The 72,089-nt window shown below is 37.7% G+C and overlaps 1 protein-coding gene and 1 long non-coding RNA gene across 2 annotated transcripts; one reads left to right on the plus strand and one right to left on the minus strand.

Annotated features, from left to right (window-relative positions):
* Positions 1–46,734: 46,734 nt before the first annotated feature.
* LOC139148571 (uncharacterized) lies at positions 46,735–47,850 on the minus strand. Its single transcript, XM_070720057.1, has one exon. The coding sequence runs from the start codon at positions 47,848–47,850 to the stop codon at positions 46,735–46,737; it is 1,116 nt and encodes a 371-aa protein (XP_070576158.1).
* A 5,503-nt stretch (positions 47,851–53,353) lies between these two features.
* LOC139148760 (uncharacterized) lies at positions 53,354–56,951 on the plus strand. The gene is made up of 6 exons (XR_011556000.1): positions 53,354–53,512; positions 53,754–53,853; positions 54,605–54,732; positions 55,200–55,292; positions 55,755–55,821; positions 56,694–56,951. It is a non-coding gene; the product is annotated as an uncharacterized lncRNA (long non-coding RNA).
* Positions 56,952–72,089: the final 15,138 nt, after the last annotated feature.

Genomic DNA, 72,089 nt, shown 5'->3' on the forward strand with positions numbered 1-72,089 from the left:
ACAGTGCTAGATGTATGAACAGTGCTTGCTGTATGAAGAGAGCTAGATGTATGAACAGTGCTACATGTATGAACAGTGCTAGATGTATGAACAGTGCTATGAACAGTGCTAGATGTATGAACAGTGCTAGATGTATGAACAGTGCTAGATGTATGAACAGTGCTTGATGTATGAACAGTGCTTGCTGTATGAAGAGAGCTAGATGTATGAACAGTGCTACATGTATGAACAGTGCTAGATGTATGAACAGTGCTATGAACAGTGCTAGATGTATGAAGAGTGCTAGATGTATGAACAGTGCTAGATGTATGAACAGTGCTGGCTTTAATAAGAGAGCTAGATATATGAGGAGTGCTAGATGTATGAAGACATGTATATAGATGTCTTAAGAGTCCTTCATGTCTGAAGAATGTTAGATGTATGATGAACGTTAGATGTAGGGCGGATTATTTATGTAGAAAGAGAGCTATATGCAATAGTATGAGCAGTGCTATATCTATTTGGGTCCTTCATGTATGACGAATACTGGATGTATGAAGTGTTGGATGTATTCAGAGATCTAACCGCATGGGAATTTTTAGATGTATGGCAAGTGCCAGAATTATGAAGAAAGTTAGATGCATGGAAAGTGTTAGATATTTGAAGAGGTGAAGATGTATGAACACTTTAAAATGTATGAAGTCTTATATGCTTGGACAATGCTACGTTTATGAAGAGATCTACATGTATGAAGAATCCTAAAAATCTGGGTTTTTATTTATATATTAAACCGCACGGATACTTTGACGTATCTGACATTGTATTGTGGTGTGGTGTGCTGCATGGTGACAAGTTTTTTGTACATGCTGTATCCTACCGTATGATAGTCTGATAGACATAATATGTTGTGTTTGCCGTACTGTACTGTAGTATGTCGTGCTGTCGTGTTGTGCTGTAGTGTGAAGCTGGATGCTTTGTTATGTTATACTGTGTTGCCCTGCGCTTTATTTCGTTATGTTGTGTTGTGCTGTATTGCAATGCGCTGTGTTGCGGTAAGTTATGCCATTGTTTTGTGCTGTGCTGTGATGTTGGATTCTGTGTAGTTTTACAATATGTTGCACTGCTCTCTGATGTGTTGCGCTTTGCAGTGGTATGTTGAGTTGCTTTGCAATGCTCTTCTATGTTGTGCCATAATCCGATGAAGGGAAGTAACTATAGACTACAAATTAAACCTATATATTCTATGACAATGATCAGTATTGAATGATATTAAGGAGATTTTAGTAGAATCAAAGTTCATGCTTGCGGTGACTTACAGAATGTTTTATTGCTTTAACTTATTCAGATTTATGCCATGGATATACCATGTTATTTCTTGTTGCAAAAATGTCGATTTTAAAAATATTTCAATGGGTCTACGCTTTTAATAGTATTTAACATCTTGTATGCCTTTGTATACTCAATATTGTACATTTTCCAAAAGTTATATTTTGGGTAATGTGTTGTAGTCCGTGGGCTGGAGGGGCCCATCGTGCACCCACCCCCCATATCCCTACTACATGAGTATTTTTTTGTTCTTTAGGACCTGCTGAACAAGAAAAGAGATGTTAACATTGGATATTTTGGGATGCACTACCTATCTGGGCTGGTTTTTGATTTGCATGTACCGCAAAAAATGGCGAAAAATGGGTAGGGGTAGGGGGTACTATATCCTCCCCTACATTAAGTAAACTAGCATGAAATAGCTTAAACCATACATATTTGGATAGCTCAGATTCTATTCTTTATGAGAAACACCAATTTTAGCAAAATTGATTTGTGAACATAGAATAGGACGACTATAAAATGAATTTTTTTAACAGTTTTGAAATTTTTTACCCAAAATACCATGTAACAATTGTGATTTACTTTTTATTAAGCATAATTTTCACAACTTTTTGTGTTTAAATTATTTATTCCCACATATTAAACAAGAAAAAAATGTTAACATTAGATATTTAACTATTGCAACATATCATTTTAAAGAAGAGTAAATTAACTTTCTAATGGTACCCCATTTGCCTTGCTATGTTCAAAATAAGCCCAGCAGAAGACTTACAAGAAGACAGGTTTAACAAAATCGAATGCGAGTCTGTAATACTGTGATTTTGCGGTAGCCTTCAAAATATGACTGTTACAGCTACAGGATCCCAATATTTTTTCTGTTAAAAGTTTATTCCAAGTTTCTAACATGTATTTGTAGCAAATAACACAAAGTTAATACACAGCATTGCCTTTTGTATTATGTATAGGTAAATAATTGGTGGAATTTAGATTAGTTTTGACAGTAATTTGATACATAAAACTTTGGGGTATGGGGTAAATTATAGCCCTATATCATGAAAACTATAGAAGATATTGCATATTACTATATACCATTTTCAAGAAGAATAAATCACCTTTCTAATGATACCCCATCATCTAGGTCATGTTAAACAGTAAGCTCAGTAGATCACGTACAAGAAGACAGGTTTGACAAAAATCCATGTGGGTCACAAAATCGTGATTTTGTGGTACCCTTCAAAACATGACCGTAACAGCTATTGAGTCCCTATATTTCGTCTGTTGATATCCCATTTCTTATTCTAGGGATCCCAAGGCTTCTGAAAATTACAGGTTTGTTATCCTGTGGGGCTGGGGGGGGGGAGGTGCACGTAGACGCCCCCTCTAGCCTCGGCCTAATAGATTGTTAGTAATGCTTGCTGTATAAGTAAGACAAGGAGGCATAGACAATTTTCCAAATACGTCTTATCAAAATTATTTCATAGAAAAGTATTTAAAAATTAAATTATAAAAATAGAAAGTCGTCAATAATCTATTTACTTGAAGGAGAAAATGGCAATATGACTATGTGTGCACGTTTTAAAGTCTTCTTTTTAAGGCTGTGCATTAGTTCATTGCATAACAATAAAATGCCCATTTACGATATACCAATGTAGCAAAACTTGCTATTTTAGTGACTAGAGACAATAATGCATGGTAAATACCCTATTTTGACATTTATTTTCTTCTTCAACACATTTCAATTAGTAAATAACATCCATAAATCTGTTTGATTTGCTTCATAAGGAGGAAACAATAATTATCGTATTTTCTTCCGGTTAAAAATACTGAATTACCAGAAAAATCGATTTAAAGTTATCCAATTCTATGACGTCATATTTTTTTACTAAAACCTTATGCATTTTAGAAAGAACAGTATCTAAACTTTCTAAAACTATAAGGTATATGGCATTCAAGCCAGTTTACTTCATTAGGGAAAGAATGTTGTACCCCTACCCCTAGCTTTTACACACCCCATACAGATACACGCAATTCAAAATTGACTCCAGAGAAGTAGTGTATAGTTAAATATCTAATGTTAACACTTTTTTTCTTGTTTAATATGTGGGAATAAATAATTCAAACACAAAAAGCTGTCAAAATTTTGCTTAATAAAAAGTAAATCACAATTGTTACATGGTATTTTGGGTAAAAATTTCAAAATTGTCAAAAAATTCATTTTAAAGTCGTCCTATTCTATGTACACAAATCAATTTTGCTAAAATTGGTGTTTCTCATAAAGAATAGAATCTGAGCTATCCAAAAATGTATGGTTTGAGCTATTTCATGCTAGTTTACTTAATGTAGGGGAGGATATAGTACCCCCTACCCCTACCCATTTTTTGCGGTACATGCAAATCAAAAACCAGCCCAGATAGGTAGTGCATCCCAAAATATCCAATGTTAACATCTTTTTTCTTGTTCAGCAGGTCCTAAAGAACAAAAAATACCCATGTAGTAGGGATGTTGGGGGTGCACGGTGGGCCCCTCCAGCCCACGGACTATTGTGTCTGCGAAGCTTTTAGCCAATTGGTTGGTTGAAACCAACAGTTCTTGTCGAATTCTTTCAAGACAGCCAATCAAAGAATAGCCTTACTTTCAGACTCTGTAAGTTCCCGTACATAATCTGCTAATCTGATATAACTTTCCGAACTACTGCCCATTAAAGTTTGTACTAGAATATTTAATTTTGTATTGTCCGTGAAAACATGAAGACGTGAAGAAGTCTTAGGATATCACCTGCAATGTAAAATACAGTAGACAATTAATATTTTTCACAATCTCCACAGAAATAAATTCATATATGTTAAAATTGAAAACTTCAGGCCTTTGACAAGTTATATTGATTTGTTTTCGATATTGAAAATTGGCCTTAACTTCGTTGCCATAAGTTAGATGATGTCAGTTACATAACGTAAAGCAAGTGAAGCCACGTGTATATGACATCACACGGGCGAGGATTCAGGGCTTGAAATAGTATCTTACATTATCTCGATTGTGTGTTGTAATATTATTATACCGAATAATATGATAGCGCTCTTCATATGGAAAATGTATCAATTCGACTCTGTCAGGGATACAGTTGCCATCCTTAAAAAAGACTGGTTTTTAGCCAGATTCAGAGTTTGTTATCTTTAAAATGGTTGGCCTAGGTAATTCATGTTACTGAATATTTATGCCGTGTGATGACACATTTCTTAGAATACGCATTTCGTTGTTTTACTCAATATAAATATGAATAAAATATGTGTGCATTCATTGTCAAAGTTTTTTGAGTCTTGTGTTTTTTGGGTTGTTTTTTTTTTTGCCACTGGGCTCATCTTCCTTATCAAAAAGTTAGGTTCTCTCAAGGAAACCTCCAAAGGATTTGTGATGAAGCAACGAGAACCCGAGGATTACGTTGTTCTGAACTAGAGAGTATTACGTCGTTTTGTTAAAATGAAATGGATCTTTTTGGGTCTAGTGCTGTCAATCTTGTTCGCTCTTTTAAGGAATCTATTAGATTGACGACTCAGATCGATGTGCGATCCAAGTGAAATGTCGATACAATTTTACATCCTATTTCCAATATGATGAGAGATCCTCTTGTACGCAATTCAGTGAACACTTTCGCACTTAAACCTTTAGTCTATGAATACAGAACAGAAACAATTCAAGTCATGTTACGTAATAATTAAACCCGGCGAGATATTCGAATTGAGAGGGACGTCAACCAAAAACTTCAACTTTCTGCGTTTGGTATTCTTTTGAGCCTCACACGGTATCAAACTTCCACTGCATCTTTGGAACGCCTTAATAATTCTACAAGTTTAAAAAGACCTGAAGAAGTATTTAAACCGTAGCTGTCGTTGCTTGACAAGATATCACGAATCTAGCTTAGGTGGCTTTAGTGTAAATGACATTTGATGCGACCGTGCGTCAATCTATACTATCAAAATGTTGCTACAAAGAAAAATCGACGAAAGAAAAGGACTCCTTCACTGTCGTTGGGGGCTCTCGCTGACTGACATGATTTAGTCATGCGGTGGTATCAGAGCCGGACTTGCAATTGAAGAACTTTGATAAATTGTAAAGTTTTGAAACCTCTTTTTAAAACTCTAGGACGATTCTTCGGACTGTTTAGCTCAACTTAATACCGAAAAAGTATGGTTTTGTCATCAGCCTTTAGCAAACTGAACTGACCAGGGTGTACCTGTACCAGACTCCCAGCCGAATGCCCCTTCCCCATTTTCTTGCCTCAAAGGCCTCCTGTATGTAAATAACCTTACTTGGTACACAGCCACTTTTCTATGAAGTGGTCGCCCATCAAGTGTCGAGCCCCGACCTTGGCCGAGGTATATTGTGCAGCCATGACGACATAGCTCACACATTGCCACTGGGCTACCTGAAAAAGGTTGGTAACCTTTCGGTTTGTCTGTTTGTAAACGACCAATTCGGGTATACAGGTTCTCAAATTTGTTGCCAACAAAACTAAGTCTCGCCGAGGTATGCGCCTCGGGGGCACACATTCGGACTCTCGAATGTTCACAATTCTTTATGGGGCTCATTGTAAAGCTCTTGGAGTTTAAAAAATTCACAGTCTTGGTTTTTCAAAAATAAAAAAAAATTGCATTTTTCACCATAGAATTTAATATAGAGACGGCGGCAATTTTTAATTTAGAATATCAGTAATGTTAGGTTATTTGTTTCTCCAGTGTAAAGCTTTGCACAGTGACCATTGATGTTTATACTTAATTTGGGAAGAGAATGGTTGGAAGTTTCCGAATGAAAGTTTGAGCGAAAGTTTATCTTTCAATTTCGGGGCGCATACTACCTTAAATGACCTCAAGCCCCTCAAATAAACTTGAGAAAATAAGAATCATAATAGAGACCGTCTACGTTTCTTCAGGTGCTTCAACACAGATGATAGAACAAAGCCTGGTTTGTTTGTTCGGTTTGTTTGTTTGTTTTTTGCAATCGATGATGAAGCTATTGTTAGATTTTGAAACACAGGAAAACTGGTTGGTCAACTCTGCGCTTTAAGAAATGTTTCATGGTAGCAACATCAAAAGTTAAGACATTTACAAGCTCGTAGCTACTTACAATGTACTGAAATAATTAGTGGTGTTACTGTCGTAATGAACTCTCACTAGACTTTGCAGATTCAATGTATTGTGTGTCTGCTCGTCTGTCATATCTTTGTAGGGGCCTATTCGGTTTTTGCATTTTCAAAAACTGAAAGTCACCATCTAGTCTTTTTATCTACGACAACCTTGGTGCTACAGTATTTGAGTAAAACAAATGTTTAAAAACTGTGGTATTGATCTTTTCCTATAGGGGTAACCTATCTTTTGCAATCATTATTCAATATGCTGGATGCTCATATTTCGCATACCATTTCAAAGTGTACGAATCATTCTGTGGAGGTAGTAATGGACTGACTAGCTTTTGTTTCCCAAGTCGGTTCCTCTATTGGTTTGTGACCTTCGAACTGGAGCACCGCAGTCGTTTACAAGATGGATATCTATGCTTCGTAAGATTCGAAATTGCTATGGAGCAAAATCAACTTTTCTTCCCATTGAACAGCTTGGCGCCAAGATGCATTAGTCCTTACCTTCCAAATGACTGCATCTAATTTCGGCAACTACCTTTGTACATTTAAACGTTTTGCGCTTCAATACTTTACTACTAATTCATTTAAGAGAGTTGGTTTTCTGAGAATTTCTGATTTCGCACTACATTTCCCAATTTTCTATTGCGCACCATAACATAACAATGTTTTGCCATTTGCTCTAAAAACAATGATAGGCTAAAACACAACTACAGGTTGTCAGATTTGTTTTTCAAAATTACCTCGCGAATTAAATTCAATTTTGATAATTTAGTCCCCATTCAATGCTCAATATTCGTCCTATTGCGTGCAAGTCTTCTAGTGCTTTAAATAGCTAACAAACATAAACTTTCTCGACTTTGGTTTTACGAATTTTGCAGTGAGTCTGACAGGGCGCCTGTCCGATACACGAGTCTTTGAATATTGCCGCCTCCGAAGCTAACCTGTAAACTGTATCAAAAAGGTCACCCCTGAACACTGGACCAGCAAGTCGTACATGACCAACCAGTTACCCCGTCCTCCTGAGTTCCCCCATCCTCTATGATCTATGAGACTCATTTAGCCGTCCACTTTCTGAAGAACAAAGGGCCAACACAGAACACTTCTACAAATCATCACAATCATGAGGGGTCTAGTGCCTTTACAAAGCCATGTAAGACTCCCTAAGAAAAACCATTTGTCTTCACCAGGGACATTCGGCCCAATGTTCCTCAAATTGGTCCCTCTTCACATTGTCGTGTCGATCCGAGTGCCACCGTGCAAGGAATAGTGCCGAGGTGTCATTGTCGTTTGAACTATTGGGTTAAGTTCACAAGCTACTCACATGCAGCCAGTCCTCTCGCCGGTACATGACGTAAACGGCAGTGCCGAAAACATGCCACAAACAGCTAGCACACATTTGGAGAAAACAAACCGTTTCGCCTTGGTTTGTTTTTTTACCCGACACGTAGATTGAGAAAGGTTAATGATCCGTTTCCCGATGTCAGCATGATCGAACGCGTTTACAAAACACTTACAATACTGTAGCAGCAATCTGCCTATCCTTAAAAGATACTTGGGAAGTAGAGTTTTTTACACAACTTGCATGCAGTGAGAAGAAATATTTTTTCCAAGGAAGAAAATTCAGTTATCATTCGCAAGTCAAGGTGTTAGGATTCTCTTTAAGGTAGTGCGCGCAGTGATAGTGTTAGGAAACGAGCATTATTACCGGCAAGGTTTTGGGGAGAGAAAATATTTCAACTTATTCCCCATCCCCGACGGAAGCCAAAACATTCTTCCGTTGGCAGGAAAAATTTTGGTGGCACCCACTTGAAAAACATAAAAATGTAGAGCCGACCATAGTGACCGGCAACAACTTATTCCATAAGCTCCTGCAGTCATGGTGTGTGTATATCTATCTGAATGTAGAGAGAGAGAGAGAGAGAGAGAGAGAGAGAGAGAGAGAGAGAGATGGTTGATATGTTCTCATATTTATTGTATATAGTATATATATATATATATATATATATATATATATATATATATCTGTGCTAACAATTGAAATAGTACGTTAAAAATTGAACTGAATGAGTGGCTATTTTGAAATATGTTGTAATTAGCTTGACGTTTTTCACTGGCTTATGTCCAGTTTTCCGATTGGCTTATGTCCAGTTTTCCCATAGGCCTATGTCCAGTTTTCCGATTGGCTGATGTACTTATATTCTGATGAGATTCAAGCATTGTTTTGAGTTGTACCACTTTGTTGAAGGTATATCAGTAAAGGAAAGTTGTATTTAATCAGTAGGGAGATGCTTAATTCTGTTAGTGATAAACATTAGTTTGTAGGTGGAGATAGAGGCACGTACAAATACTGTAAGCTTTGATAATCTAGGGTTGAATTTAAAATGTCATTTAAAAAAGGCCTAACACAGTGAGGACTTTGACACCTGTACCAGAATTTGGAATGGGCCAGAGCAAATATGGCGTCCAGTGATTGCACTTGAGCAGCGATACTATAGCTACTTATTCTTACTGCCTCATGCAATTAATTTTCTAAGTATCTTTCTTCGTGATTCATATTTGAAAGACATTCTGTGTGTGTGTCTCTAGATTAGTTGAGCAAATATTAATGTGATTGAGGGTGGGAGACAGTTTTACTGGCAAGATCGATTGCTACGGCCATGGAAGTATTATACTTCCATGCTACAGCTGTATACAGCTGTACTGCGTGAGGGGCGCCCTCAAGGAATCCATCAGATTTTGAAATGGAAAGTTTTACTTGTTGGTGTACAAGTCTAATTAGTACGCATAACACCAAAATAAAAATATCAAAAACTATAGAAGCTGATAAAAAGGATCTTCAGACTGATTAAATAACGGTAGTCAGAAGGTTTGACAAACTTTACAAATATAAATAAGGGAGCCTTCAGTAATTATAGGGGGCTGGGCCGGAGGAATTGGGGCAGGGTCACTTTTTAGAAAACAATTCAAGGGGGAGGGTCACTTTTTATGAATCTATCTTGGGGGGAGGGTCACTTACGACAGAAGCTGATTTTATGGCCAAAACTTTGATTGTCCATGTGATATTTCCTGAATAGCAAATCACCAACAAAATACATGCACATTATAGACCGCTCAAAAAAATCATAGTTTCATCATAGACCACAATGCATAGTGAATCGACATTACAGTTAAATTCCAAAATCAAATGTGTTGCACAACCATAGACCACTCTAGTCTAATCAAGAAAATTAATATCAATAATCAAGCATACATATATGCACAGATTAATCTAATTTTGTACTAACAAAAAAAACATTCACAGTTTCATCATAGACCGCAATGCATATTGAATCGACATTTCAGTGAATTTCCAAAATCAAATTTCTTGCACAACCATTGACTTGTAACCACTCTAGTCTAATCAAGAAAATTAATATCAATAATCAAGAGTACACAAATGTAAAGATTTACCTATTTTTGTATTGGAAAAAACTATTGATAATTTCATCATAGACACCATGAATAGTGGTGTGCGCGAAATTCCCCCAGGCAAACTCTCCCTGTAATTACTGAAAGCTCCCTAAGTTATTGAAGTTAAGTTACTTTTTTCAATATTACAACAGATATAGCATAACAATGCCACTCTCAGACTGTGACTCCAATATGTTCTTCTATTTTATTTTAATTATTTTCAAAATAAAGGCCTGAGTCATATGATATTATTTGCAGTTATAGGTCAACTTTATGAAACATAAATTTTCAGACCAAGACATACAAAAACAAACATCAATTAGTGCAGACGCAATACACTTTCTAATGTACTTTCTAATTACACTACCGCTGAGGCAATGTCACTCTAATATTGTGTCTTCTTTAAACCTTATTCCAGCCACAAGACTCAAATCTGCTCCAATGGAATAAAACATGCATTCACACAGCCCTAAAGATATGCCTTGACAAGATAAATGTCATCTCTGAGCCCAAACTGGATAACTTCCATCCAGGCCAGCACCCCTCCCTATAAACATTTATGCAGACACATCAGGCCAATATCAGAGCATAACAATGCCACTCTCAGACTGTGACTGCAATATGTTCTTCTATTTTATTTTAATTATTTTCAAAATAAAGGCCTGAGTCATATGATATTATTTGCAGTTATAGGTCAACTTTATGAAACATAAATTTTCAGACCAAGACATACAAAAACAAACATCAATTAGTGCAGACGCAATACACTTTCTAATGTACTTTCTAATTACACTACCGCTGAGGCAATGTCACTCTAATATTGTGCCTTCTTTAAATCTTAAATTTTGAATTTTCCAGACACAGGCCAAAATCTTATGCTATAATAGCATAACAATGCCACTCACAGACTGTGACTCCAATATGTTCTTCTATTTTATTTTAATTATTTTCAAAATAAAGGCCTGAGTCATATGATATTATTTGCAGTTATAGGTCAACTTTATGAAACATAAATTTTCAGACCAAGACATACAAAAACAAACATCAATTAGTGCAGACGCAATACACTTTCTAATGTACTTTCTAATTACACTACCGCTGAGGCAATGTCACTCTAATATTGTGTCTTCTTTAAACCTTATTCCAGCCACAAGACTCAAATCTGCTCCAATGGAATAAAACATGCATTGACACAGCCCTAAAGATATGCCTTGACAAGATAAATGTCATCTCTGAGCCCAAACTGGATAACTTCCATCCAGGCCAGCACCCCTCCCTATAAACATTTATGCAGACACATCAGGCCAATATCAGAGCATAACAATGCCACTCTCAGACTGTGACTGCAATATGTTCTTCTATTTTATTTTAATTATTTTCAAAATAAAGGCCTGAGTCATATGATATTATTTGCAGTTATAGGTCAACTTTATGAAACATAAATTTTCAGACCAAGACATACAAAAACAAACATCAATTAGTGCAGACGCAATACACTTTCTAATGTACTTTCTAACAGCATTACACTACCGCTGAGGCAATGTCACTCTAATATTGTGTCTTCTTTAAACCTTATTCCAGCCACAAGACTCAAATCTGCTCCAATGGAATAAAACATGCATTCACACAGCCCTAAAGATATGCCTTGACAAGATAAATGTCATCTCTGAGCCCAAACTGGATAACTTCCATCCAGGCCAGCACCCCTCCCTATAAACATTTATGCAGACACATCAGGCCAATATCAGAGCATAACAATGCCACTCTCAGACTGTGACTGCAATATGTTCTTCTATTTTATTTTAATTATTTTCAAAATAAAGGCCTGAGTCATATGATATTATTTGCAGATAGGTCAACTGTATGAAACATAAATTTTCAGACCAAGACACACTAAAATAAACATCAATTAGTGCAGACACAATACACTTTCTAATGTACTTCTAACAGCATTACACTACCGCTGAGGCAATGTCACTCTTATATTGTGCCTTCTTTAAATCTTAAATTTTGAATTTTCCAGACACAGGCCAAAATCTTATGCTATATCTGTGCTAACATTGAAATAGTACGTTAAAAATGAACTGAATGAGTGGCTATTTTGAAATATGTTGTAATTAGCTTGACGTTTTTCACTGGCTTATGTCCAGTTTTCCGATTGGCTTATGTCCAGTTTTCCCATAGGCCTATGTCCAGTTTTCCGATTGGCTGATGTACTTATATTCTGATGAGATTCAAGCATTGTTTTGAGTTGTACCACTTTGTTGAAGGTATATCAGTAAAGGAAAGTTGTATTTAATCAGTAGGGAGATGCTTAATTCTGTTAGTGATAAACATTAGTTTGTAGGTGGAGATAGAGGCACGTACAAATACTGTAAGCTTTGATAATCTAGGGTTGAATTTAAAATGTCATTTAAAAAAGGCCTAACACAGTGAGGACTTTGACACCTGTACCAGAATTTGGAATGGGCCAGAGCAAATATGGCGTCCAGTGATTGCACTTGAGCAGCGATACTAACTACTTATTCTTACTGCCTCATGCAATTAATTTTCTAAGTATCTTTCTTCGTGATTCATATTTGAAAGACATTCTGTGTGTGTGTCTCTAGATTAGTTGAGCAAATATAATGTGATTGAGGGTGGGAGACAGTTTTACTGGCAAGATCGATTTCATCATAGACACCATGAATAGTTGTGTGCGCGAAATTCCCCAAGGCCAAACTCTCCCTGTGATTACTGAAAGCTCCATAAGTTATTGAAGTTAAGTTACTTTTTTCAATATTACAACAGATATATATATATATATATATATATATATATATATATATATATATATATATATATATATATATATATATATATATATATATATATAATAATCGTCTCGACTAACAAGAGTACGGTGATTAAAAGATCATTTGTGCACAAGAAATTTGATCATTGAAATTACAAGAAATTTGATCACTGAATTTCATCTAAAAGTCCATTCACTGTATGTGGTTGTCTATGATGCAAACTGTGAACATTTCCCCTATACAAGACTGGCTACGTTTGTGCATCGACACATTACCTGACATTTGCCGATATTTGAAATTCAAAATGGCCGCCATCCAATTGTTAACTCTACTAGAAAAACGAAGACGGTGAAATTTTGTCTTCCTCAAAGAGCATCCCGCACACGTATTAGCTCAGAAAATAATTGCAACTGAGACCCCGCGACTTTCATCTTGATGCTGAAAAAGAATAATGGCTTAAAATTTCTTTCAGGAACGTTTTGGGCGACGTTGATGTCTTTTAGTTTTGAGGCGCATTCTACCTTAATTTAAATTATAACACGCCACGTGCTCATTCCGTGTCGCGATTCGCCAGAATACGTCACGTGACGAGAAAATAGATACGTCTAGTCCCCACCAAATCGACAAAAGTGACGTCAGAGGGTATTTTTTGAAAAGCTATTTCACTAGGAAAATAGTCCTAACCAAATTTGGAAACGTGCCCGGTCACGTGACCGTAGTGTCGTCTGCAGCTTTGCAACAATGGCGGGTGACTAGAACGTGATGTGGGTCCGGGATAGGTGACGGCACATTCTCTAACAGATTTTCCAACATTTTCCAACATTCTAACAGCGTAGGAACTTAAATAGCTCATCGACGGAAAAGATTAAGGTGCAACTGAAGATGTCGCTAGGTATGCTTAGAATATTTTTTGAAAGAAAGTGGTACCATACCACGTACAACTGAAAGCGCTGTGGAAACATCGCCCAGTAAACTTGTCACAATGGATTGTTGCGGTGCAACATATCAAAACACATTAAAAACTATATAGGCCTAACAGTACAATATGAGCATGTGGTGTGTTATAAAACACCTATAGCCTGGTCTTTATTCGGGCTATAGCGCTCGTCTATTACCCCTCGTGGCCGTGTGTTATCAGAAACACATCGCTATTCCCCTTGGCCTTCTGGTCCAGACTCAGCTTCAGTAATTACCAATAACATGGGATGACAAGTTTGTACACGAGGCATCTGAACATAATTTTTTAGAGAAGAATAGAAACTGCATTTTAAAGTTAGAACAGAAATGGTGGAAAAGACTCCAAATGTTACAGCTTTTAAACTTTAAATTAAACTGGTGGACAGAATTGTCCCCGAGGTTATCGTTCGCCCAGTTAAAGCAATGAAATTCGTTTCTTCGCTTTGATAAAGTGTGTATGTGCGATGTATGATAGTGAGCATGCGTGCGTGAGTGTTTCACGAACTCTACAACGTGTTGAGCGGTCTCAGTCAGAAAAATGTAACAACTTAGCCGGCTATTGAACCACTCTTTTTTGGGAGTGGAGATTTAGCCAAGTGGTTCTGTCTGTGGCCTCTCAGCTAGGCGACTGATGCCGTATGTTGTGGGTTCGAATCCGATTGAAAACTATCCGTATTTTCTACCCTGGGTTGGTAACACTGCTGGTGGACAGAATTGTCCCCGAGGTTATCGTTCGCCCAGTTAAAGCGATGAAATTCCTTTCTTCTCTTCGATAAAGTGTGTATGTGCGATGTATGATAGTGAGCATGCGTGCGTGAGTGTTTCACGAACTCTACAACGTGTTGAGCGGTCTCAGTCAGAAAAATGTAACAACTTAGCCGGCTATTGAACCACTCTTTTTTGGGAGTGGAGATTTAGCCGAGTGGTTCTGTCTGTGGCCTCTCAGCTAGGCGACTGATGCCGTATGTTGTGGGTTCGAATCCGATTGAAACTATCCGTATTGTATAGTTGCGCATGGTCCTTTTCTTAGCAAAACTGTTTTGTTTCCATATCTGTGAGTGGGTTTCCGAAGAAACTAAAATCCATCGGTATCACTATTTAATTACCCTGTCAGTGAATAATGAGGTCAACTGTCGGTGATCCCGTGCGAATCACCGTGAACTCTCGCCACGATGATCGCTGTAACGCCGTCTCGATCTGCGTCAGTGACGCTGGAATCTGCGTATTTTTTTGCGGCAATCGATCATAGCTTGCAATCGGTGTGGGGGCGTGCACCGCTTTTCCACGCAGAGGCGGTATGGTTGCACGCATTTCGCCAACAACATGGTTCATTGACTCACGTCAGTGACTCGGGTAGATATTCTTCTGCGAAAACGTAACAGCGCCGTACATGTACATTGTCTTGTCTGGTCGAGTCATTCAAGAATACAAACCTCATAGATCTTGTAAGTGGCATTATTTATAGATACATTTGTCTCCTATCATAGTCTATTAGAATAACATCTCAATAAACATTAACATATAAATTTCGTATTGTTTCTACTGATCCGAACTAGCGACACGCCATAAGGTAACCACACGTCAACCGAAGAAGTCGGCGTTCATAATCGCTCTATTTCATCCCTTGAGGACAGGGAGATCCACAATATTCTCTCTCTCTCTCTCTCTCTCTCTCTCTCTCTCTCTCTCTCACGTCAATTGTAAGGAAGTTGACTTGATTTCAAGTATTTGGATTTGGCTAAGTTCGGCGTTGGCCCGTAAAATATGTCGTATGCTAGAATTTCGATGTTAATGATTCACTGGGCTGTGCTGAGCCTATCTGCAAAATTGTTAATTGATTGAATACAATACTCATGGCTGTTGTCAACAAGAAAGACGTTTGTTAAGAAGATCGGTGGAGGAAATCTAATTCATTTGTCGTGAATTGGTTGACCCTACCTGCAGGAATATGCTAAATGATGTCGAGTCGGTTGTGCACCGATTATACTTGCTTTACTCCGTACATTTGAACATTGTGACACGTGCTCCACATACATACAACCGCGGCAAAGCAAGTGCATAGATAACTGATTGTAATACAAACAGAAACTACAATAGCAACAAGTACTGGAAAACCTTAAAGTATAGAAGCGGCATCTTTATTTTACTGATAAAGAGCTAATAAACCACAGGGTGCTTGGTTTAGATATGAGAAGTCTCCTTGCCAAACGTTAATATAAGAAATCAACTTGGCATGGACTTCCTGAAGACAGTACCATTTAACGCCACCCTGCTGAGATTTCTTACTGACAGCGACAAAGTATAGATAAACAAGGCAAAGTTAGACTACATATTAATTACTATTAGTGTTTGTATTACAATCAGTTACCTATGCACTTGCTTTGCCGCGGTTGTAACATATCGCTAGGTCGATTCCCAGACTGCCAGTCATTCGTTTCACAACATGGCGTCAGCATGTACGCTTTACGCTCCGCTCTGGATACTCCTAGTGATGCGAGCTTTCGTCCACGCATCTGGGATACTGAACTTGGCTTTCCTGTGCCACAACATAGACGGCCTCCCCGGCAGAGTATCGAGTCTCGGGTCCGCATTTTCCTTGGCGGTAGAACGCATTAACAAGAAGGAGAGCTTACTGCAAGATGTAGCTTTAAACTACACATGGCAGGATACCAGGTGTAACATAGGAATTGCATTGGACAGGATGGTGGACTCGGTCACAAACGGTAACTTCTCAGTGATTTTCGGAACCGCCTGCAGCGAGGTTACCAGCACGGCTGCCCAGTTGGCGGGCGTTTGGAATATTCCCATGATGGGGTTTATGACTCTCTCGCTAGACATGAGCAATAAAGACAAATACCCTACCTATGGTCGCAGTATATGCCCCGTGACGAAAATCGCCCGGGCTATACTTGACATCTGCCAGCACTTCAACTGGCACCACGTCGGCCTGATTGGCAGCAACAGCGACGTCCCCTGGTCGCCGGTGGACCGGACAATTTTGCACGTTTAAGGTGGGGCCAACCTAAGCGTGACCGAGAGCGTGCTGTTCGACACCGAACGGACGATGAAAACATGAAAAGTATATCATCAAGAGCACGAAGTAAGTATTGAGAGCCACATAAAACTCATTATTGGACTGTGTAATTTTACCAAATATTTACCTCATCGGCCGAAAGGAAAGTACGCCTTTACCCTAGGCATAAAGAAACATAGATAGAGTGGCAACGGGTATTGTTTAAGGCGTGAAGCGGTTACGTAACCCATCCATGTTCGCCTCGCCTCAGGTTGCTCTCGCCTCTCTTTTCCGAAGAGTGCCGATCATGAATCCTTCGGTAATTTTCGGATTTTCGCCAATTGTTATAGGGGAAGTTCACCAAGGATGATTTTTACATATGTGCTAGCTTTGTGGTCACTTACCCCGGAAAAGCTATTTTCGCCATTTATAACTTGCACAATTTTTACAAAAACTGATAGAAATAGTACAGGAAGTTGCCCATGTAATTTGAATCATGGGAAAAAGCGCCAAGCTTGGAGCTTGCACAATGTGATATGGAAGGCACCATTTTCCCATGGGTATGGCATTCTCCACTCACCCATGCTTAAACCAGGCTGTGCGTATTTACATAACTCTTGTTTATACTGAGTATCCTTGCATAAACGATGAATCACTTATAATAAACTGTCCACTGTCAGATTTTGTGTTGCTGTTTACTACTGTGTTACTGTGAGTGGACAATGTGGGGGCCATACCCATCCGAAGATGGTCCCTTCCATATCACATGTGCAAGCTCCAAGCTTGGGGCTTTTTTCCCATGATTCAAATTACATTGGCAACTTCCTGTACTATTTTTATCATTTTAGTAAAAAATCGGGCGAGTTATAAATGGTGAAAATAGCTTTTCCTGGGTAAATGACCACAGAGCTACCACATATGTAAAAATCATCCTTGGTGAACTTCCCCTTTAAGCGAAAGTATATTCGGCAAAGTTTGTGTTGTTGTTGTCGTGTGATGCTGAGCAGAATTGACGTGAAGGCGAAAACGGGAGTGTTTTGAGCTTCAGGAAAATGAGTTTTACCGTTTTAAAAATTCCTCTCATATTTTTATGAATATATAATGAGTGTGTTTGAACCAAATTTGAAAGTCTTTTATCGATACTGTCTGGTTTTACTCAATGGTTTACGGTCAGTCATACCCTCTTTTACACGTGCGTCAAGGAAGGACATGTTTATGAAACTGCTGGCGTGTTATGTTTTGATTGGCGTGAAGCAGTGTTTCTGGCCTGAGAGCTCACAAAGTAACTATGGTTGCTACGCGACTGGCAGTACGATGCCATCTCGTCGTATTTTTCGCATAATCTCGTGTAATTATCAACCACAAACAAAGCCTCCAAAAAGTTTAACACCTTTGGAGCTCATTTTAATATGAAAAGCCAATAGTCTACCGAGACGACAAGTTGCATTCTTTTTTTATTTAGTGTCAGTTTGGATATTTATTACATTATGTACATCGGTACCATAGCTATTTGGTTATCATAGTAATGAATTCTATTGTAAAGTGGCTTAAATGGTTGTCACTTGGCAATTAACTATAGTGGTTTGCGTTAACACGTTGGAACTAGACATATTGTCTAAATTGAAGCGTTTTCAACATTGTCAGGCGTAGCTATCAACTAGGCAGTATTATCAGTCAATTACAAAGATATCAACTCTGAAAAAGATTATACATTGTCCAGCAGATGGTCAGATATGGTCAAAACAACACAACAAAGGCCAGTACAACTTGGATTACTGGTACATGTATGTACCCTAGAATAGCAGACGTGGTGTATGTGGATCGGTCGATGTTGCTTTGACTATGTCTGACCTCCTGCTAGACAATGTTTCAACTTATCTAAAGTTGATTGATTTCCTTTATGCTCGACTCAAATAGTTCATAATGGCACCTGACAGTGTTGGCAACACTTCGATTTAGACAATATGTCTAGTTTGCCTAATGCGAACGGGTCAAAGCAAACCACTTTAATTCCATTAAGATCTCTGACGTGAGATTGACGAGAATGAGTCCTCCGTCGTATCAATTGACATTTAGCACTCATAGAGTATTGTATGCGTGGGCTAATTAGTAGTTATCAATTGATATTTAGCACTCATAGAGTATTGTATGCGTGGGCTAGTTAGTAATAAAGAAAAGTGTGCGGATAAAAACGGAAAAAGGAAAAGAATTCCTGGTGTCGATCAGAAGTTCATTCTCACGGACTGACAGCTGTTATCAAAAGATATCAGACCTCGAAGGAGGTGTAGAAAGATTTTATTTGACTCACATATAGGAGCATGATGAACATTTGTTGAGACCACGGTCTGTTGGGCAAATGCATGTCGAAACTTAGAAATACAGTCCCGCCCCAGAAACAACAAATCCGTCTCTTACATTCTACTCTAAGAATATGTTCACAAATGTGACGATTATAATTGATGTTGTACTTCGATTAAAATGACTTTTTACAATTCTTCAACACCAGCCGTATAGTGTGTGTCGGAGAGGACAATCTGAAATATGATGTTCATTCAATTGAATTGAAATCCATCATTCTAATTGCGTCGATCGGCGATCGTTATGTTTCACTCACAATAATTATGAGACCGCTTTGTTCAAACTCCTCTATGATGATTTGTTCTTCTTTCAGAGCCTTGGGCGATATAATTATAGGTTGACAGAAGTGATTTAAGAGTTTTTATCATGACATCAATCTACCTAAATGCAAAAATCTTGCAGCGGTGTCCGGCACACAGCACGATGGCGACAACTTCACTGTTAAGAATTATAAAGATCGTATACATGCATGTGATATCACCAATATTGCATGTTAGTTGCCATGAGTAGCACCTTCTAAATCTTGTATCCATGTCTTAAATATTTTTCAGAGAACTATGGTCATCAACGGTGTACATCCATGAGATAGGTGCGACAGGGTGAAAAATAAACAAAAACATTTTTGTTACAATTAGAAAACTCTTTACTACATTCCTGTATATAGAGATTACCAATACCGACAAAATGGCTTGAAAGGGAAACACATTGTAATGTTAACTTATCACTGGCTCATTACCTTGAGGGCATATCATCAAAATGAACGGTCTCCATAGTGACGTGATGTGTTCATAATTAAATGTTACCTCTAGCACTGATCAAAGGTTGCAATCGTGACTAAGCTAAGGAGCTCGTTTGGAGAGTAATCGACGGCAATGTTTGAAGAACATGCAATAGGTGGACTGCTTCGATTGTGAATGCCACGGAAACAGAGGATCAACGATGGATAACATCAACTCTATGGTAGGTACTAACACACGCTATAACTTTGGACACATATTGACCGACAAGCCAAAACAGAGAAACTCACGTATATAACAAAAAGAATATGTTAGCAGAAAGGGCAAGGCAAAACAGGGTCTCCTTGGAAACAGACGGAGAGTGAGCATGTGGTCTGTTCAGAAGACAGCTCGAGTATGATCTTGTGTTTTTTTGTGTTTTTTTTATCCCAAATCTTTTTGAAAACAATGCATCGGTACGGGTATTTACTTTACCTTGTTTTGTTTGTTGGTTGGCTATCATTTATTTATTTACATTTACCTGAAAAGATCCGCATATCGGCTTGAAAACAACAGAATGTGAACATGCTGGGACGTAACAGGATGACGAAGTCGACCATAATTCTAATGCTAACATCAAACGAAATAATTACCTGGTGTATTTCTTGTCGTAGAATTTTTCGTAAACGATGCGATGTGATAAGACTGATATTTATTCCCCTTTTTGTGTTCATTTACATTTATTACCAGTTGCAGTGTAACACTGTAGTTCTGAAGCAATGAACGCAGGAAGCATGTTCTTAAGTACAACGTCGAAACCATAGGGTCTTTTTTCGATACTCTCCAAGATGTAAATCAATGGCCCAGTTCAAGATGCACTGTGTTAGAGCATAGGAGATACGCCCCTCTTCACTAGACCATCTAAGTAATATTTTCTTACCATGCATTTTCTCCGTGTCTAGATACCTATGTGTGACAATAATCTTGAACTACAGTAGAATTTTATAAATGGTAAATAACTAACATGCTGATGCGGCTAATCCAGACTGACGCACTTGAGCTATAAAAACAAAACATATTTTCTTTTCTGCTCTCGGTGATAAAGGCTATGGCAAACAAAGACAAAGGTTTGGTGGTAGAATGGACAAATAGTATCAGATAGGCATCTTCCACTGAAAAATGTTCTCATAGTCTCATTGTCTTATAGTCGTAAAATGCTTAACCACTCTTACACCCGCCCTCCCCCCAAATGTCATTTTGAATATAGCGCGAATTTCGCATGCATTTGATAACTATCTAGTTTTCGATTTTGAGCCCCAGTGATCGTTTTGGGCAACCTGCAGTGAAAATACTTTCCTGTTGAGTGGATAACCTATATATCTTGCGACAAATGTTATTGTCTTCTCTATAACTCGACTCGGATAAAAGGCAAAGAAGCGGAGGAATTCAACGCAGAGTACGAAGAACTTCATAGGTTGAGTGTATGTTGCGATATTTAACTGTACTGCAAACGTGAAGTATTAGGTACGATTAATTGTTTTCGAAGAGGGAGAAAATTAAACGGAGCTGAGCCATATAGTTTATTTATGACAAGTTTTTGATGTTCTGCAATATGAAGAATAGTGTAAATTGGTGAAGACTTCCAATTCTGTAGAAGGAAAAAGGCAGAAACTTGCCTGGTTTTGAAAACAATGCTTATATTATGGATGGAGTAATTAAAAGCTATGTGCGTTTAATTATCAACCACAGCTTATGTCATTTTGAAAATGCAACCATAGTTTAAAAAGTTAGCCAAAATGTGATATTTAGCGCTGCAGTGTAAGTAATCGTTGGAGCACGTGTATACAGGACAAATGCAAAAAGACGAACATGATTCTGCCTCTTGAACTCCAAGCTCATAATCAATCAATACCATCCGTGGTGGGGGATGAATATCTACGGACCTCTAAATGGCGGGCAAAACTCTTGTGAAAGAAAGGAGGGCAAACTTTTGCAGTACAGGCTTACAACACAGTCCGTTGGTCCCACGTTTCGTGGTGACGTAGTGTCAAGTAGAGGTGTATTGGTCAGCAAGTGTCTTTGTTAACAAAATCTTGTTCCCGGAATTTCCGGTCTTTACCAGAGAAGAGAGACCCACCGTATCAGAAAAAATTACACTCAGATGTCACCAGAAAACTTCATTTTCACTTTAATTTTCGCCTTGCATGTATATATGCTACTATATTACTGTGTTAATGATTATTTTACGTTCGACCCTTACTCGTTATAAATTTTGTCAGTATATATTCTGGCAACTGCATACGTTTGTTTGAGCGATGGTCTGATAGTCGCGCATTCAGTCTATGGCCTCATTAAACACATTGTTTTTGGGTGGCTCTCAGGCCTGAGCGAAATCTTGATACCTAGCCAATATATGTTTTTTAACCCATCTCATGAAATGTTTGCATTGAAAATCGAGAAATTATTTTGATAAGAGCATCTTCTGCGCGTCCTTTAATAAGAAAGCCGTCGTCATTTACTGCCTTGGGGGATGGGGTTTGAGGAATTATATTAGATATTTATAAATTTCGACTGAGTAACACCCCCCCCCCCCGCCAACCATGATGACTTTGAGTAACCCCCTCTATCTATTACAGAATTTGGACATTATATGACATGTGATTGACCAAATCACCAAATAATGGCATAATAATGATGAGATAATTTCTAATCAAGACATCAACGCTGAATAATAGAAAACAACTGAATTACCAAATAAGTTCCTAATAATGATCAAATAATGGCAAAAAAATGAATAATTACGACCAAATCACTAAATAATTGAATAATTAGATATCATTCGCTAATAATTTTTAATGACCGTATCATCACGGGTCGAAAACGAGTCCTTCCTAGAAGTTCTGACGGAGCGGTGAGACGGAGATTTCTCGACAGCGAACAACGCGTATACTGATGACTAAGAGTTCGCCAAACAGGTGTTTCTCGTGTAAGTGTTCTGAAACGCTGGACAGCGGGTAGCATATCAAGTCTTTAGCCTTTAAACCTGGGAGAAGCTCTGCGCAGAGTGTGACTTGATGATGTCATTGAACTGAAGTTTCGAGCAGTTTTTGACGGGTATCAGTATGGTAATTGGAGGATTACGGCAGGTGTACGATGTGAACTTGGTCAGCAAAGTTTTGTGTAGTTTCCGTCAATTGAACTTACCCGGACTGGACGTTTATTGCTGACGAACATATCGCCACGGTTATTCGCTATTCCATACATCTTGACCCGACTTTCGAAACTGTAAGTCAAACATAAACATTTCTACATGGTATATTGGCAAAAGCTATAGTCGATGTTTCTCGTGTATAGTTCTCCTAATGAACAATTTTAATGTCTTGCATTCAAATATGATGTATTTTATACTCAATAATTTGTTGATGGGTTATATGAAACAATTTTCAGTGTTGGCGATTTCATCTCAGACTAACGTGTATAGATACCAGAGTCGAACTTACGATCTCTTGAACGTCACTGAGCGATTTTATTTTTGACCAAACCACTGACGGCTTGATTTACTTCCTCAATTTACATAGAATTGAATTTATTCATAAGGCCCCACTTTACCATTATTCAGTCAATTCCATGGTTATCATTCTCGTTTGCTTGGGTATTCGTCATGTCAAATATTGAAATACTGTAAGACATTACTTACATTTTTATAAGAGTCCTGGTTGCTTTTTAAAAAGTAAACTGGAATGGTTGTATCAATTGTGTCCGATTAGTTTTGATTGATATCTATTCAGACATCAAATAATTTGTAAACAACAACAATAACAACAACTGAAAGAAACTTGATTATCAAAGCGCAGAGATTTCAGTCCTATGCCATTGAATGTGTGACACTATTAATTTTGATACTTGAATGGAAAATATTTTGATATCTTGATAGTGTATCATTCACCATGTTCACGATATTGTATTACACATATTTGGCGACGTTCTTCCCAACGAATTCATAAGTTTCATTTAAATTACAAAATATTTTTATTTTATTGTTATAATGGCATCCAGTACGTCAATTCAGGATCGAATCATTTTCGTTCAACATTTACCAGTCGGTTGTACTTGAGAAAATGTACAGGAGTATTTAGAACAACCGTTGGGTTTGATAAATATTGAAAATGTTTGTATTTCTGGGGAGGACTCTGCTGGGATCTAGTCAGGAGAAGGTTTTATTGGCCTGGGATGACCATGGACGTCAAGAACAAAGTGGAGAAGTGTCTACACTGCATTCGTAGGGAAACACCACCGTCCCCACCCAAAGCACCTTTGGTAAACATTAGGACATCGCAACCAATGGAAATGATATGCATCGACTTTTAACATATGCCAACTCCAGACAGAGAATTCAATAACATATTAGTAATGACTGACCATTTCATAAGGTACGCAATGGCATAACCAACAAGATATCAGTCAGCTCGAACTACTGCCAAAGCATTATTTGACAACATGATCTCACACTATGGATCTCCAGGTAGACTACATTTTGATCTAGGAAGAAATCGCCGTCGGGAAGTGACCATTACACACAATGAGCTGTATTTCACCAACGTCAGCTTTTATTACGCTGAAAAAATGTATAACATCATCAGTCTTCAAGTTTCTGTTGCCGGTCTGGCTACAGCAACGAATTGCACATTACAAGTTTATGAAGATACAATACTACACTTGAAATATAATTTTATAATCATCAGTACGCTATTTGTAAGCTTCATGCAACAATCCTACTCATACAGCAAAAGCATTTCACTGGTGTACAGAAAAATAATTACCTCTGTCAAGTAAAAGCTTACACGTTTAACTAACCTGAAAAAATGTATAAAATCATCAGTCTACAAGTTTCTGTTGCCAGTCTGGCTACAGCAACGAACTGAATTCAAAGTACGCGCCATTGCTTTTAAATGGCAAACCCCGTGATGCTAAAAAACCACACAATGCTGACATGTTAGCTTTCCATTGGTTACGATGGATTAGTGTCGGTTTCACATTGGTTCTCTGAATATGCAAAAATCTGTACAACGAGTCCATGTGTTCAGGTTATTGAAAGAATGAATATCAATAGTGTGATTTGTTGACGATTAAATGTGTGCCATTTGCCCAGTCAATCGATAACACATTCAAGGCTGTTTCAACTGCATTTTGTTAACTATCATCGCACTCATGAAAAACAGTTTTATTCGAAAACCTGTAGCAGGCAGGAAAGTATTTGTGTAAAATGAGAACGAAAAATATCTTGCCGTTTTTCTCTTTCCAAAACATGTAACTGTATCAATGTATTGAAAAATTTTAGTGCAAGTTGCGTTCTTGTACTGATTTCTCATAGAGAAAACATAAAAGAATCAATATTTTGTCACGTTCTTCATATGACGTGCAGATTTCATAATGATTTTCACACTTTGCGAAATAAACTTTCAATTTGCGGGCATCCAAATAACACTGATATATACATCTCTGATATATTAAAGTTATACGTCTGAAGGGCGCGCCGAAACCTGTGACTAAATGATGCAAATTGTGGCTGGTATGATGCTGTGCAAAACAGACTTTCAATTCACAAACGTCCAGATATCACTGATATGTATCTCTAATATATTAAAGTTACTTGACCCAACGGGCGTGCTATAAATGTAACTGAATGACGCAATTCGTGGCTGGTACGATGTATTGTAGGCATGTATGTGCCAGTGTGGTGATTAAAAAACACATTGCCACCCCCAGCCTTCCCCCAAAGTGAGCATTTCAAAAACATGGACCGCCCCAACAGCAAGATAAAAAAACAAGGTGAGCCCTCCATGAATCCGCCGCTCTAAACTAGTCTGAAGAAAATGAATAGTCCCAAATAAGTTTCCATATAACACGCCAAATATTCATACTTCATCGCGATTCACCCTCACAATGCTCGTGTCGAGGAAATACATATGGCTATTTCTCACTCACTCGAGAAACCGACGTCATAAGACATTTTTTCATAGTATTTTCGCCTTAGGAAATATCGTATAGTAGAAATGTTACAAGGTCTCCGCACATTGTTCGATATCATTAATTAATGCCGATGAAAACCTATGAGTCTCAAAAACTGCCCATATATCAAATTACATGAGACCTGTTTTCTTCTAGAAATCCGTGGAGCAGAACAATCTTACAAAAGGCTTTTCATTTTTCATGACGTTGTTCATGCTTGAGCAGTGTAGCTTAATTTGTATTTTGTAATTTGCTTGCCTAGATGTATTATCTGGAGATAGTTTGTCATGATGTGTCATCTGCGATGACATGAAAAGTAGGTGTGGTTCTCCAAACCAACATAAAGCTAGCAAAATGGCAATTTGTTTTGAACACAACGGAAAAGCCACAAGCACATTTTTTGGTGAAGTAGGGCTTTGTAATTTTCGACGGTGGGCGTACAATATATTCTAAATGGCAGAAAGAAACAAATACCTCGACATTGAGGTAGTACTCGCCTTCAATTACTTAAATGTTTTCTCATACTTTCAACAAGGAAAATTTAACTCATACTCTATGACAGTAAGGTACGTTTGCGAAATAAAACCAAAGAAATGATGAATTGAAAATGCTCACGTATTACAGTATCAATTGTAGTTATCTGTGAATTTAAACTTTTCCCACATGTTGCAACTTCATTGACAGTGTTATTATCAACATCATGACTAATATTCACCACAGATTAATTCAAAAGGTCATTCAGTATGTGAATATGTAATTAGCTGAAATAAAAATGGAAATTTCTTTGAGTGCTGTCATTGTATCTCCACTTTATATAGCGGTAAATTCTTTACTATACAGACTATAACCCAAACGGGATTCGAACCCCGCACACTCACGGCAACATCGCCTAGCTGCTAGACCTCACACAAAAGCAGTCGGCTACCGTTTCCAACCCAAAAGAGTTGGTCACAGCAACCGACTTAGATGTTACAATCCTGTGCGCGACCGAGCAACACAGTGTGCATGGAGCAGACGACACACAGACACAGTACAAACACACATATAGTAATCGGAAAAGCACGAAGCTTTTTCCTGAGCTATCAGACAGACTCGGGGACAAGTAAATATCCACCAGCAGAAACTGTCCACTCAGGTTAAAGAAATAAATTCTTTACTATACAGACTATAACCCAAACGGGATTCGAACCCCCACACACTCACGGCAACATCGCCTAGCTGCTAGACCTCACACAAAAGCAGTCGGCTACTGTTTCCAACCCAAAAGAGTTGGTCACAGCAACCGACTCAGATGTTACAATCCTGTGCGCGACCGAGCAACACAGTGTGCATGGAGCAGACGACACACAGACACAGTGAAAGCTCATTATATGAAAATGCAAAATATATTTCAATTTTACAACATAATTTTCTCATCAATACATATAGCGTGGTTCATGAACTTTTTTATAGTCCTCCCACTCTTATCACCACGTATCAATTAAATTATCAAAAAAGGAAATGAGGCGTTTGTTATTAACTGCTTCAAAAATCTTACTAAAGACTTGCAACTCCAATAGCAATTAGCCTCAAATTTCCAATATCAAAGGGACAACCTTTTTGTAAGGAGTGCTAATTTTTGCAACTTTTAGACTATCGGGCAAAACACCATTTGAAATCGAAAGATTGATAATATTTGAAAGAGGGCCAGCGATATACTCACCTGCATGAAAAGTCAAAAGAGGATGAGTCGAATCCTAACCAGTTGTTTTTGAGGAATCCGTCCATATACCTCTCTTATTAGGGAAGATCGTTGAATATGCAAATTAGTAATTAGATGTTCTTATAAATCTAAACCGACTCTAATAAATCTAAACCGACTTATTTAATTTACAGAGCAAGTTTCAACAATTTTGACTGAGTCAATCCAGATATGTACCCAATTAGGAATGTTCGTTAATATTCTAATTAGTAATTAACTAAGGTAAAAATGCTTGACGACTTTCAAAAGGTAGTATCTTTAATATTCATTGCAAGTTTTGTCAACTTTGGTCATGACAAACTATCAATATTGTTTTAAAAATGTATCGCCAATGTATATAGCATGTTTCACCAACTTTGATCAAATTAATCGAGTGTATATCGCTAATTAGGAAAGTTCATTAAATATGAATATTTGGAAAGAATGGTTGATGGTCGTCAATAATGTTATACAATAGTATCTTCCATGTACATAGCAAATTTTGTCAACCGTGGTCAAGTCAATCCTGACATATAACACTAATTAGGAAATTTCATCAAATATGCAAATTAGAAATTGGCTGAAGTAAAAACTACTTGAGTACTTTCAATAATGTCGTATCATAACATCTTTAATATGCATAGCAAGTTTTGTCAACTCCGTGCAAGTCAATCAAGATATACAACTCTAATTGGGATAGTTCATTATATATGCAAATTAGAAATTTAATGAAATAAAATATAGGACTTCCAATTATGTTGTATCATGGTATATTTCATGTACATAGCACGTTTCGTCAACTTTGGTCATGGCAATCAAGATGTATATCCCAAATTGGGAAAGTTCGTTAAATATAAAAAGTAGGAGTTGGCTGTTGTACAAATGCATAATGACTTTCACAAAATGTTAAGTCATAATATCTTCGATATACATACCATCAAATTTCGTCAATTTTGATGGTGTCAATTCGGATATATATCCCTAATCAGGAAAGTTCATCCGATATGCAAATTATTAATTGTCTTTCATGTTATCCCAACTTTGATCAAATTAATCGAGTATATATCGCTAATTAGGAAAGTTCATTAAATATGAATATTTTGAAAGAATGGTTGATGACCGTCAATAATGTTATATAATAGTATCTTCCATGTACATAGCAAATTTTGTCAACCGTGGTCAAGTCAATCCTGACATATAACACTAATTAGGAAATTTCATCAAATATGCAAATTAGAAATTGGCTGAAGTAAAAACTACTTGAGTACTTTCAATAATGTCGTATCATAACATCTTTAATATGCATAGCAAGTTTTGTCAACTCCGTGCAAGTCAATCAAGATATACAACTCTAATTGGGATAGTTCATTATATATGCAAATTAGAAATTTAATGAAATAAAATATAGGACTTCCAATTATGTTGTATCATGGTATATTTCATGTACACAGCACGTTTCGTCAACTTTGGTCATGGCAATCAAGATGTATATCCCAAATTGGGAAAGTTCGTTAAATATAAAAAGTAGGAGTTGGCTGTTGTACAAATGCATAATGACTTTCAAAAAATGTTAAGTCATAATATCTTCGATATACATACCATCAAATTTCGTCAATTTTGATGGTGTCAATTCGGATATATATCCCTAATCAGGAAAGTTCATCCGATATGCAAATTATTAATTGACTTTCATGTTATCCCTTTATGTCTTTAATGGCGGATAAGTCCCTGTGTGACCAACAGTCGCAGCAATTCTCATCCAATAGGTCAAACCGAGAATTCGAATGGACCACGGTACAAACAAACCCACGTGTGTAAACGCGCATAGACGAACATAGATTTCCATACGCATTAGTGCACATGTGGGTTAGTTTGTACCGCGATCACGTGATCTCTTGGGCGTACTGAGTCTGTAGAACGCATCGCGTCCTTTTTATTCCCGAGTAGAACCATTCTTTGCAGCCGTTCTCAATGTATGTCTGATTTTTCTAAAATCATTAATTATGTAAATGAACATGAAATATGCAAGCCACGCCAAAAAAAACTTATCAGTTCTTGCCATTCCCAAATAGAGTCTATGTTTTGAGTTTGATCTAATGAAACTTTTTGAGATATCAGGCCTACAGACTCAAGGACAGACAAACGGACAGACACACACAGACAGACAGACATCGTTGCGACATAAGCTCACGTTTGTGAACACATGAGCTTTAAATTACCGAAATTTTCCGACATACGAAACTCAAAATGGGAACTATCCCAGTCTTAACTTTGCGAAAAGTTGGATTTTATATATTTCAAAAACAACAAGGGTAAAAAGGTTCATTTCGACAGGAGGTACAGTTTCAGCAAACAAAGTATTGCAAGACTATCGATCCCTGAGCTCATCCTACACAGCGTTATTTAATTACCCCTTGATTTCATGATAAGTGATAATCTTAGTCTTCACATACTACCCTTTGGCTATGGAATTGGATGATAAATGATTTGATCCTGAGCACACAGGCAACATATAGAGAAAAGGGTTAGCAAGAACGCAATTGCTCGAGTACATTCGAACTGTATGGTATTTAAAGCTTAAGATAGAATGCGCCTCGAGGACAGACATATATCGGACTCTCAAACCTTTACAATTCTTTTCTAATCTACCACTTTTGGAGATTCATTTAGAAGCCGTTTGGATGAGAAAGACTTTTGCCGTCTGAGTTTCTTGAAAATAGAAAATTTTAATTTTCTGCATTGAGTTGATACAGGGATTGTGGCCATTTTGAATTACAAATATTGATAAATCTTGGGTATTTTTTTTTCTATTATCACAATTTTGCACGATGACTCCCAATTTTGTTATTGATTTCAAAAAGAATGTTCGAAATATTCCTTGAGGAAAGTTTGAGCAAATATTTTAAGCCTTTCACTTTCGAGGCGTATACTACCTAGTAGCTGGGAAATAAGAAAGTACAGTATATCAGTTCTGCCTCAGACACTACACTCGAAAATACAAATAAATCACTCGATCCAAATAGTAGTGGAGAAAGAAAAGTGAGTTCCATGACGTTCGCGAAGGAAAGATTAAACCCTTAAAGGGGAAGGAAACTGTCACATTTGACAATGCAAGTGTGCTCCATATTCCCTCGACCATTCCAGGGAATTTCTGAATGTCAGGTAAAGTTGCATCAGTCAACAGATGCCATTGCCATCAGGTATCCATAAAACTAAGGAGAGACTCCCAACGAATGTGAAAATCCACAACACGTTTTGAATAGCTAGACTACTCGGCTGAGAGAAGGCTAAATGTGGCGAATGTGACTTAATATATTTAAGATACTTTTAACTTGACACTTGGTGATAACATCCTCATAGGATTGCGGTTCCTCCTGACAGCTGAGGTTATCAAAACTCAGAGTATAAATTATGCTCCTTGCTGGTCGAAATGCAAAAAAGTTCAAGCCATGTTTGTTAGCCTAGAACTAGATGTGTGAATGAGAAATTAGCTGAATAACTGATTGAAGACACATCTAAAACTCTAGCGTCTATTTGTTAGCCTAGAATTGGATATGCTCAGAATTTATTAGATAGTTCAAGTTAACCCAAATGTTGCTTATGCCTCTAAATTCCAGAGCAACATCTTTTACAGTTGCTAACACATGTAAAAGTAGGTAAAAGTCATCCAAGAACACTTTCATTTGTAGGAAATTACTTTTAGAATTATGTTGCCTCTAAATTTGACATCAAATTTGATATTTGGCTGACACAAAATAGAATAACAATGTCACGCAAATTCTCTGTTTTTGTTTTATTCCAGATTACAGTGTTGTTCATTGCAACACAACTGGGAATATCTATGCAAGGTAAGTTCAAACAGGTCATCATAATGATGAGGAAACAAGTGATATTTGAGCACCCTTCAAGCGCACCCTCCAATCTTCTCTCACTGCCAAATTGACATATTTATTTCAACCAATGGTAAACGTATAACCTACCGAACTTATGCTGCCATATATGTCCACGCCGTCGTGGATCGCTTGGAATGGTAATCGCTTCCTTTAATAATTCAGCAATGAAGAAAAATACCATTATGATATACTTTCATCAAATGACAGCCAAACGACGTGGGTACATTTCGATGCCCCTACCCGACACACACGCACGAGCTTGGATTTCGCTTCTGCAACCGTGACACAAATTGGAATGGTTTTCAAAACTACCTCATACTACAAAAAGTATGTAAAGTGCATGGTACATTTTAAGGCAGAATGCACCTTAAGGACAGATGTTCGGACTGTCGATTTTTTTCCGTAGTGTTCTTGTATGAACTTGTGGGGGCTCATATTAGCTTTTGGGTATAATAATTGTTTTTCGAAAATTGCATTTGTCCCCATAGACTTAATATAGGAATGGCAGCCAAATTGAATATCAACTATCGGTAAATGTTCAGTAATATGTTTTTCTATTACTAAACTAATTGGTGACTCCTATTTTCATTTTTTATTTTGAATCGAAATAGTGACAGTTTTATTTGGGAAAGTTTGAGAAAAAGTTTATGTCTTTCACTTTTTAGGCTGATACTACCTTAGCAAAAGAACGGCAATGATTTTACATTTCATGTTCTTACAGCATGTCCTGATGATACGTATACATTTGAAAACTCGTGTTACAGTCTGCGTTCATCAACGAAATCACCATTCTCAACTGCTGATAACAGTTGCCAAGCCTCTGGGTATTGGCTTGTGGCGCTGTCTTCTCAAGAAGAAGTTAACTACATATCTAATCTACTGAACGGCTTAAAGGATGGAAAGAGATATTGGATGGGTGGATATAAAAACTACGAATCTGATGACTGGAAATGGACAAATGGAGAACCTTGGCGAACAGATGTTACTATATGGCATGAAAACTTTAAGAACCGCCACAATTGTGCCTACCTACACCCTAACAGAGCCTATACCGGGTCTTCAGCAAAATGTGAAGTGGAGTTATTCAGTATATGTGAAAAATACCGAGGTTATTTTATGACCTTCTTTTCTATTTGCATCGAAATCAAGAGGATATATTTTATTATGTCTTGGTAGTAAAAGACATTGAAGAGAATGGATTATAGGAACTCTTTTCATCTACTACTCAGACTGCAAAAGAGAATAAAAATGAAGGGTGAATACATTACAGCTAGACACTCTAATGTTGTGAGACTGCCATCGAATTCTCAAATACTGCAATTCAGATCCTACAGCACTCAAACGTACGTTTGATATTGTTTGCTGTGTGGATCTGTCTAGGTTTTTGTAGGCGTTGCTTCAATGTTAAGTGTCTCTTTTCCGAACTGGAACCGGGAATATCTTACAAATAAGAATGTAGGATTCAGAAATTCACCAAAAATTTACCTCACTGACGTTTATTGGAATATAGTGAAAGGATTACTGAGCTACATTTGTTGTAAAATTTGAAGAGGTGGCACTAAGTCACTTTGATCTCTCTTAAATATTTAGAATATCATCAGTTGGTCTAGGGGTAGGATTGGCGCCCAAATATGACAATAGATTCAAACTAAATGGAGGAATAGAAAAGCTGATGCGTTTTGAAACACACATATAAAAATATATTTACACAAACACACAGTTCACAATTCGAAGAGCAGAGTTTTACAGAATGTCGGCATCCTATCCAGCAGAATCGATATCTCACAAAAGTCAACATTTTCTTTCCTGACCTGTGTCCTCCAGTCAGGGTATAATACAACACCTCAATAACCTCTTGGTGTATGGTTTTGGTAGTATTGGATGTCGCTGAATGATGTCACCCTTAGGCTTCTCCAATCAGCCACAGAGTACTCCTCGTTGCAATTCTTGGGAAACCCATTTGAACCAATATTCTTCAGTTACTGGGCGGTATGAGGACACAACACATTTATAAGGGACGATCTTTTGAATCACCGATCCATGACAGGACTAGTCTAATATTAGGAAACCTTAGTTGGTCCTCAGGGAAGTCTCATGCTTCTCAATTTTAGCTTCAAAAGCTGCGTGCATAGGTTAAACTTTCCTTACTGTAAGGATATCCTGCCCTACTCTGCCTTCAGACACCTGCACTGATGATTTTTCATTCTTCCATTCACGTTCTTTGTACATGTTGCAGTATTTTCATGAGTCTCCACATCACCTTTGTGAAAGACCGTCAGTGGATCAGCACGGTGCTTGACGAGGAAGTCATAATCATGTAACTGATCATGTACCCTAATAACAGCAATTTGTTCTCTTCAAGTAATACGATATCGTCGTTCAGGGCCACTACACTCAACACATAGCTGTAGCAATCATACTACTGCGTTCCTCTCCGCCCTGTTGCAGTTGTGAGAAAACTGCCCCTTTCGTGTCTTCACCATATCAGTGTAAACAGTCGGGTGTCCGTCTCACTGATGAAACCGACTCTAGAACTGCAGGATACTTCAACTCCTGCTCAAGACATTAAATATTGTCTCACAATCGATGTCCAAGACAATATGCGACCTTTCGATGTGAGTTGGTGCAGTTGACTAGCTTTTTCTCGACATGAAGCTGCAAACCTTTGGTAATACGAGCAAAACCAAGAAGTTTTTTAATTTTTTAATTTTTTATTTTTTTGTTTTATTACTCATCAAACAGTCGAACCAATTACAGGATGGGTACCAATGCCCCACTACCTAATGGAGCAACGAGGAGTGAAGTACCTTGCTCAAGGGCACAACTCCATGGTAGAGTCTCGAACCCACCATCCTCTGACAGTGAGTCTGAGGCGAAACCATGAAGAGCCTTCCTGAGAATCAGGTTTTGTGTGAATTCTTGGTAGTAGGTATGAGTCTTTCAAGGTAATCTCATTTAACTTCCTGTAGTACACACAAAATCTTCTTGACCATCCTTTTTACAAACACAATAAGTGGTGCCCATGGGCTTTACCGTGGCCCTATAACCACATCTGTGTACATCTTGTAAATCTCTGTCAAGGCTTTTGCTTGCTTTCTACTTGTTTTGGCGTTTATTAGATGAGTGCTGTATGCATTGTGTGCTTCACAATACCTGTTTTACCCACATCTTTGTTGGCCCTAGAGGAGACATCCTGAAAATCCATTGAGTATTTCCTTAAAGAATCACATTTTCCTTGGAAATTCCATCAGAGCTTTGGAAAGATAGATCCTCCATATAGTCTTGCATTTTTAATTGGTTTCGTCAATGACAGGGTCCTCCTCAGACATACACTCCACACCTGATGTCTCCACATGGCAGATAGACGAGACAGATTCTAGTGTACTGTCCTTCCTCAGTCTTCTCCTTTGCTGAGTTACATTCATAAGCCAAACTTGGTCGCAATCACCATTAATATCGACCAGAGTCTTCCTAACAACAACACCGTTGTAGCTGAAATTCTTTTCAGGATCTACGTATCCTCGGCCACCATGCTGCTTTAGTCTAGTTATTCGGCTTGGTACAACAGCCTAACCTATAGGCGAAATAGTAACCCTCGTATAAATGATCATTCAGAATCAAGTGAACTCCTTCTGGGTTATCACTGCCCAACTTGTGTATAAGAGGGTACAACTTCATCAACAACCTGTGCATACTTATATGCCAGGTGTGGCGCACTAGTGTGCTAAGCAAAAAACTCAGCTACATCATTAGAAATGTCGGCTACACAGACAGTGTGCTGGATAACGGTTTGACCAAGTTGGATACATAATCCAAATCCCTTGATGGATGATGACTCGCTGAAGGATTATTTTATGTAAGAATTCATGGCAAGTGTAATAGTCGGTGGCATCTTTCCTTTTTCTCGCATGAGTACATCAGTTTGACACTACTCGTTTGTGTACCATGGGTTTGAAGTTCAATCTAGACATGTTGCCTGTGGGAATGACATTTTCAGGTGCACTGTTGTTATCAATAGTACCAGCTGAGTTCTGCCCTTAAAATCCAGATCTTATTCTTTTCCTGAAACATGTGTGGCTGATTTTGAATTAACCTTTTCTCTGAGGCAATCTCCAGCAAATTAGCCTACTCGGTCACAACTCTAACATTCCTTGTCCCTTGATGGTTAAATCCTTCACACAAGCTCTCTGAGTCTAGCTTTGCACATGTCCATTATCTTTTGGAACATGTGACCAATACCTGATTGACTGGTCTGTCTTACCATGATCCTTACCATGTTCGACTCACTTTGACTATGAGTAGAGCTTCTACAAGTCAGGTCCTCACTGTGCATATTGCATCCCCTTGTCTTACTTGCAACTGAAAAGGACTCCAACTCTAATTCTAAGCCTAATGCTCTTCTTACAGTATTTTGTTTAGCTTGTTTCAGACGTAGTTGCACTTGAACATCATTCATAGAAGTAATAAACTGATCATGTAACAGGTCATCCTGGTTGAATACGCCAAACGTACCAATCGCTAAATGTTGCCTGCTAACTCAGGTAGATGCTATAGTCCTTGTGTCTCACTCTATTTTTAAAGCAGACACGAGAGAGGTCAGTCTGGTGAGGAATACCATATCTGACAGATAATCCTGCTACAAAGACCTGATGCTTTTGTCCTGGTAGATTTCCAGTGCATTACCTCGAGATTAGATGCCAAAAACAGTGCTTGATACTGCTCATTCCAACTTTTCATCTGTGCCAGCAACTCAAACTGGACTTGGTATGAGTTTACCTCCCATCAAGGTGAAAGATCAAAATGGGCTTGGTATAATCTTACCTCCCATACAGTTGACAGTTTGCCTTTGACGTGGCTTGCTGGTGTTACTAATGGAGCTACCAAGTGCTGATCGAGGCTAGTAACTAAGAATACTTTTTGGATATAGGGTGGAAATTTGATTTGAAAGTGAACTTGGAACTACTACTGGGGGGACGGCATACACTAAAGGGTTAGACGTGTGCTACAAGACACTCAAATTTCCTCTGAGCTTCAGGATTCCATGCATGCTGAAGCCCATTAACATTACAAGTTTCTTCCAATTTCGTAAGTTTCCCTGCAAACTCCTGTATAAGTTGTAGTTGTGCATTATCCAACTGCTGTATCTTGTCTCTGACCCGTTCTACCCTTGCTGTCACTACATGTACGGTTTCCTCCATTTTATCAGGTCTTAAGTTCACGGCTTCTCTTTGCTGTCTAACTTCACCAACATTTCTACACATTTCATTCTGCAAGGTAATTACTGTTTGGATGTGACCAACAATATTTTACTGCATTCTCTCGATCACTCTGACATTGACTCATTTGTTTGGCAATAGTAGTATTATTACCCATTTTCTCGGTCATTTGTTTATGGTTGGAGTACATTTTAAAAACTCTGTGTCGATGGAGCTTCAGGTGATTGGGCATAGCTGGATGAGCTAGCATGATACATTCTACATCAACTAATTGTGTGTTTGTATCCTCTAACAACGTACCTTCCAGATGCAACAGTTGTGTGAGGTCACATGTTTCCCCCATGGCATAATCCATATTTCGTTGCTCAAAACCACTGGCTTGTGCTTTGAACGCTATTTTCCTGACTGTCCTACATCGTATCAGTTATCCAAAAGTTCAAGAAACTCCCATCTCTGACAAAAATATTACATGTTCGCTTGTTCTATCAAGATTTTCTATGCAAGATAAAGCAAACAGCCTTGGGCGATGATGAGTAATGGTGAAATCAATAAGTTATAATGCTTGCCAATCCATATCGTTCAGTACAAGCTTACTCGGAGGAAAGCAGTGGTTAACAGGGTTGTTGTGTACGATTGGGGATAAAAATGTCTGTTTGTTGTAACTTTTGAAGGAATACTCGATAAACCTTTCAAAAGAAAACTAAGTGCTAATAAAATGTTAAGAGAAACTGTAACTAAATGCGAGAACAAAGACCTGAGGATCTCGGTTTAAGACTGGGCATTTAAAAAGGCTGCTCGAATTGCACGAATATTAAGGCTTTATATGAATTTTCAATGAAATGGCCATTAACAGAAGAATGAGACTCAAACAATAATCCTTTGAACGGACAACATGCCATGATATCCTCTTTATTTTGAGCAAAATAACTTTACAAGTGGATCAAAAATACATCACTGATGATTGTTTAGAATAGTAAACTAAGGGAGAATATTTCTAAAATCTCCAATTTTACATCTTATGAAGTTGTACAACTAGATGCCACTGTTTCTTCTTTGAAAAAAGTACATTACATTTGTAAATACAATTAAAATTGTAAATTTTTCCACAGTAAGTTGTCGCAGAAAAATTGAAAACCGCATTGTCAACATCTACCAGCCGAGTTCATTACTGGTAGTTGGTCGACCGGGACTAAGATCTAGTGCAGACGATCATCATCTAATGTGCCATAATGGATCGTGGTCATCTACTTTTCCAAAATACGAGGGTCAGTGACTCTTTTTATTTATCAAAAGTATAAGCTCGCTTAGAAGTTCAGATTTCGTCCTACTCCACGAAGAAAATGTTTCTTATACAATCAGAGTTTATCCCATTGCAAACTTATTTTGATGGCATCGTACTGTAACGCTCATTTATTGGACACAGACACTATCACTGAATCCAATACGTTCTTTTATTTCCGACTCCACAGAAACTAAGGCAGAGCATTGGTTTGTTTACAAACACAGTAGTTTATGACATAAGACTAAAAGATAAACCTGAAGGAAAAATAGAAAGAAACTCTGTATAAATATCACTTCAATATATAGCATGGTGTGAAACACTAGCACAACAGTGATATCAGTCTCATAGAGGAAATTTACAATACAATTCAAACACCAGGTAGATGCACTATACGGACAAGCAAAGGACAGTGCGCCCTCAGTGGCGAGTAACGGTATATATGGAAATGTAAAGCATAACCTCTATAGGCATACAGACGAATAAACTTTACTGTTAAATACTTGTAAAAAATGTGATACAAAAATGCATTTCACAAACACTCACCCTGACAGTGACAGGTAGGGCTTTGACTGACAGCAACTCTAGTCTGAATCAATCGACTGTCTTACCTAAAGCAAACGGTAAATGCAGTGTAAAGCTATGGCACTCGCGGTAACACTCAAACTATAAGTTTGCATAGAACTCTTCAAATCCATCAAACATGATAAAAACTTGAATTGGAAAGTACTCTGAGTCAATAAGAACTTCGCGAATCGATAAACCAACCTAGCAGTAAACTCTGAAATACTCTGAAACAATAACTAGAAAAGTTTGAATAAGTCTCATAGCAGCGATGTATACAAAGTCACATGGTTTGGGAAACGCTATGTATTTCTATGGCAGTTCACTAATGCAAATACTACAGTACGGAAAATTGTAAATATCTCAGAAAAAACTTGGAAACAACTGACAAAATCACATCAGATAAAACTTCAACATCTTACCAAAGATATCTGCATATCGATTAAACTCTGATGGCATCTGACAATGATAGATGACTCAGATAAAAAAGTAAATACGGAGCTATCTCAAACTCCAACAAAAACAAAGATGGCAGAACGTCATATAGCAAATACGCATGCGCACGTGTTTAATTTGCTCACATCACAGTACAATTTCAATAAATAATTATTCGCAAATTATTATGATGTCTTGAGCCGTTGTTATAATGTGTGCCTAAAGTACACAAGGAACAACTTTTACTGAAGAAAGAAATTTAAAAAATTACAATTGGTTGTATAGTTTGTGCAAATTGGAACATGTTTAAAACTATTATTCTTTCTTCTCTCGTATGTTTTTGTTCAAGTTTTGCGCGAGAGTAACATCAAATGTCAATATTTAAGACAATTTTTCTTCGATGTGAGCAAATTATTTGGCAGGATTTCACTACGTATATTCCTTTAACATTGCGATTATGTAACATGGTAATCAAAGGTGGAAACAAACAGTCATTTTGTCATAATTGATTACATAAGTTTTGTTACACAAGCACACTCTAAATACAGAGGGTGACATGAGCATATTGGCTCTTTTGGAAATGCTTTTATGGAACACCACGTTAAGTAATGGAGAGAGCTTCAAATTACATGTACTCTGATACGTACTGCTGTAGATTGCCACTCTCATAACACTCACACAGACAACAATAACAATCTTATTAGCATATTTTAAAAAGCTTTGAATTGCCCTTTATGCTTTAAATCACTTCTGAATATGAATTATGATACTATCGCATAGAAAGAGTGTGTAAAAACCAACAAACTGAAAATTTTGCCACGTTGCCGTGCTTAAAGCAGCAGAATGAGATGTTGAAGATCCAGTTTTCATCAAGTTACACAAATAAGTAATAATGTGCACACACTGCAACTGTAACCTGAAATATATTTCGTTATCATTACAGATATAAATGAATGTGCCGAGAATAAAGATATTTGTTCCCCTTATACGACAAACAGACAATGCATAAACGTCGTAGGTAGTTACCAATGTACATGCAAAGATGAGTTTGTTCTCTTACAACCCACATTACCTTTGTGTGTGCCTTTATCGTTGATGACGCGACAGTGCGAAAAAAACGGTAAGAAATATTTGTTACCTGAAAATTTCTATGCAAAGAACAAGGTTATTTTAAACAGACAAGTAAAACCAATGAAATGCTCATTATCTATGTGTCCGTCTGCGTGTCTAGCTTATGTGTGTGAAGAGATGCTGTTTTGACATGAATTCAGAATAATATTTACACGCAAAACGAAGAAAAACTCAACAGTAAAGGATCTGAATTACGGGGAACCGCTAAACAACATTTACATTGAAATTGTATCTTGCAAATGTTTCTGGACTTACTTTCTGTCAAACCTTTAGTAAGTTTACATATTTCCTAGCTTTTCATGTCTTGAACTTGTCTCAACAATTGTTTCGGTAGTCATGAAAACAAAGATGTGTGGCGAAGGAGCTGATCCAACCACAGAAACCTACTGGACAGCGACGCCATCAAACTGCAGTTCAGACTGGGTATCCTGTCCAGACCGCTCAACAGGTACATGTATATATATATATATATATATATATATATATATATATATATATATATATATATATATATATATATATATATATATATAATATATATATATATATATATATATATATATAATATACTATATATATATATATATATATATATATATATATAATATATATATATATATATATATATATATATTCCGATATATATATATATATATATATATATATATATATATATAAGAAACTGTAGGAATTCAGGTGATTCCCAGGTGAGCGTGGAGTGGGATGAAGATAGAAGAAACTTGGGTTGACACACAGTACCACACCTGGTTGCTAGGTTCCAAACGTATTTATTATACCTCAAACACAATGTTTCCCTCTAAATTTAGAGCTTCCTCAGGTGTTTTCTACAATAAAAAGTACGAACATGAAAATTACAATGGTTGAATAGTGTAGGAAAACGAGCAATGTAGAGTTATAAGTCTGTGAAAATCTTGAAATGTACATGAATGACAGGAGAGAGACAAAAAATTACAATGGTTGGATTGTATAGGAAAACGAGCAATGTGGAGTTACAAGTATCTGAAAATCTGTAAATGTACATAAATGACAGGAGAGAGACTAACCTCGAGGTTGTGAGTACGGTCAAAACTGTCTGGACCTACGCCGAGAGCTGGAAATTTGTGCGCTGAAGTCCAGGAGGGTCCCTTTAAATACTCAAAAGCTGGTATGTGGGGGCGCTGTAGAAGGCTATGTAAATTTTCGGCGAATATTTAGGCCAGCTGGGGACAGTGTGTCAAGTTTTTTGATCCATTGTGATTCTAAATGTTTGCGTAGTTTGTCATCCTGTTTATTGACTTGTATGATGCCAATCTCTCAAGGAGAGATGGTTATTAAAACGAAGTCTGAGAGATGTTTTAGTTTCCCGGACATATTGTATATGGCAGCGTTGGCATGTGAGGAGGTGTACGACGTTTTTGCTGTTGCAGCTGATGGCATTTCTTATTGTGTGTATTTTCTTGTTGACCGCGTTTCAATAACCACCTCTCCTCAGTGCGTCATAAAAAAGATACCCCGGTCGCCATACATTTTAATTCTGATCAATACAGTATCAGTGATATTTCAAGGATTGGCATCATACAAGTCAATAAACAGGATGACAAACTACGCAAACATTTAGAATCACAATGGATCAAAAAACTTGACACACTGTCCCCAGCTGGCCTAAATATGCGCCCAAAATTTACATAGCCTTCTACAGCGCCCCCACATACCAGCTTTTAAGTATTTAAAGGGACCCTCCTAGACTTCAGCGCGCCAATTTCCAGCTCTCGGCGTAGGTCCAGACAGTTTTGACCGTACTCACAACCTCGAGGTTAGTCTCTCTCCTGTCATTTATGTACATTTACAGATTTTCAGATACTTGTAACACCACATTGCTCGTTTTCCTATACAATTCAACCATTGTAATTTTTTTTGTCTCTCTCCTGTCATTCATGTACATTTCCAGATTTTCACAGACTTATAACTCTACATTGCTCACTTTCCTACACAATTCAACCATTGCAATTTTCATGTTCGTACTTTTTATTGTAGAAAACACCTGAAGAAGCTCTAAATTTAGAGCGAAACGTTGTGTTTGAGGTATAATAAATACGTTTGGAACCTAGCAACCAGGTGTGGTACTGTGTGTCAACCCAAGTGTTATATATATATATATATATATATATATATATATATATATATATATATATATATATATATATATATATATATATATATATATATATATATATATATATATATATATATATATATATATATATATATATATATATATAGATATATATATATATATATATATATATATATATATATAGAGAGAGAGAGAGAGAGAGAGAGAGAGAGAGAGAGAGAGAGAGAGAGAGAGAGAGAGAGAGAGGGGCTCGGTAATATCACCGTCATTATTTACCATATTTACATCTGATTGTACCCTCATACATGCGGTCAGTAATGAAAAGCTTTACACATTTGCTGACGACAAGGCTTTAGTTGGCCTCATTACAGCAGATCAGGACACAGTCTTTAAGCGAGAGGTGAACAGATTGGTTACATGGTGTGATGGTTATACCGTAAATTGTTTTTGAATGTAAAGAAAACAAAAGTAATAATCGATTTCAGGAATAACAAAATCAGTCCACCTCCGTTAAAAATCATAGGTAAGGAGGTTGAAAGGGTAAATAGTTATAAATATCCTGGGATCCTTCTTACAAACATAGTTTCTTGGGATGACCATGTGAATAAGTTAAACCGTAAATGTCGGCAAAGATTGTATATTCTGCGTAATTTGCATAGATGTGATGTATCCGGGAGCATTTGCATATGTTTTGCAGATCAACGGGTGAGTCAATAATTTGTTTTTGTATTTCTTGCTGGGGCGGTAGTATTTCCTCTTCTAATAAAAATCAGATAAATCTTGTCATCAAAGCTGTTATGAATATTTTAGGCGTACTTGTATATGAAATCAGTGAAAAACAAATCTACAACTATATTGTCTGACAAAACGCATCCACTGTATTGTAATTTCATTAACATGAAGTCTGGTACCAGATACCATTCAATCAGGTGTCATTCAATCAGGTGAAAAAAAGGTTTAGAAACACTTTTGCACCCTCAGCAGTGAGGATTCTAAACCAATTTTCTAACAGGTGAAAAACTCAGCGATTGCTACTGCCATGATTATTTTAAATTGTACTGTTGTTGATCGACAAGTCCTCTGTCTGTCATTTGGAACTGTGCTTTTTTAATCTGTGTGATCTCCGTATATTTTATCTATTGTTGAATATTTTTTTTGAGGCTGTGTACACCACAACGCATTTCCATTTTTATATTGGATTAATAAAGGATAATAAAGGTTAATAATAATAATAATAATAATAATAATAATAAGAAGAAGAAGAAGAAGAAGAAGAAGAAGAATTGCTATTGTTATTATATATATGTATGTGTATAATATATATATATATATATATATATATATATATATATATATATATAAAATGTATACAATGTGCCCTCCGTTTTTATATATATATATATATATATATATATATATATATATATATATATATATATATATATATATATATATATATATATATATATATATATCATTTTCTGCAGTAGTTATTAAATATAAACAATTTATAACCAGATGTGAACTAAATGTGCCCACGTGGTTTACAACAGATTCATCAAATAGAAGTACGGTTTAAAAAACAATCAGATATCTCTCAGACCATTATATACAGTAGGTTTCATCAACTTTAGTACAGTACTTTCCGAGTTAAATTACTAATTACAAATCTTCATTCAATATGAAAATAAACAATTTATAACCAGATGTGAACTAAATGTGCCCACGTGGTTTACAACAGATTCATCAAATAGAAGTACGGTTTAAAAAACAATCAGATATCTCTCAGATCATTATATACAGTAGGTTTTTATCAACTTTAGTACAGTACTTTCCGAGTTAAATCATTAATTACAAATCTTCATTTAATATGCAAATGAGCTTTTTAATAACTTGGCACTGCTCAGCGCTTTATTGGAAAATTAGATATCTATCAGATCAACATCTTTACCACGTTTCATCAAACTTAATGCTGCAATTTCGGGGTAATATCACTAATTACAAAGTTCATTAAATATGCAAATGAACCATTAATTAACTTGACATTGCTCAGTGCTTCAAAACACAACAAGATATTTATCAGATCAATATATGTAGCAGGTGTCATAAATTTGATGCCGTAATTTTAGAGTTATATCACTAATTACGAAGTTCATTAAATATACAAACGAACCCTTAATTAACTTCACACTACTAAATGCTTCACAACACAGTCAGATACCTGTCGGATTAGTATATGCAGCAGATATCATCAAATTTGGTGCATATTTCGGAGTTATACGACTAATTACAAATCTTCTTTGAATATGCAAATGAGCTTTTGATTAACTTGACACTGCTCAGTGCTTCTTGTGACAATAAGATATTTATCAGATTAATATGAAGTCATTTACGAATTGTTTACCATTTCAGCTTCTGTTGTTTTTCTTAAAGGTAAAATGGTGCGATTGTGTGATGAGAATGCTGAATGGTTGCCAGTTTACACAACAGAATGCAAATCAGAAGATCTCGTTGAACTCAATGACAGGGTTTGTGTTCTCTGATTTCATCTTTGTGTATGTTGGATAAACATGAAACGCGCATCAGTGCACATAAGCAATTTGTTTACTTTGTCGGAGTAATGCAATATTGTTTGTGAAGCAACAGATATGGCCAGAAAAAGGGCCTTTAATTTAATTAGAAAACTCACCACAGTATGGGCAATATCCCGATATTTTTCAGGTTATGTGTTGCGAACTTACAAGTTGATCATATCAAACCGAGTCAGATTATATGGAACGCTGCATGTCTGTCCGCAGATGCATACAGGATAGGTTCGGTGTGTAGATCTCGCTCACTGTCTGCAAATGTCCTAGTTTGACATATCGCTGTATGAGGCAGGTTTTCTGAACTAGCAGTCTTGTGAATATTGTTGAGGGTAGTACACTGTAGATCAACCTTTTTAGTATGACATTAGCTTTCGGAGACAACAGTCTCCTTCATCAGATGTACTTGCAAAATGGACAAAGAAGCAAAAGGCCAAATGCATCGTGGGTAATGGACAATGCCTAAAGGAGGTGTCAATGTAAAACAAAGAGTTTGAGCAAAGGTGTAAAAACACTGTTGAATGAGGACAATGGTTGGAACAACTGGGGCAAAATACAGCCAACATAGTTATTTGTAATGTGTTAAAAATCCGTAATCTCGATCGAGTCCTTCTTTGACACAGTCGAAATGTTGTATGATTTTGAGTTCTTCAGTCTCTCTGCAGATGGTGCTTTTACTACGAATCTTTCTAAGTACAGCCACATGGAAATCATTGATAGAATGTCCGGCCAGGTTAAAGTGTTCGCCTATATGTTTATATGTTTTGTTGCTCTGTATATCGAACTTGTGATTGTTGTTGCATTTCCGCAGTGGCTGTCGCGTTCGGCCAATGTATACAGCGGAAGGACATCTTATACAGGTGATAGCATAGATGACGTTACTGGAGTCACAGTTATATGATCCTTTGATGTTGAAATTCTTCTGATCGGGTCCGACTACAGTGGTGGCGGTATTGATGAGAGGGCACAGTTTGCATCTTACTTTATTACAGGGTTTTGTTCCATGGGATTGGATGGTCATAGGAAGTTTACTGGTGACAATGCGTTGTTTGAGGTTAGGAGGCTGCCTATAAGCTACGATCAGTTTTTCCGGGAAGACTTCTCGGAGTAGTGTGTCCTCTTGTATGATTGGGTGGAGTTCATTGACTATTTTGTTGACTTTTGTCAACTTTTGTTCAGTTTCTCCAGTTGTGTACTCTAAGTTACAACCAGTGGGATTCTGTTTAAGTCTTTCTTCTGCCTGTATTGAAGGAGGTCGTTGCGATCGATATTGCTGGCCCGGTTGATCTGTTCATCAACTGCAATAGGATTATAATTTAAGGCGAGAAATGTTTGGCGAAGCTGACCAAGTTGTTCGTCACGGTAACAATTCTCAGAGCAGATTCTGCAGTAACGTATTGCCTGGCTATATATAATTGAACAGAAGACATGTCTGGGGTGGGAGCTTGCTGGTCGAAGATAGCTGTGAGTGTCTGTGGGTTTGCTGTAAACACTTGTTATTAAGCGGCCATCACGAACTGTTATAGGAGTGTCAAGAAAGTTAACCTGAATTTCGGAGTAAAACATGATGAAGTTGATGGAATGGTGGAACGAATTGAAATCACTGTAAAATTTCTTCAACGAATCCAGGCCATGGGTCCAAATTAAGAACACGTCATCAATGAAACGGACGTACAGACGTGGTTTGAGGGGGTAGGTGCTGAGGAAATTTTTTTCGAAGGTTGCCATGAATATATTCGCGTATTGTGGCGCCATCCGTGTGCCCATCGCTGTACCGTTTGTCTGCAAATAAAAGGAACCATTGAATTCAAAGTAGTTGTGAGTGAGTACAAATTCAGCTAGTTTATAGGTGTATGTGGCCTTTTCTCCATCAGATATTATATCTCTGATAGCTTGAAGTCCATCAGCGTGTGGAATATTCGTATATAGCGACTCAACATCAAGGGTGACCAGTATTGTATTATCAGGCAAACTGTCAATATCGTGTAATTTGCGTAGGAGATCGGTGGTATCTTGTATGTAGCTAGGTGTAGTGATGGTATATGGTCACAAAGTGGTGTCAATATAGCCGGAAATCCCCTCCGTTATGGTGCCAATGCCCCATATAATAGGGCGTCCTGGATTGCCCGGTTTGTGTATCTTCGGTAGGAGATAGAAAGTTCCTGGGCGAGGATCTTGAGGTATTAGACTGACAGTGTCTTCCCGGATGTTATCAGGAAATGTGCGGATAACAGATTTCAACTCACTTTTGTACTGCATGGTCGGGTCACTCTGAAGTTTGGTGTAGAACTTTGTATCAGACAGTTGCCTTACTGCTTCACGTAAGTAATCAGACTTGTTCATAATGACTGTGGCACCACCCTTGTCAGCTTGTTTAATGACAATGGTCTGGTTTGTTCTGAGAGAATTCACAGCATTACGCTCTGCACGACTTAGATTGTAGTGGGGTTTACATTGTGTATTAATTATTTCAGAACGGACTCGGTTTCTGAAACAGTTGATGTAAAGGTCAAGCTTAGAGTTGCGACCTTCTGGTGGTGTCCAAATTGAGTCTTGAGATTTACATGATGGGTTTTGTGGTAGCGTGGTTGTATGGCCTGATGATGATTCATCTGAATTCGGTTTGTGGAAATATTCCTTAAGCCGGAGACGTCTGAAGAAGCTCTCGATGTCACCGCAAAGTTCTGTTTTATCAAGTTGTTTGGTAGGGCAAAATTTAAGACCATGAGATAGCACGGATCTTTCTACTGGTGATAATGAGAGGTTTGACAGGTTCACAATGTTGTCGGGTTGATGGCTACCAGGTTGATTGTGATGGTTATGTCCGGTAGTTTGAATAAGGCTAGAGAATTTCTTATCCTTGGTCACCTTTAACTTGTGTAGATGTTGGTGGTATGCATTATTTGTTGAACGTTTAATAGTTTCCAATTCGTTGACCGATATTGAAGGATGATTATTTAGGCGGTCAGTGAGGTCTGCTACTTGGCTGTTTAACTTCCCTTGTTTACTGTACAAAACACTGATCAGGTGGTTACGGATTTTCTCTGAAAATTTTCTACACAGTTTCTCTGAATAGGCTGTGTTAAAGGTGTTCTTTAACGGGTTTTTGACAACCAGGCCTTTAGGTATGACGGTGTATTTACGGCATTTTGACAGGAACATGATGTCTGACTGTACCTGTGCAAGGTGCTTCTTTAGGTTGACAAAAGTCAACAAAACAGTCAATGAACTCCACCCAATCATACGAGAGGACACACTACTCCGAGAAGTCTTCCCGGAAAAACGGATCGTAGCTTATAGGCAGCCTCCTAACCTCAAACAATGCATTGTCACCAGTAAACTTCCTATGACCATCCAATCCCATGGAACAAAACTCTGTAATAAAGTAAGATGCAAACTGTGCCCTCTCATCAATACCGCCACCACTGTAATCGGACCCAATCAGAAGAATTCCAACATCAAAGGATCATATAACTGTGACTCCAGTAACGTCATCTATGCTATCACCTGTATAAGATGTCCTTCCGCTGTATACATTGGCAAAACACGACAGCCACTGCGGAAACGCATCAACAATCACAAGTTCGATATACAGAGCAACAAAACATATAAACCTGTTGCCGAACACTTTAACCTGGCCGGACATTCTATCAATGATTTCCATGTGGCTGTATTTAGAAAGATTCGTAGTAAAAGCACCATCCGCAGAGAGACTGAAGAACTCAAAATCATACAACATTTCGACTGTGTCAAAGAAGGACTCGATCGAGATTACGGATTTTTAACACATTACAAATAACTATGTTGGCTGTATTTTGCCCCAGTTGTTCCAACCATTGTCCTCATTCAACAGTGTTTTTACACCTTTGCTCAAACTCTTTGTTTTACATTGACACCTCCTTTAGGCATTGTCCATTACCCACGATGCATTTGGCCTTTTGCTTCTTTGTCCATTTTGCAAGTACATCTGATGAAGGAGACTGTTGTCTCCGAAAGTTAATGTCATACTAAAAAGGTTGATCTACAGTGTACTACTCTCAACAATATTCACAAGATTTAGTCAAGATCAACACGGCTCTATTGAAACTTGAACTAGCAGTATAACTTCTATTTATTATATGGCAGTCTCTCTTTCAATTATATGACATTAGGTCTGTTTATTATTGTTTCTGTGAAGGAAACGTAGGACGGTACATTGCTACATCAATGTCAATTTTTCAATCTTGCTACTACATCCTATGTTGTAAAGATTTACCATTATTTCATATTTCTGGTATCACTCATTTTAAATTCAGATGAAGGACAATTATGACTCATCTGAAGCAACCCAGGTAATTATGAATGTCACTGCAAAGCTTGGTGAGGACTTCGCAGGGGACATGTTGCTTTCCATGAACATGATGTCTGACATTATCAACAATGATCCACTCTCACTACCGGGTGGATATAACGAGAAGATGGAATACATAAAGGTAAAAATGTCATCGCTTTGCCAAGAAATCTTCGATGAAATTAAACATTTTCATATGTCTTCTCTCGGCAAATTAATCACCTCCATCTATATCGATTACTTAGGTACCCATGAATCACATTTCTTTGCTATAGTTTGCAATCGTAGGCTAAAGGTTATAGGAGATGACTTTAGTTTCCAAAAATCAATGTTATATAAATATTTTAGTATATTAAAGCCCTTGGACAATACCTGTCAAATTTGCGTGAAGATTCTCAGAGAACAAATTCTTCTCATCTTTTTGCTTGAATATTTCTAATTTAATGGTCAGTTTATTTTCACTTTTCCGCCGAAACGTTTGCTTTGAAATCCATGTCATATCGAAGGCACTAGTTGAAGGCCAATCCAACATCAATAATACAGTTATTTGAGATACTCTTCTAAATTCCGAAATACTGAATACTAATTTGTTTTCTTGAGTTATGTATAGTACATCAATAAATAAATCACTACATACCTTTTCTAATCAAACATACTTGTCTCTATACGATTTTATAGTCAGTGATTGAACTGGCAAGCAAGTTGTTGGACAGCAACAGAGAGCAAAAGTGGTCTCAAATTCATGAGGTGAGACCCTTTCAACTGCTTTAATGCAACAGTGTCGGAAAAAGTCAATTCAGTAACTAATTAAGAGATAAACCACCTTTTTATGATGTATCTTTGAAGACATTCAGACGTAGATACCTCATAAGCACTATAAGCATAAATAGTACAAAGTAATGGATGAAGAGGACTGTCGTGTTTTAATTATTAAAACGATACTGATCGAGGATTATTACCACTATTGAAGCAATTCATTCAACTTCAACAACATTCAACGTCTGTTGAACCTTGTGATCTACAGTCTCATGGTGCACATGCTGGTTCTATCACATTATTCGAGGCTTTAGAAGAATTTGGCGACGATGTTCACGGTTACGTCAAAGAGTACAACGTCAACATAAGACAACCAAGCAAGAATATCGGTAGGTTCTGCACTTGGTCCTCTAAATATGCATAGCTTTTTTTGTTCGGTCATCAGATTATAATATATTTTTACACAGCCGTAGATAAAACAAATATACTGTATGTATGATTTTTCTCTGGCGTAGTCATGTGAACCAAAATTAGGCTTCTTGTCCGTAAGATGTAAACTTTGGTTTAAACACAACAAAATAGCTACAACTGTAAATTCCAAATGGTTTATTACACTAGTTAGCTTTTAAGTTAATTTCAATCAAGCCCTAATGTAAATTTGATATATCCAAATTCACCGTATAGTTCAAACCATCACGAATCATCGAAATTAGAAGCTTCTACTATCTGTGCACAAACGTTGAAAGCGGAAGATAGAGCTTTAATACTTTAGGATAAACAATATCCTGTTTACATAAATTCTACAGTTAATTATAATGTTTAGAAGCTGAATTAATGATACGAAAAACATCTAAAGGAATATCCCTGAATGATGAACAAACTTAAAGTTAAGATAGGGCAAACAGTCAATTCTTCATATTTAATAAGTATACTTCGCCCATAACAAAAAATCCTTCGCCTACAAGCACGTTTTAATTGCTGTACACTTTTTTCTTCAAGGATTCGAAGCAAGTGTCGTGAAATCTACAAGTAGCGATCTGGTGTTTCCGAGCAAAGAGAATTCAGCCCGTTACAAGACATCCGCAAATGTCTGGTACAAAGCTGACGAAGGCGGTAGCAAGGTCATGATACCATGGCGCGTAATGACAGAAAATTCAAGTAATTAGATTGTACACAAGATATTCATCACATCATATTTATAACTAATATAATCTCGTGTGATATACGAGTTCTAAAATAGTCATTCAAAATATTACAGGTTACGCATTTTCGATAATTATCAGCCTAAGAAACAATACAATTAAATAGGAATACAGAGCATAGACTTCAATGTTCCATGGAAGAAAGTGTTTGAAACTGTTTAGCAACTCGTGAATGAGAATTTCGACGTAAGGTAGAACGCGCCTCGGGGACGGATATTCGGACTCTCAAACTCCTACAATTCTTTTCTGACATACCACTTATGGGGTCATTTTAAAGCTCATGATGTTTCTCTACCGCTATGGCAGACATAGTTGTTGACAGAATGGACAACAAAAAGAGGTCGTCAAGATACACCAGGACAATATTTAGTTATGTAACGAATTAACAATAGTTAAATGAACGGAGACTGTCTTTACAACTGCTTGACATAGAATAAGGAAAAGGCTCGATGATCGTAAGGAAAAATATAAACACAACTTCTTGTGACACGTGATAACAACATGAGTTTTCTAATCATTAGGCGACGCAACAGTCATCATGTTCACGTACAAGAATCCGGCTAACATAATTCCGCCTGATATCAAGAATGAGTAAGTACTTTCGTTTAAAACGTTGAGCTATGGCTCGATCACAACACAGTACTTTACAACTGTATGCGCTCATTTCTGTCACTATTTCGTATAAATTGATTTCATACCAGACACATATTGAAATAGTTGCTACATGATAACAACAAGTATGATGTACACATGGTTTGCATTAAAATTAAGAGAGAAAAGCGGCGCTAAGACATACCATGGTATCCAGAATTGTTTTGGTGAATACGAAGACTAATGACGTTGCTGTTTGGTTTTTGTTTCAATCTGTCTCGTTTTTTGTAGACTTAGGAGGCAGTGGGTACGTTCAATCACGGCTACAAAGAAAGTAGAGAGAGTAAACTCCCCGGTTATTTCCGTCAACATCTATGATGGCAAAGAGGGCATGCGTAGAACAAGGCTTCAAGAACCACTTACCTTCGTGTTATACCACAGAGAGGTATGTTATTATCATCATCAAATCACTGCGATCGGGCAAAGTGGATAATAGTGGATATAAACTTATAAGGGCTTTGGATACGTATGGTGATATATTCTTAACCTTAATGAGTCTCCATTTTACAGGCGATTAACGCTAAACTCTCTGTCCACTAAATATCACTCTTGTCGTTAATATGTAGTTCACTTAAGCTAAGACGTCCATATTTTATTCAAAGTTTGAGGTTAAATATCATGTTGAATTCAAACAACGACAAAAATAAGTATCCTACTGAACCAGAAAATCTACTTCCTTTCTGTTGTTCTTCTTCGAGTGTCTGCTAGTCAGAAATCGCTTTGAGACGGTTACCACAAAACGAAAAGAGCGCTGTGCTTTTTTAAAGCTTATATTATAACCTCTAAAACTTGAAGAAAATGTATCTTATGATATTAAAACAATGTTTTTTGTATTTTAGCTCGGGTACAATGCCAAATGTCTCTCAATGGTGTACGGCGACCCTACAGCGTAGGTTCTGCAAAATTTACATTGTATTACTTCTGACAGAAACACGTAACGACAGATAAGAAAACATCTCTCTCTCTCTCTCTCTCTCTCTCTCTCTCTCTCTCTCTCTCTCTCTCTCTTATACTCGCATCGCTGCAAAGTGTATCACACTATTTGTAAAGGTACTATTCAAAGTCGTCTTTGAACTCAATCATATCTAACACGATTTTAACTAATTTGGGATAATCTGCAAATGTAACCTCATCTACTTTTCTTTCTAAGTTACACACTTGGTTTTATGAGTAATTTTTAATATTGCCTGTTCAGCTATACGGAACCTAACGCTTTTGAGAAAACTGAAAAATATGAAGATCCAATTATCCCAAATTTGTTCCAATCGTGTTGTCTTTAAACGAAGACTCAGAAACCCACCGGTAACCCGGGAGGTAATTTCCTGAATTAAACGGCAATTGTGGCATAACCATGTGTAAACGCTATCATCGAGATAAGCAAAGCAGTGAAATTGCCCATGATACTATTTTAGTAAACATCATGGTCTCTATACTCTGTATCTTCTTCAGTGTGTGGGACACTACGAACTGCAAGAAAATGGGCAACACTACTGCTGGTGTCACTGAGTGCAAATGCAATCATACCGGAAGTGTGGCACTTGTCATGACCATGGGTAAAAGACCTACGGTAAAGAGTAACTTTTTAAAAACTTGTGGTAGACGACATTCTACTTCTAGAGACCATATTTTCTTTTCGGGGGCGGGCATGTTATATTGCTCCATATCGCTGATATATGTCATCCATATGAAGTGCGGAAAATACTTTTCATTGCAGCCTATAGCGTGAAACATCCGACGTTTAAAATTTGAGATCATTTAACATTTTGTTCACTTTCACCTTCCATTAGGCTTTCCTGATTTCTGCCTTGAGGACAATCGTTTCGATAGCGAACGGTTTGGCGGCATTCTTGTCAGTGTTCACATTTGTGGCACTCTGCCTAAGGAGGTAACGAGATCAGCTCCGTTTCTCTAATCGTTTTTCATTATGTATGTATGTATGTATGTATGTATGTATGTATGTATGTATGTATGTATGTATGTATGTATGTTTGTATGTTTGTATGTATGTATGTGTATGCATTCATTAATGCAAGCCATAACAAGAATGATTTCATGTATTTGCTTAACATTTACGTTTGTCAAAAATGACATAAGTTAATGATATTCTCTCCTCTTTTAACTTCTAGGATAACAACTGATCACTATTTTGTCTGTGCAAATGTTTCCCTGGCTCTTTCATTGTATTTCGTTATTGTTTTATTGGCTGTTAGCGTGAAAAAGGAAACGGTAATTATAAACCACTAAGAGTACATATCTTAAAATTACACCACTCTCGTAGTCAATATTACAGTGTATAGGACTGCAAGTTCATCATGAAATATAAAGAATACAATTTACAACCCTTTTCAGAATAAGAGCGCGAAGCCACTGCAGTGAACTGCAATAAAACTGCTCACACTAATTAGTTTCAGCTGTAGCCAGCTAGCAAAGTCGACAACATTGTATGTCCCATGCAGACAGTTTGTCTGGGGAAGTTGAAATAAAAAAGATTTGTACATAGACCAGTGCATGGTAATGTTACATTGTATCTTAATCTTGAACACAGGGTGCCAATCGTAAACTCTCATTTACAACTCCAGCCTCAGACAGAGCTAGTTTTGCCTTTGTACAAGCAGACTTTTTGGACTTTATCAAGTAGCCTTGTTCAACACCAAAGTGGCCAAGGCTACAGCTGAAACTAATTAGTGTAAGCAGTTTTATTGCAGTTCACTGCAGTGGCTTCGCGCTCTAATTCTGAAAAGGGTTGTAATCCTTGGGGATATTGAGATCGTTAGCAAAGAATCATAAAAAAGGTAATTATTATATAACGATAGTCATTACACCATTGAAAATTGGTTGTTTATATCAAATTCAAATTTAGCAAACTATTCATAATTTACTCTTTCTCTTTTGCATCAAACATAGAAACATTTTTCAACCACAATTAAAATTGGGTTGTTACGATATGCATGTCTCATTGTCTTTTGTTCATTTTCAGGCTTCTTGCCGAATATCGGCCATCCTCTATCACTACATTCTGGTCAGTTGCTGCGCCTGGGTTTTCAACTTTTGTCTGCAGCATTACCTCAAACTCCGGTATTGCGTGCACAAGAATACCTACACGAAGTGAGTATATATCACAAATTGTACAGATGCCAATTGAACTTGGTCGTAACAATCAACCACATACTACCTGACTTACATCAGTCGTTTTTTTATATTTGACTGTAACTTAGATATCCGTCATCTCTGCCTTGGTAAATAGGATACATTTGTAAGGCAATCATTCATCGTCTTCATGGACGTCTACTTAATTTAATTAAGCATAAATAAATTTACAGATCTCTTTGGTTTGTGCACAGTATTATATTCAACACTTTAGTGCGACATGGCTGATGGCAGAATATTTTTCCTACTTCAATATTCTGGCTCTTATTAAAAAGTTGTATACAGACCGTACCAGTCGAGAATACCGAGCGTTGGTTTCTAAAACTATAAACACAGCACCTTAGTTGTTTCTACTTTATAATCCACCCTTGTAAAGTAGATCTCTGCCGCTTTTTTTGAACCAAATTGTAATATTTGTCTTACAGGGCCTTTTACGTCATACTTGGATGGGTGGTGCCCCTGTTATTTGTCGCTCCTTCAGCTTTGTGCTGGGGCGACAGCTACATACGATCATATAAGTAAGTTTCTCCGTAACAATTTTCACTGATGATTAGGGTGTATAACCCACGGGTCTGATAACATGTTGGTACAATACAACTAAATCTTCACCTTTCCATTTCTCGTTCACGACATTTAAATACAGGTGCTATGTCAAAAAGCCACGGTTTATGATTTTACCCATCTGGCTATTATTTCTCAATTGATGCTATCAGCCTAGCGTGCTCTATTCTTGGCCATTTTATATTCTTGAAAAAGCCTATGGGTGTTTTCAAATAGATGCTGACATTTGATTTGTAGATTCAAACAATGCTAATTACTGAAATCTCGAAAATATTTGCATTCTTTATTGAAATTAAGCAGTGGACGATCGATACTGGTATGAAACACACAGTCTACAAAGAAACAATCAGCAAACCTATACTATTCTACGCAAGTTTTATCTGTGGTTATACTCGGTTATCGGTTTCTTTCTTTTCTAGCTGTTTTGTGCCGTACAACTTTGAACATGCTATGACAACTTTTATCCCGGCTGGATTTCTTAGTCTGGTATGGTTCATAGTATATAATACTAACGATCGCACTTCTTTTGCTTCTGTTAACGAATTCTAAGAAAGCAAACGGACCTCAAGAGATGTTTTTTTCATTATTCACTTTTATGAATCTGCAGTAAAGCACAATTCGTAGCAGAGTACATTTTGCAATCAAAAGCTCCGCAGCACATAGCCTAATGAAAGAAATGAATGCTCGTATTAAACACCAGACGCTAGGTACTTGACTTTACAGTCTCTGAGCAATATCATTTAGTGCTTCTCGGCGAATGGATTAACGGGGTCTTTCTACCGTTATTTGGAAGAGTTGATAATACATAATTAAGCACTTGAAAGTTTAAGTACTGAGAATCTATTCTAAATAAGAAATAGCCGTGCTTCATGTAGGATCGCTTTCCTTCTTATGTGGTTAATATGGGAATGTTTTCCGCGTCAATATTCTCTCGGCTTCAAAATACCAATGTATCTCAAAGACGGACATCTGAATTATTGAAATTTCATGGCATTATGACATACACCGATACACAACTGATCTGGCCACCAAGATGAATTTGATATCACATAATAAGTGGATCACGCCGCTCTGTATTTGCCCAAACTAGATTTTGTGGAATTTAATAGTAGATTAACTCATTTAACAAACACCATGACTTCTAATAAAAAGCACAAGTTTCTAATGAAAATGGTGCATGCTCTAGATGCTCTGTGCATGCTACACCACGCATCACTCGTTCATACGTATATTACTGTCGAAAGGCATATCATCGCTGACGTGTCATGTATCCCGGAAAATGGAAAGCCAGGCGCGATGAAGCATCAGTTGGACAGTAGAACAATTAATATTTAAAACTATTTCATATTTCCCTGCAGGCAGGCGTTATCTTACTGGTAAACATGTCCTGTAGGTTTGACCGCCTTGTCTTCACCTATGGATCTGGGTCGTGGTATATTTTGAGGTAGGTTTCCTTACTTTTGACTTTTAAATAAGTTGCATCAATAATTTCAAACACGTCAGTAGATGAAAAGCATTGCTAGAAAATGGGTTGACACTTGTACAGCCAAAGAAGGTGAGCTGAATTACAGGAACATGATACATACCAGACATTGCAGTGAGACACAAAGCTATTACATGAGGCAGACTTTAGTGATATCAAAATGGATCGAACGTCTAAGGACGTAAGGCAAATTTAAATGCATGGCAGTGGTGAATTCGATTTAATAATATTCTATGAATGTTTTAATTGCAACAATAAACAATGCAAATTCTTCGAATCTTTATAGGGACGAGTTATGTCGCATACGCTTACTTGTGCCAACGTTTGCCGTGACTTGGATGATGAGTTTACAAGACATAATGGAAAATTTGTATTTTGGATATACCTACGCCTTGACAAGTTTTGTTGTTGTAAGTGCATTGTTTCGCTTTCTTCTGTACAAAAATGTCTTGGAAAATCCGACGTATTATCCAAAATTTCCCAACACATAAGACTTTCAAAGGAGTCGTACCTTGGACAAGCAGATGCCGTTTTTTCGTCTGTACTAATCACCGTTTTGAAATACTTGTGCGAAATTAACTAGCAGTCGGAAACGTGTAAGGACGGTAGCCGCTTTCATGCGACAACATGTTTTCAATGAGTCTAATAATTAAATTCTCAAAAAGTGTATGAAATGACCCTGGCTGATTAGTTACGCATGACTTATCACTGACCTGCCCTTGCAAATGAAACATTTTTATAAACTTACGTCATGCTACGTTTAACAGTATAACAAATAGTTAATATTTTTTTTAAAAATACCACATCGTCCAAAAACTGCGCGTGAATAAAGGTAACTTCGCAATCTAGGGTATTTCTATTTTTCAACAGGGTTCGTTATGCTATTTGGAATTCTTTGCAACGAACAAAGTGGTGAGTATCACAATTGAGAATTAGCATCTCTTCAAGCATTTGGTACAAAAGACATGTTGAATACTCCTATGAGATTTTCGCCATCGATTTCAAAAAATTAAATCTCGTAATTTGATGTCAGTTTAAAGTAATATGTGTCGATGCGTCTGGTCATGTAAGACATGCATAATTTCCGACAATCGCCACAACCACTGACTATTTCTTGGCAATTAGTTTTAATACAGAAAACCTTGGCTCCTTTCACACTGTCAACCTTTAATAACAATGTACTAATGTCCATGCCTGTTGAAAAAAGTGGATGGCAATCCCGAAAAATAGACAATATAATTTATATGTATATTATATATTATACGATATCATATCAGACTATTGATGGCGCAAATACTGCGATCTGATTTTTGGAGAAGTGAAAAAAACCGTGCTATATTCGCAATATAGCACGTTTGGAACAGGCAACAGCTCTCAGCTAGAGAAAATTCACCTTTTTGGACATTTACGCCAGAATTTTAGTTTAATATTATGGTGTAATAGCAATAAAGCACTTCAGCAACAGGTATATCACTTGATTTTGACGACTTCACTAGCATATATGACCTTGCTATCCCTCGTACTCATATATCGTGAACAGGTCAAAATCATATCGCTTGACGTGCTTTAATGCTTTAGTAACAGAGAATTAGAGATTACGAGCGGGTGGCTTCATAAAAGAAAGACAGACAAACAGACGAGTTGCTAGATTTAGAACTGGCTTAGGATAGATGAACCAAGTTTCTTACCCTCACTTGTAGGTTTTAAGGTCGATCCGATCCCGTTTCTATGGCAACGGTGATGACGATCCGGATAAGGTATCATTTAGTCCCTATGCAAGCGACGATGAAGATGAAAACATTTCCGATACAATAGTGACCAGAGGTCAGAGGACTAGCGAGGTTTCTCCTTGCCGTTCGGTACCTGTGTTCTCTTTGGAAATGCAGAGTTTCCCGCGATGTAGCACCCACGAAGAAGGTACCAGCCAAGAACACCACGCATCAGGGGATGCTGCTTCGACCAGTGTTGGCGGTCAAGGTCCGTCCGCTCATTTTTATGCATCTCAAGTGATAGAGGAAGACAGCGAAGAAGAGGACTAGTTCATCGTAGTCGGAAATACATAGATTTGGACTCTAAAACGAATTAGCACCGTATTTTTCGAAAAAGGACGCTGTTTTTATTAACTTATTTTTCAAGAAAGTTGCTCATATTTTCTCACTTGGAGCATGGTGTGAATTACATTTACCAGCATCGCACGCGTAAACATACGTAGCTTGACCCACTATCTCACGGTTCAATAAGGCCAAAGTAATTAAATTCTTTTTTTGCGTCCCCAACCGCTTAGGATTTTAAGGTTTCATGAAAAACACACACAGTGTATTTGAATAGGAAATTTTAGGACATAACCGCTTAGCTTTTCTAGACTAAAATTTTGTTACAATTTTTATTTGCCGTTATCAAATTACATTGTGTTAATTTTCTTGTGTGTGTTTTTCAGCCGCTTAGGCGCGTACCTTTTCCCATTTAGGGTGGACGCAAAACAAAGAATTTAATTACTTTGGCCTAAGTTTCATAATGTAAAGCAATATTTTACCGAGTCGGATGATCTACATCATTGGAAGTGTAAAAGTCAATGTAAAAATCATGCATAACGTTAAGGTTTTGAATACCTACTTCTTTAAATAGTCGTTATCGATGTGTGTGTGTTAGAAAGAGAGAGAGACGGAGGCAGAGACAGAGAGACAGACAGAGAGAGAGAGCAGAGGGGAGGAGAGGGAGGGAGGGGGAATGAAAGATAGATGTGTAAATTCACAAAATTGTGTAACAGGCTTTTTCAAATTAAAGCAGCAGTTTTGACACTTTTGATTGCAATCGACGTACAGATACAGTCAATGCGTTAGACAATTATGTCATGATCAAGATTTGCTCTTTGAATTATCCCATAGAATTTGCAGCTGTCGATTATGAGCATCATACCTTACAGACAAAACACATGGAGCTTGAACGAGAAGTGAAACTGTTTATCAGTGCTGAAAAATGAAAATACATTGTTTGTCATATTCAGCGGGAATAGTTTAAATAAGTTGTTTTGAAACTTGACCTATGTATAGTTAGCATTCCCTTAAACAATATTGGTGTTGTAAGAAATTCACTCACTCATGTGGTACAGTCAGAGCACTTTGACTTTACTGTAAGGCTTTTAACGGAAGCAAGTTGTGTCAATTGAATGTGGTTCCGAAGGTGGTCATAATGTGTCACTGTGGTTGCAAAATTAATTTAGTGTAGGCCTACATACTCTTGTTTTCAATCCACTTTTGACAAAATATACTCAATGTGACATTCTTTAAGCTTAGCCTACTCCAGTACGTTTTGCCCAGTAATATGGCAAATCACTGTGTTATAACGAAGTTAAAAGACTTTTTTCTTTTTATTAAATCACTGCGTGTATTGTACTGACCTTTAGCTCTTCCAGTGTAAAGTCATTGCCTAAACCGCACTGTTTGTATAGTTGACCTATTTTTGTGAAGTATTTTACTTGTAAGTGGGTCATTCCAGTCAATTATGTGTTCGTCTGATAGAAATTCTTATTTGGCAAGCAAGGAAGTCGTCAAGCAAAACTCCCGGGAAATTTTGAAGAGGAAACACTTTAGCCTCCAAGAGTAAGTTTATTTCTCAGTCGTGGAGTAATCGTATTAGGTAACGGTAATCAGCTTACGAACTGCTACAAATTACTTTCAGCTCCCGTGTTCAAACACGAGAGATAATGTTATACCAATTTCTGTCTCTCTGTGCGCGTGTGTATCTGCGTTTAATATTTCAAGAAAGGCTGAAAAAGAATAAATTTGGTAAATAGATTCTGTTACGAAGTGGCCAGAACGTTTTAGTTTTTGGTAGGCGAAACTTGAATTATTAATACTACTTATATAGTATATTTTATTATCAAGACGCCATACATTCTCAGAGCAAATGCTTCAGATTGTTAAGATCTTGCTTACGATATTGATCGAGCGCACATATGAAAGTTTTCAAGGTCGTTTAGTAGTTTCGTATGAACGATATTACTAATGTTCAGATTTAAGTTTTAGGGTATATGTCTAGAAGACCTTGGCCAAAGGATGAAACTTGTTATCTGTATTTAAGATGCAAGAATTGGACTGTGGCGATAGACGTGTCGGAGATTCCTATCAGTGAAATCGTCAATTATCACATTTAACGATACATTTAATTAAAACAATTTTCAATGGCGACTGCACAATACTTGATGAAACTTTGTACAGATATTACTCATACAGTATATTGAGTGCATTAGAAGAAATATTGCAGTTTAAAGTCAAATAATTTGTAATTTTGCAAATAAATATAGCAGTTTCATGTCATCTGATCTGTAATTTGCATATTGACACTTTCGCACTTACGCGTGAAATCTGGAAGGACTCAGCTATTCTATTAAATTTGATGAAACTTGTCGCACTTAAATAAAGAAAGATTCAAGAATAGTGAAAGATGTCAAGCCGTTTCATTTCAGATAATCGCTAATTGGTATATCAAATGGTTGTTTCATTAAAAAGCTATACGGCAATAGTGACTGCACTAGATTTCATTAAATTTTCTATAGATATTGCCAGTAGCACTGTATGAGTAACGTGATAGGCATATTGTTGTTACATTTCCTATGACTGATAATTTTCGTAAATAAAGTGGTTTTTATCTCAGTCTTGATTGCATAAAATATGATTATATTTGTATCGAGAATGACCACACCAAATGTAACTATTTAAAGCCCCAACGGCTGCAAATGTGTAATAAACCGATTCCGGAGTATCCTCTGTTTTCCAAGAGTATTCTTTAAATAAGACCCAATAAAGACTGAAAAGTGTATAACACTGTCATAAGTGTCGAAAATGACATAAAAATTCAAACGTTTTAACATCTTTTTAAATTTCCTGCCATTTTCAAAAACCATTCATCTGACAGAGAAAATAAAGATTACAACAACAAAAAATATTGGCCATCGTGTGTTGTGGTCACGATGTGTATTTGCAGGAAATACTGCATTTTTTGTATTTTTCCGTGGGGCACCATTTTATAAGTGCGGCACCCGTTTATTATTCAGCCTGTTAAAACGTGTAGGCATGGTCCAAATCAGCGAGCAGTGATACTTTTATACACGTCATTCAGTCAGTTTATTTGGTCGAACCAACTTTGGATTAAAAATAAATTCATGAAAATAATGCAGAAAAACAATACTGTAAATTGCGCACACTACAAAAACACGGGGTCATTTTCAGTGATGATTTGGCTCAAACATGAAAAACGCTGGAAACGTATTTACTCCAAATAGCAAAAGTGGTACAGGTGACTGCGTCCGTTATATAGACGTCCTTACAATGTTGATTCTCACGTTGATGCTGTTGGATTTGGTGTCTTTGATAAATATCCATCGTGTCATTTTGTGAGTTTGTTAGGATCGTCCTTTCACTTTGCTTCGAATTCGCAAGTTCCGTATTTCACCAACGTTTTATAAAATTCATCGGACAGTTACCTTAACTTGCCAAAATGGGACAATGCAGTGTGCTGTTTTATGTCCAACACACTAACACGTGGCTTGGGGGAGGGTTTAAGGAAAGATATGCCAGTTCTGTATCCGTTAATACATTCAGACTATTGCAATTCAATTAATATCATAGAATTAACATCATACTAACTAAAATTCTCATTTACTTGTTTTCGAAAAACCCTTATAACAGTCATCTTTAATACTTGGCAGAATCATTCTAATCTCCATCCAAATATAGAGTTATGTAAAAAGTCCCATCAAATAATTTTTCTTTACCCTTCTATTAATTTTATGTTAGCTTTGATTTAAGAAAATGATAAAACACACACCCCTTACCTGTCTCATAAGCATATACAAGGCCAAAGTAAACGATTAAAATCTTGAAGACGAATGATCTGTTGGAAAATGCCAAAGTGTGACAACGTATGAAAGCTAAATATTACAATACTCTAATACAGCTATGTCCTTGTCACCCTTAAAGTGACTGAAGTTGTGCGCAACAGTATGAACGATCGCTTTCAAGCATTTCAGCATTCTCCATTTGGATGTTACTAAATGAAAATAGTACCCTCAAAATCCGAGTCCTTGAAACGAGGAATGTATTTTATCTTGCATACTGATTATGAGTTTAAATTTTAAGAACAGAGTTGCATGAGAAAGTAAGGTAGGAAATTCGGTAGGCGGCACAGCTCCACGCGCACAGGAATTGCTGGTCGTGTTGTTACGAGTGGATGATGAAGTCGCGCCGCTAGAAGGGGTCAGCCGCCGATTACACTCCGTGTATTATAAGGGATCGCATCGCCATGACAAACTTTCTCCTGATACAAGTCAAGGCTATCATCCTCTTTTCAATAACGAGAGTCTGAAATTGGCGGTTTAACGACAAATCGTGTACAAAAATATTTGGGCGGAAATGATGTCCGTAAAATGTTCTAAAAAACTGGGAGAAAGTATAATTTATGTTTGTTCTTCGGGAGAAGCCTTTTGAGCGTCAATGAATGCCGAATTTTATAACTTACTTGTGCTTGAATCTCTGCTTTATAGATGAGCAAACTGATAATACATGCTTCCTCTTTTTATTGTCTATATCATCAACAAAATAAAAATTGCAAGTAGTAAAGTAAACGTGGGCAACTGGGATGAAGTAAGAATTTTACACCCCATTTTATTCATTTATCTACATGAAGCGAAGGAAAAATTAACCATCCATGTAACTAAAGTATAACCCTGACCTATATACGAACTCACGCACGCGCAACAGTGCATTGTCCTGAACTAAGCAGGGAAATTCCCTTCTGAGCATGTTTATACTGTACGGGAAATTCCGTGTGAGTCATCACCATCAAACTAGCCTATATAAAGGAGCCCCGTTGTCAGTCCGGCCGGCCGGTCGCGGAGTCTAGCTGATGTTGAACACGAAGTTCCTATCGGGGCGAACTTGTTCACCCGATAGATAAAATTTTAGTAATTTCCTCTGAACTTAAAATATGACGGAAGACCATTACTTCAAATAATATGAGACGTTTCAGATGAATGGTACTGATATCTAAAGTGTTCACTCTTTTATCTCTACGTACAAATGTAGTTCCTAAGTCGTTCTCTATTCTATTCCCACCAACAAAACATTCAATACTCATTTCCCCTCCCCGATCTTTATCGATACTTATGATAATATCACAAGTTGTTCTGTTATCTGTTTTCATAGCATAATATCCAACCAAATCGTCAAATTCATCTCCAGTAGCTAACTTTACACATCTAATGAGAACTGTACCATGTTGAAGTATTTTCATATTATCAGTCATCTGTTGATTTACTGTCTGTAAAGTGAGAACAGCTGCCTCATCACCGTCACTTTTAAGACCCAGTTTCTTTAAAGTTGTGTCCCAAAATAATCTAACTGGAACTCCGCTAGCTGTATACGAGCAATAATTCTCCCCCTCGTTTATCCACCTTCTTAGTGTATTATCTGCCTTCATTATTGTATTAAGAGGACTAATTTTAAGGTGAATCGGTATACCAAGAAGTGCAATGTATGGATTCGTAGGAGTAAGCCAACTACGAAAATCTAGCAACTTATATTTGTTTACATTGCTATCAAAATAAATCACATTCGGAGTTTCCTGGTGGTTCAGCAACACCTCCTGCAATTTCACTACCAATATATCTAAGATGTTACGCGGCACATTATAAGGCATGAATTTCTGACTAGCCGAATCCCATGTCAGAGCAAAAGGAGTAGAATCATTCGAAGCCTTTGTGGCGTCAATTACAGTTTCATCAATGTCTTTAAGTTCGGAAAATTCTACAGCATGTTCGTGGGGTGGCGCCGCGGCATTGGCTAAAACGAAATATTTTTCGCGGTCTTTATAACGAAGGACGTAATCCTTATTATGATTAGCAGCCATCTTAGTATTATTGTTAACTTAACATCACTCAGATCTTCAAGCTCAAGATTTTGCATACGAATTGTACCTAGACCGAAGCCACTTGGATCAGACATACTCCGTAGGGACCTATATACAGTGAAAATTAAAATAATACCTTGTAATATACAATACACAGTCATGGCTTCAGCTATAGGAATGACAGTTCTCGGTGCTGTATTAAATGCAACGGCATTCACAGGAGGAAATATTATCGGACAAAAGCTTTCCGGTAATGGTGATGCTCTTATTGAAGAGAAGGTCCGACATGATAAAGCATTAGAAAAATTTGAACATGATCGCAACGTCTGGTCAGAAAAAAGATTACTACAGGCTGACTGGGAAAGAGAAAATCAGGCAAAGGACGCACATGCTGCGGCAGAATTAAGAGATACAGATGCAGAAATCCTGGAAGAAGCAGAAGCGGTGCAAAGCAACTCTACGTCAGGCAAAGAAGTTCAATTCTCAGATTATTATCAGCCCAGTCCTGAGCAAAAGAAATATGAGATGATCTATATTGCTGGAGGATTGGTCGTGGGATGGTTTATCTTCCGATAGGGTTACACCGGCCCCGCTTCGGGACTACAATAATTCAATACAAAAGCTAATTGGCCAGTTATTGAAATCGATCATGTTCCCATCCTGATCTGTTATCCAGATACGCATTGAATTCATGTAATCTCCCCCTTTTCTCAATGGCATAGAAATTGCTCCGTTTTAAAATCGTAAGTAACCTTTTCACTTATTTCTCTCGTATCCCGGATGGGAAGTATTTGTAAACAGTTCGATACTTTCCCCTGTATGTATCCTCCGGAGGCACCCGAACCAAATGAAACATAATTTCCAGTAACATCGACTACATCTGAATGAACTATATATTTAGTGACTGTTAAGAAATCCACTTTCTTCGGACTCATAGTACTTTTTATAACTGGGTTGTTCTCAGGTTTATCTGAAAAGCCGACGACGTTGGCGAAGCTACCTGTGGCATTGAAATAGACTTTAATATCTTTAGCCAAAGTTAGATAAACATGGTTTGTCGGCAGATGTTTTTCAAAATTAATTTTTTGCTTCAACCCGATTGCTTTGTTTAACGTATCGATATTGTAGTTACCTGGACGTATTGATTTAGTCTTCTTTGGTTGGTCACCTTCTTGATATTTTATTACATTATTCGTTGATGTTATGTTATGCCATGAATTATATAGTCCGCACTCTAGCAGTCTTATCTTCGTAAACTGTGTCGTGTCAATACAAGGGTAAAAATTAACAGTAACAGTTCACCTGTTTTGCTTTCAATCCAAATGATCATCGTTGTACGTTGTATGTATATATTACTAAGTATAAATGTTCGATGAATATTATTATTACGAAGTATAAGGTTCTGCAGGAATAATATTTTTCTGTTCAAGGAGATCTTTGGTTGCTACCGCGGCAGCAGTCGCACCGCCTAATTTTGCCAATCGAGTCAAATTTGGACGACTTGGATCGCCAACCTCTATTTTCAGAAATTTGCTGGAGATCATAAGATATCCCATCGCAAGTCCTGCGATTACAATACCATCGTACATTGTGTTTACAACTGTTTTAATATCCATGATTGCTGACTAGTATATAAAATAAAAAATAAAAATAAAAAATATGGGGAGTTAATCCATCTCATACAATGTAGAGGAGCTGGGAACACCCCCCTCCCCCTCCCCCTCCCCCTCCCCTCCTCTCGGAACCCTGTCGGAACTGTTCCGGATGGAGCTGCTACGTGCTCTGTTTTTTTCGCTTTCTGTGGAGGATCTTTCCGGACGGAACAATAATGTCGAGCACGCCCCCAATATAGCCCTAATGCAGTCAATGAAACTCCCACAATTCCTAAAACAAGATAACATTTATTATACCAGCGTGAATTATTATCACACTGTTCTTTCATTGTAGGCGGTAGGTCTGCTACCGCATCGCTCCCCCCATTCCCCTCCATTGCTTTTAGTTTCTTCTCCCTGTTTTGCCTGTTCCATTCCGCTAATTTCTTGCCCGCAGCAACTCTCCCTGGATGCTTCGGCGGTAACGTCACTTTCTCTATGTTGCGCTGTGTCGGAGTCGTTTCCGTTTGCGGTGTGGGGGTCGTCGGCGGGGCTTCTGACGGAGTCCCTGGCGGAGCCGTTTGCTGAGTCGGCGAAGTTGAATCCATTTATTTCAGGTACTATATTAAACCCGATTTTTTTAAAATTTAAATGTTTACCCGTAATTAAACCGGTGGAAATTAGAGCAATCACAGGCCCCCACGTGTACGCTATCCGCCTGATAATCGTTTTATTTCACTGTTTAGAATAAAATCCTTTTTAAGATCAGTGCATAGTTATCTCGATCATCGATTGGAACTACCTGACTAATTGCACGGGCTCCTAGATCTATGAAACTTTGAGTGATGGTATCACTTATAAGAGAACTGTATTTCGCTTCGTACATTTTGAAGGCTTTAACCACCGTTTCATCTTTCCATTTTTCTACGTCAGCAACTGTAATCTCCTTACCAAAAAATAACTTGCTTTGACCACTTGCGATGACACAGAGTATTTTTTCACGTTTTGTCTCTATTATGGATTGATTATTGTCCGAAGGCGCTGAAGGTGCCGAAGCCCCTTCGGAATGCGCTGCCATATTTGCCGCTGCCGATGACTTTATTAAATTCTCCATTGTTTGCAGTATGTTATCTATTCTTAGTAAAAAATAAAAAATTCGTTTAAACCTGAATCCGAAATAAAGTATTAACATAGTCTGGAATGTTAGTACCCCTAAAGAAATCGTTCCGACAGGGATTCCGAGAAAATTCTCCTCCATTTAAATCTATCTGTATATAGAAACACGAATAATGAGTACAGACCTATTCCCAGTTGCTTTTCAATTGAATAAGACGAGCGTACCGACAGTACAGCATGCTGATATCCTTCCAAACCGGACGGGGAATAAAACCTATTCTCATGGACTTAGAAATATATGTAACGCCGACAGATAAATTTACTTTCCATCCACGGGATGTGTTCAAAGATAACGTAATCACTCATCGATCAGCGAAAGAAAGTAATGTCTGGCTGGGCAGCCCGCATATGAAATATTGGGACCAGCAACTGAATTTCGCTGTATGGTGTAGCACTACTGGTTGTGGTATATCATTCGCCCATCTCTTCGGTTCCGAAGGGAAATTTCCTCCGCAAATACGATCATTCTGCCGTTTCCATGTATACTTTACAATACGTCGGATCCTTCACGAAATGGGCGTTGCACTTCCAGACGATACCCCCACCTTCAAAGCGGGCGACAATCCGTACAATCTCGTCCAATATGAACTTCTCTGTACAGAATTTGGAAATATAAGTCCAACGAAGTCCGACTTTCGTTATCGAAAAGGTCAAAATAAAGGTCTTGGTTATGGTTATGAATATTACACTAATCGTGGGCCCGTTCGACAGCCTGCCGCTGTATACAACGGTCATGACTTTTTCCTCTCCGCCGACGGAGGCGTTTTCTATACACATACAATTTTTGGAAAGAAAAAACATGTACTGCCCGACAAAGACCGACCGCACTACTATTTCTTCCGAAATGATGGATCGGAGGGACAATATAATAGTTTCATTCCTCTGACAGGAGACTCGGGACTAACAAAGGCTGGCCTAGCCCGCCTCAACGAAAGTCTTGAAGCCTACGTATATTGCATACTCGGCGCACAAGCAAATATTCGCAGTACCATTGTGGGCGATACTGGCAGCGCAGAGCAAGTAAGAAAAGAATTTGGCGTTCTCCTCGAAGATGAAATTCGTAATACCGACAAAGTAATCAGTTATAGGCGATATCAAGACACAATAATGAATACTGGTGTCAAACTTGATATGGCAGTCTCACCCAATTTACTTCTCTTGCCGTCTGAGATGGTCATTCTTTCGGGCCCGGCAATCTCGGGTTATAATAATGAATTGCAATACGCAACAGAATCTATGTCCTTCGGGGTGAATGGTGATATAAACACGGAAGTTCGAGAAAGTGCTGTACACGAGATGGAGGGGGGGGATCCCGTGAAGTGGCAGGACGAGCCCGGAGAGTCACCTCACAATGACACGACTCGGGGGCCTCCCCTCCCCTCCCCGGAACGGGCAGCATCTGCAGACCCTATTCACGAATATGGTAAATTGGTTGTTATCTTTAGCAATATTCATTACTATTGTAGGTACTGGAATAAAGTCACTAACTATATAGTTCATTCAGATGCTGTTGATGTGACTGGGTTTCATCTAACTCGAACCAGTAACTTAAAAGAACTAGAAGAGATTCATTAATTTACAGTATATAGATCCAGAGGAAATGTCAATATACGTAACCCCACCATTCAACATGATTATAACTGGACCGACATATTCTGGCAAAACAGAATTTATGTTGGACCTCCTCACCGGTCCGTACTTAAGGAAATTCGAATATGTGATATTCATTTGCCCAACATTCATGAATAATAAAGCGTATAATAGAAGATTCATTTTCACCGATGATAATGTGTTTATATTTCCAGTCGGACTCGATGCAGTGGATGATACATTAACCTACGTGCATAAAGAATGGGCCGGCACGAACACTTTAATAATCCTCGACGACTGCGCCTCGTCCAAAGATATGAAGAAGCGCAGTAACGTTTTAGTCCAACTTGGTTTCAGCGCAAGGCACGACGGATTATCTGTCTGGGTTCTGACTCAACAATATACTAGTATTAGTAAACCATTCAGGGAAAACATACAGATGTTAGTACTATTTTACACACCGAACAAGATAGACAACAAAACTATTATAAAAGAATATGGAATGGAGGTGTCAGAACGGGAAGCCGTGGGCCTAATCAAGCAATTGAAAAGTAGGCCATTCAGTAAACTAGTATTTCGTTTACGGAATCCGTACGACATAAAATTATTCGTATAATATAGCAATTATGGAAGCTGAAGCCGAAGGCTCCGCTGAAGGCACTCTTAGAGAATTATATTACAACCCGAAAACTGGTTTTGGAGGTGTACAAAAATTGTATGACGCAGCACGGGCCAGCGGACTCCACGTCACTAAGAAAGAGGTGAAGGACTGGTTAAAAACTCAGCTAACTTATAATCTACATAAACCGGTACCTCGTTCTCATGCTACGGGCGGCCGACGCGTTTTTGTAACATCGATAGACTCACAGTGGCAAGCAGACCTTGTGGAATTCCCTGCAGCATTCGCAAAAGAGAATCATAACATTCGATACATGCTAACAGTAATCGATGTACTCAGTAAATATGCCTGGGCTAGGCCAATACAGTCAAAAACGGCTGATGATACGTTACAGGCACTACAAGATGTGATTAAGAAATCTGGGAGAAGACCCGACAAACTTCAGACAGATGAGGGGCGGGAATTTACTAATCGAAAAATGCAGGGGTGGTTGGAGGAGGTGGGAATTCACTGGTTTCACACCTACAGTGACAAAAAAGCTAGCGTCGTTGAACGTTTTAATCGGACCCTCAAGACGATGATGTGGAAATACTTTACATACAGACAGACACGTGAATGGCTTTCTATTCTACCCCACCTTCTCGAGAATTACAATAACACCGTTCACGGAAGTATCAAAATGAAACCCAGGGACGTAACAGAGGAGAACGATTGGCAGGCATTTTATACACTATTCGGTCCTGAGTTGGCAGCCGGGGAGCCAACCCTGAATTCAAGCCGGGAGAACGTGTCCGAATTACAAAATACAAGACCACTTTTAAGAAAGGATATTTGCCAAATTGGACAGAGGAGATTTTCGTGGTTTCAAAAGTTGTGTACGCAGCTGGCTTGGGAACTCCACCAGTTTACAAAATAAAAGATCTGAATGGAGAGGAAATACTCGGCACTTTCTATTCCGATGAACTTCAGAGCGCACCTTCAGAACGTGGTGCTGACGAGCTGTACAGAGTAGAACGAATTTTGAAGACGAAAAAAATTAGAGGAAAGAAATATTATCTGATAAAATGGAAAGGTTATCCAGAAAGTTTCAATAGTTGGGAGCCAGAGGAAAATGTTATTAGAACTTCGTAAGTTCCTGTCCATGGTACTTGTCAAGTACTACGTAAGTTCCTGTCCATGGTACTTGTCAAGTACTACGTAAGTACTAACGTAAGTATTTACGAAAGTTATTCAATAAGTACCATGGAAAAAGTCTTAATTTCTTGAAAGCCGAAAGTGTCAGTTTACCACCCCACTTCCACCCCCCACCTGGCAAGTATTTATCATGTACTGTCGTAAGTAATGTTCACTTACTGCATCTTTTTCGGCCGTATGTGGATGAGGTGGTACCCCCTCAGTTCCTGAACATATTAAGTTTGCAAGATCTTCAAAACGACTTCTCATGTTACCACAGTCCGTTCTTTCGAGTCCCCCTTGTTCAGCTTTATCGATAAGTTCTGGTTGAAGTATAATGTACACAACTGACATAAGCCATAGACAAGTAACTTCAAAGTCCCCCCTTTTCATAATGTCAAGTGCTCGTAGGTCAAACGAAGCATTATAAGCACACACAGATTCACAAGCGTTAAGAAGTTTGTGTAGGTTCTTTAGTGAGACTCGAGGTTGTTCTAGTTGTTCTTGACCAGGTGGGAAGTACGCTTTTTCAAGTTCCTCCTCCTTGAAACCGTCTATTAAAAATCCCTGGCTGCCGCCGCTCCATGCAATTCCAAAGTCAAAAGCTCGTGGATATTCTACTGGTCCGACTGTCTCGGTATCAATTGTTGGATTAAGTATATTCTTGAGAACGAGGGGGGTAAGAGCGTTCCGAATTACCAAACATGGAAGTCTGTAGTCGTGGCAAATTTCTAAGAAAGTCTGTTTGAACTTATTGTGAATCTCTTCTAGTTCTTCTAAGGCGGCTATTTCGTACGACCTGGCTCGAGTCAACACATTCCGCCTGCAATAATCCCAAGGCATATCTTTGAATATGATAATGAAACTGGGTAAATGGTCAAATGCTCTAGAAACAATCTTTTTTTCTTCCGTTGCCACGCCCCGGATTCGAGAAAAGTCAGATGTTGAATTATGGAAGAGTCACAAATAATGTATTGTTCTGAAGGGAGGGAAACCTCCCTCCTCCTCCCAGCCTGACATTGTAAACTAAGCGTATGTTCTATAAACTGGTTCTGAAAATCGGCAATCGAAACGTGGGTGACACGCCCATTATAAAAGTCGGCAATGTTGCTGGAAAAACTAGTGTCAAATTCTGGTACGTGATACGGATCCAAATTTACTGCATCGTAACTCTTACCACTTCCAGTTGGTCCATTTATGAATATGTATGACATTT

This window comes from Ptychodera flava, chromosome 13 (genome assembly GCF_041260155.1).
Source record: "Ptychodera flava strain L36383 chromosome 13, AS_Pfla_20210202, whole genome shotgun sequence".
Lineage (NCBI taxonomy): Eukaryota > Metazoa > Hemichordata > Enteropneusta > Ptychoderidae > Ptychodera > Ptychodera flava.

Coding starts and splice junctions, on each gene's coding strand:
- LOC139148571 (XM_070720057.1), bottom strand. CDS start 47,850: ATGTTCCTGTCAAAATGCCGTAAATACACCGTCATACCTAAAGGCCTG.